Here is a 71,668-nt window from a genome sequence, read left to right on the forward strand (position 1 = left end):
CATAGCTTCAGCCATTGTTCCCAACATGTGGCCCACATCTTTCAGTTTTTCAAGAAAGTTCTGAAATCTGGTGTGGTGGTTTGAATGCAAATGCATTCAAATGCAAATATATGTCTCCCCGCTACCCCATACTAAGGTATTTCTGATTGTTTCCTACTTAAGTCTCCATCAGGCAGATCCCTTTTGGAGGGGGCATGTCGCTGGGAACCAATCTTCAGCCCAGCTCTACTAGGTGTGTGGAAAGCCAGTTTGAGCTCTGGCTGTTGATGCTTGCTGACTGTTGGTTGTGAGTCTCTGCTATGGATTTATGGAAGCGAACCAGCTTCTGCTGGGATGTAGTGTCCCCTGTATTCTGTAAATCTGAAATAAACCCTTTTGTCCCATAAGCTGCTTCTAGTTGGATGTTTTCCCCAGCAATGGAAAGGAAATTTCAACAGCAAATTAGTACTGAGAAGTGGGATTGTTGTTTTGATGAATCTGACCAAGCGGGGTTTAGTCTTTTGGAATGGTTTGTAAGAGGAATGTGGAAGGATTTGGTACATTGGACTAGAGAAGCCTTGCAGTGCTGTAAGCAAAGTTTTATGGGCTAGTCTGGTGAGACTTTTTAAATGCTAAGTGCACAGAGAATTGCAGACTGTGAAGGTTTGGCTTATAAACATTCAAAGGGACAGGAAAGAGCTTTGTTGGAACTGGGATACTGGCAGAAAGGCTGGCTGTGTTTTACCACCCACGTTCTAAAATTCGAGCAAGTTGAATTTAAAAATAATGGACTAGGCTGGAGAGATGGTTCAGTGGTTAAGGCTCTTGCCTGCAAAGCCTAACAACCTGGGTTTGATTCCCCAGTACTCACATAAAGCCAGATGCATAAAGTGGTACATGCATCTGGAGTTTGGTTTCAGTGGCAAGAGGACCTGGTGTGCCCCTTCTCTCTTTTCTCTCTGCTTGCAAGTAAATAAATTAAATTAAAGGTAATGTACTGGTGTGCTTGGCAGAAGGTCTATAACAGAAATATGTGAAATGTACATAGTTTATCACAGAAACAGTCAAACAAATTTGAATTTACAGGCACAGAGGATGGGTTTAGGTTACTTAAGATATAATTGTTAAGAAGTTTGTCACCATTAAGGGTGGGCCAAATATTTTGCACTGGAACAATGGAGAAGATGCCTGAGAATGAGATATACTCACAGAAGGCTCAAGACAATAGAAATGTAAAATCTTTTGAACAGAGGTGGCTTGAAGGAAGACTGATGAAGGAATATCTTCTTCAAAGTTTTTCATTTCATTTTATTTTATTTATTTGAGAGAGCAAGAGAGGAAGAGGCAAAGAGAGAGAGAGAGAAGGGAGGGAATTACCATGGGATTTTTTTTTATAATCATGGAAAATGCTAATAAAATTTTTAAAAATTAAAAAGAGAGAGAGAGAGACAGACAGAAAGGGCACACCAGGGCCTCCTTCTACTGCAAACAAACTCCAGGTGCATGTACCACCTTGTACATCTGGCTTACATGGGTCCCGGGGCATCAAACCTGGGTCCTTTGTTTTTGCAGGAAAGTGTCTTAACCACTAAGCCATATCTCCAGCCCCTTCTTCAAAGTTTTATTCCCCCCTGGATTTACAAATGTGGCTATGCCACTTGGCTGGCAGTGGTTTGGGAGGCATGAAAGATGCAGGAAATATGTCATGAAGTCAGACAGTTCCAAGAGCCATTGTGATATAGCATGTGAAGCAGCATTGAAATCTCTGGGTGGAGCAAGGCCAATGTGTGGGGCTGTGAAGATTGTGAACTATGGTTTGTAGTGTAGAGCCAAAGATGTTTATATAAACCAGGACTGTGGCATGGGCTGCCATGGAGAGCTGCTGGCCTGGGATGGAGTTTTCTCCTGGCTGCTTAGCCCAGCTATAGGGGCAGAGTTGGATCTCAGAGACTTCATCTCTGGTTATAGATGTTGGACATGGAACTGCAGATGTTTGCCATCTACTGGTTATTAATTTTGCAATGGTCTAGTCCTTCCTTGTTATGCCTTTTTTTGCAATGGGAATGTTTACTCTGTGCCATCATGTGTTGGAAGTATGTAACTTGGATTTTGATTTTACATGGCTCAGAGTCAAAAGACAATCCTGAATCTCAGAGGAGACTTTGGACTTTTGAACAATGTTAAAGTTGGTAAACATTATGGGGACCTTTGAAGTTGGACTGAGTATAATCTGCATTGTGGGATGGTCATGAGTCTGTGGTGGGCAGAGATGGAATGAGGTGGTTTGAATGCATATGTCTCCCATAGACTCAGGTGTTTTTGTCTAAGTTTCCTACTTAAGTCTCCAGTAAGCAGATCCCTGATGGAAGGGGTGTGTCACTTGGGTGTAGGGCTTCAGTCCAGCCCTACTAGGTGTGTAGAAAACCAGTTTGAGCTCTGGCTGTTTGTGCTTGTTGGTTGTTGGTTGTGCCTTTCTGCTATGGATGTTTGGAAGTAAGCTAGCTTCTTCCACCATGAGGGAACTTCCCCTGTATTTTGTAAGCCTAAAATAAACCCATTCCTCTCATAAGCTGCTTCTGTTTGAATGTTGGTTCCAGCAATGAAAAGGTAACTGCAACAGCTGGGCTTGGTAATATATCTCCATTAAAATTTTTTTTTATCAAACATCTCATGAGCAAAACAAAAATATTTCAGTGAGCTGGGTTCACACCACAGGTGGCTAGATGTGCCCAGACATAATTATGCAGAGTACACTATTCTATTTAATAAATTTGCCTCTAAAGAAGATAAGAAGAAAACTTCTCAAAAGTTGGAAACCAAATAGGGAAGATTGAAGCTGGAGGAGAGCAGAAATTCCTGTAATAGAAGCCTAAGGTAGGTAATACAATCTTAAGCATAAAATGAGCTTAAAGCCTCATGGAAACCAAGGTCAATAGAGAAATGCATGGGTGAAAATAATAGGGCACAGGGAACATTACAGAGGAGGTGGCAGACTAAATATGAGTGCTACTCTCTATTAGCTGAAAACCTTCTATAGAGATATGGTAGTAGATGCTGAAGAGACTTAAAGCTCATCAAAGCAGAAAAATAGAGATTTTTGAGAACTTAACACTAAACATGCCCTCCAAGGCTCAGGGAACATTGTTGGGGGACGGGGAGAATGAAAGAGCCACAGGATGGTAAGGTATATTGTGAGGCATTGTCCTCCCCACAGGAACTGATACATTTGCCTCCCCTGCACAGTGGCTCCTGAGGAATGCTCTCAGTGGAATGGGGCAAGGGAAAGGGGAAAAAAAGAGAATAACTCGGGCTGGAGAGATGGCTTAGCGGTTAAGCGCTTGCCTGTGAAGCCTAAGGACCCCGGTTCGAGGCTCAGTTCCCCAGGTCCCAGGTTAGCCAGATGCACAAGGGGGCGCTGGTGTCTGGAGATCGTTTGCAGTGGCTGAAAGCCTTGGCGTGCCCATTCGCTCTCTCTCCCTCTATTTGTCTTTCTTTCTGTGTCTGTTGCTCTTAAATAAATAAATAAATAATGGACAAAATGTATTAAAAAAAAAAAGAGGATAACTCGATGGGAATGTGACCAATCTGCAAGATGTTTATATATCAAAGTTCCCAATAAAGATCATTTTAAAACAACAATGTGTTTTGGGCTAAGGTATGTACCTCAGTGGTAAAGTGTTTATCTATCATGTGCAAATCCCTAGGCTCAATTCACAGTAACACACACACACCCCCCACATTTTGTCTGATGAAGACATTTACACATTTGACTTTTCTAATGTGTTCAACCAGATAGATGTGGTAACTACTATGCTAAATTCCTTGCCTAAATTAACTCTCAATGCCATTTTTAAGAAAATAGGGGCACCCCCACTTTTCATATGAATAAACATGCCCTGGGGGGAGGGGGGAGGCAAGCAACCTATAGAATTGAACTTGGGCCCAGGCCTTGGCAACAAGACACCTCCTGTAATTAAGGCGGAAGAAGTTGCTTGGTGAAGTGGTGAGCTCCCTGCCTGGGGAGGTCTGTATGCTGGAGACAGAGTACTCCAAAGGGCCTGTTCTGCCCTTCATCATCCAGCCCACGTACAAAGGTCCTCCTCAGGCTGAGCTGAAATTGGTCTTGGATCCAGACTGCTGCTAGGGCACCTGGAAGTGACAGCAGTTGAACATCTAACACAGGCCAACATGTGCTGGGCTTCAGGGCTGTGGTGATCACCTACATTTGCCTTTTTCTTTTAAACATTTTTTATCTTATTTTTGTTTACAGAGAGAGAGAGCAGGGCCGGGTGGGGGGCGGGGAATGGGTATGCCAGTGCCTCTAGCCACTGCAAATGAACCCAGGGCATATGTGCTTCCGTGTGTATCCGGCTTATTTGGGTTTTGGGGAATCCAACCTGGGTCTTTAGGCTTTGCAGGCAATTGCCTTAACTGCTAAGCTGTCTCTCCAGTCTACATTTGTTTTCTTTTCTGCACTCAGGATATTTGCCACTCTTTATCTGCAAAAGAGGCTGGGAAATGTGGATCGGGCAGTATAAATGTAACATGTGCCCTCTCCGGTGTTTAATACGGGGTCAGCAGCCAGCCGGCGGCACGATGGGGGAAGGTTTGTGGAACCTTTCGGAGGTGGAGCCTTGCGGGAGCAGGTGAGTCAACTAGGGCGTCCACCCACTTTCGGTCCCTTCTCTGCTTCTGATGGTGAGCTGTGTGACTGGCTTTGCTCCCCCTCCTGCTGACATGTTTCTGACTGCAAGCCAAATTAAACCCTTTCATCCCCAAAATTTCTCGGGCCAGGTATATGTGCACAGCGATGAGAAAGTAACTAATAGCGTGGCTTCACAGCGGAGCGTGTGGCCACATTCAACAATATGGAGGCTCTGTTGGCGGAAAGGACAGAACTTGCAATGAGGCGGCAACCCGCAGCTCTTGACGCAGCTTGAGGAGAATGGCAGGTATAGGAGGAGCTCTCCTCCTCCTTCCATGCTGGGATCGTGGGCAGTTATTAGTAGATACTTGAATCCAAGACCAAAGACTATAGTTAGCTTGCTTCCATGGTCTCTTGAAAATGTTAAAGGAAGGTTCTGTCCGGGTGAGTGTGCAGTGCCTTAATAGATGTCACGTGCATAAGTGACAAGACCCTCGCTGAGTTCTGGAGACTGGTGGGGGAGGGGCTAGATGGAGAACAGCAGTTTCTGTGGTGTCCCACATTACATGACATTACATGAAAAAAGCGGCTCCCAGCTTGAGTCACTTAGGAAACTGCATTGTTAGAACACAGGTGTGGTCACTTCAAGAAGGCAGATGTTGCCCGGCCAGCAATCTTGAATTATAACTACTTTCTTAACTAGTGTTTTCCTGACTCCCTCCAATCGCACCTGTGCCTGGAGCATGAGCGGGGGTCACCAGGGCAGGAGAACAGCCCCTCGCCCTAGAGGCCTTGAAGGACCACCATCACCTCCCTAACTTCTCTCATGTAGCCTATTACCTTTTCCCCCATCCAAAACTGATAAAAAGGGACACCTTCCTTTGTTCCTTAGAACTGAAGCCTTTCTTTGGCTTTGGAACCCCACCATGCTCTTCCATGGAGTACTAACCCCCTAATAAACCTCTCCCTAGAGAAATCCATCTCAGCATCTTTCCACTGAAACTGCACCAGTACCCTTTTTCCTTTCCTTTTCTTGAGATAGGATCATATGTAATCTGGGGTGGCCTCAAACTAAATTACATAGCCAAGGATAACCTTGAACTTTTGATCCTCCTGCTTCTACTTCCTGAGTGCCTGGATGACAGTGCCACCAGGGCCCTTTAAGAGGTGTTGGGCCTTGTGCATGCTAGGCAGGAACTCTACCGGCTGAGCAGTAGCCCAGCCGGGGTCTTTCTTTTAAAATTGTACATGGATTAAGTTAATTTAATGCAGTTTGTTTAAGTGCAGAACAGATTGGACTCATTGGATAGGTTCATTTGCTTTATGAATTTTTTTTTTCTAAAAGAGATGCGATGGCTTGGATGTAAAAATATTTCCTAAAGCCTCATGTGTTTGTGATTAAGCCTCATAGCTAGTTCCCAGCTGGTAGAGCCTTTGGGAGCCCTGCTGGAGGAGGTGTGTGACTGGGGCCATACCTTGGGATTTTATAGTCCAGCCCTGCCTGCCAAAGCTGGCTAGCTCATTTTTGCTGCTTCCTCCAAGCTGATGTGACAAGATATGATGCCCTACGATCTGCTCTTGCCTTGTTTTTCGTGCCATGATGAAACTTCCCCTTGAAACTGTAAGCTAAAATAAAGCCTTTCCATAAGCTGTTTCTGATCAGGTCTTTTGTCCCAGCAATGAGAAGGTAACTGCTACCAGGGATAAGTCCCAAGCTTCTCCGACACTGGAAGTCATTTCTTAGAAAACCCCTTGGGATAAGAGTTGCACATTTGGGAAGCAATGGTGTGTCAGGGGCTATCACCTTGCCCTGGGAGATTTCCCATAGCACAGCCTATGGGCAACCTACATCAGAATCTTCTTCACACCATTGCAGAATCCCCGAGTCACCATCTCAGACTGAGCTGGACACCTGCATTTTGCTAACGTGCACTGTGCTCTTGCTCTCCACTGGGTTACAGAGCACAGCCTCCACCTCACCAACACAATGGCTCATTCATTTCCATCCAGGTTCCTCCTCCTGGCCCCCTCTAAGCTCATTTCTCTCCCGAGCACTTGGTACCTGATCATTTTCTCAGCTCCGTTCAAAGCAGTTTGCATTTATCTTTATTGCTGCTCTCTTTATCGACTTAGGGGCTATCTCTGCAATTCGTCAAGCTTGGATCACATTTTAATCTTGTCCTCCAAAGTGGCTAAGATCCCTTCCAGCTCCACAGCTTGCAGAAATCTGATTACCTGAGCCTCCATTCCATCCTTCAAGCCGCTGATGAAAATATTAAATGCTCCTGGTTGGCATGAAGGTCTTCAGGGTTCTCCGGGTATATATGGTCCCTGCCCCTGTCGTCTGTGGGAAATCTCACACATTTCACTTGTGGATTGTTGCTTTCCTCACTCATATACAAAATGCAAATCTATGTAGAAAATATAGTTACTTAATTCATTCGACAAACATTGGAGCAACAAATACCTCTAAGATATATATTTTCCTTTCATCAATGGCACATTGATCTTAGGATGAGGAAGCCTATAGAAAGTGTATACATTAGAAAATCAATTTTCAACCATGCATAGTGTCTTATGTCTAGAATCCTAGTACTTGGGAGGCTGTGGCAGGAGGATAAGAGGTTCCAGGTCATCCACAGCTACATAGCACATTTGAGGCCAGCCTTGGCTACAAGAGACCCTCTAAAAAACAAACAAAAAAGGGGGTGCTATGGAGATAGCTTAGTAGATATGTGCTTGCTGCACAAATGTGACAACCTGAATTTGGATCCCCAGAACCCTCATAAAGCTGGACATGATAGTGGGAGCCTTTATAACCCCAGTGCACCCATAGCAAAATGGGAGGCTGAGGCAAGAGGGTCCCTGGAAGCTCACAGTCTAGCTTATACAGGAGCCGACAGTGAGAAATGCTGCCTCACAAAAGGTGGAGTGGAATACTGACACACAAAAATTGTCCTTTGACCTCCACATGTGTGCTGTCAGACATGTGTACCCCCACTCACTTCATACACACACACACACACACACACACACACACAGAGAGAGAGAGAGAGGGAGAGAGAGAGAGAGAGAGAGAGAGAGAGAGAGAGAGAGAGAGAATGAGAGAGAAATAAAAGAAAATCAAAATTCTTAGTCAGGCATGGTGGCTCATGATGATAATGCCAACCCAGTCAGGAGGCTGAGGCAGGAGGATCACTTGAGTTTGAGGTCAGCCTGGACTAGAGTGTGAGACCCTGTCTCACAAAACAAAACAAGACAAAACAGGACAAGAAAGACAAGACAAAACCCAAAAAAGGAGGGAAAGAAAGATGATCAATTTTATGTAAAATGCATATATTACTCAGGGTTCTCTAGCAAAACAGAACTGACAGACTGAACATACAAAAAAGGAGACAGTTGCTGGGAAGTCCAACCACAGCTGAGCACAGAGCAGGAAGCTGGGGAGTCTGCCAGCTGCTCATGCCATGATGTTAGATGCAGATGGAAGAGTCACAGGACTGGGAAGCCACTTAGTATGTGAGACTGAACACACGGTGGAGAGTGGGGAACCAGCCAGCCACTCAGTCCACAGGGCTATGTGCAGACCAAAGTCATAGGACCCAGTCTAAAGGTACAACAGAAGCATGCATCAGCAAGTAGTGGGACAAAAGAAAAAAGGCTCTAGTGTCCTTCTAGAGTGTCCTTATATCCTATCTCTCAGTGGAAGGGCGGCTCATTCGGAAGGAGTGACTTTTCACTGAATGGTGTAACAGGCACATATCTCATTCCATCCCTATTGTGGACAAGTTAACAACAAACTTTATCATCACAATGCAGAACTTCAGCTCAGCTCCACCCTTGAGAGGCAGACGCCAGGCAGCCTCCTCTTGAGCTCATTTCTCCAGCTTTTCCTCTGCCCAGGCTGGAGTTCTAAGTTCTTCACTCATGCTAGCTCACTTCACCTGCAAGGCAAATGCTGTATCATCTCCCTTTTCTATATGAGGTAGAGGCAATTGGCATGGCATGCCAGTGGGAAAGAGCTGGTGAGGATTGCAGCCTGGCTCTGGTACCCAGCTGCAGACTGCTGTTCCACATGGCTGTGGGTGTGACCAATAAGCTCTTTGATGGGAAGTGCCACTCCAGGGATCTTTGGTGGGAAATTCTTCTTAAGGGCTTAGAGCCAGAAATGGTCCCAAGGACTGACCATGGTGCTGTTTGGCATTCATCAGCTGTTTGCAGTCAGGTTCATGTTCCTGGCAGAAAACACTCAACCAAGAGCAGCTTGTGGGAGGAAAGGGTTTATTTTTATTTTGGCTTATAGACTCAAGGGGAAGCTCCATGATGGAAGGAGAAAATGATGGCATGAGCAGAGAGTGGACCTCACTTTCTGGCCAACATCAGATGGACAACAGCAACAGGAGAGTGTGCCAAACACTGGCAAGGGAAAGCTGGCTATGACATTTATAAGCCCAGTGTTGCAGTCAGGTTCACATTGCTGGTAGCAATCACCCAACCGAGAACAGCTTGTGGGGAAAAAAGGTTTATTTTGGCTTACAGACTTGAGGGGGAAGCTCCATGTTGGCAGGGAAAAATGACATGAGCAGAGGGTGGACATCACCCCCTGGTCAACATAAGGTGGACCATAGTAACTGGAGACTGTGCCAAACACTGGCAAGGGGAAACTGGCTAAGACACACATAAGCCCACCCCCAATTATACACTCCCTCCAGGAGGCATTAATTCCCAAATCTCCATCAGCTGGGAACCTAGCATTCAGAACACCTAAGTTTATGGGGGACACCTGAATCAAACCACCACACCTGCCTCCAGGAGGATCCAATTCCCAAATTGCCACCAGCTGAGGACCTAGCATTCAGAACACAGAAGTTTTTTTTTTTTTGGGGGGGGGGGACACCTTAATCAAACCACTACATCAGCTGTCTTCTCTGTGATTCATAAAATCCTCTCAGTGTTCTTTGCTCCCACTCTCTAGCTGAGACCATCGAGGCATGGAGATGGCTTACTCTCAATTCTGGAGAGCACAGTTGAGTATCCTGTAGGGAGTGCTGCTCTCGGGAAGATGTGCTCAGCAGGCACTGCATGCAGGGTTCTGGAGAGGAGGAGGGGGTGGAGAGGCAGGTGGAGGATCAAGCATTGGGATCCAGGTTCGGTATACTCACTCATGCTGCCTGCACCATCTATTATGGTGGTAGAAGGGTGCGCCCCTCCAGCTCTGCCTTTCCAACATCTCCCATCCTTCGGAGTCATCTGAGCTATTCTTTCATGGAAGCAGAGGCAGTGACAGAGAGAGATCACAAAAATTTTCGGTGGCCTTATCCACGTATCTGTGGCAAAGAGACAGCAGGCCTGGCACCCGCAAAGCCCCCTTATTGAAGGAGCCGAACTCTCCCGCAGTTTTGGTGTTGGTTCTGAAGACATGGTGGCTTGGACTGTCCTTTTTTCAGACTCGCTCGCTCCCTGCTCACCCCGCTGTGCTGGGCCAGGCTGGCCCGATGCCTGGAGCTGTGCAGGAGACCTGCCTTTAGACGCTCAGACATCTTCCAGCCATGTGTCAGAGGCAGGCCAGAGGTGCTGCTCCTCTATTCCAAGGGGCTGGAGCAAACCAGCTGCCCAGAGGAGGCACACGGGGGCTGAGTCTCAGACTGAGAACTTCACTGACAGCTGAGGGGCGGGGTGGGGTAGGCGATGAGGGAAACATCCTTAAACACTTTGCCCTCATGGGCCCTGAACAGCTCTGGTGGCTGGTTATTTCTCAAACACCTGCCAAAGCATGTGACATAAATCAAATTTTCATTTCATTCCTTCAGGTTCAGTCCCCGTCAGGCACTCAACATCTGCTTCCTGAGCAGATGTACATCTCATTAGTCAGTTGAGCCGAGAGAGAGCCAAGGCCAGACACCCCAACCCCCAGTACAAAAGACCCTGGGGAAACAGGCCTTTGTTCTTCCACCCACAACTGTGAAGCACTTTGCCTAGCGGCCACAAGAGGGCGATGGTTGCCCACATATCATACATTCCCACAGAGCATGCAAGCCGTACTCTCATCTGGAAAATCTCACTGAGGAGTGGGGAAAACATAAATGTGAAGGAGAGATGGCGAGACCTCTCTCTACGCCTCCACAGTTTTTGAAGAGCCTTTAATGTGGCATTTTCTGGTTCCAGAGTGTGTCTAGTTTAAGAACAGCTCCCCTGGTGCAGGTCTAGGAAGCCAACCTGGTTTGATACTACCAGCCTTAGATGCCTCATCTATGACAAGTGGCCAGACCGCTTGCCACGGGACCTTGTCTGGTGATCGGTGACCATGAGGCTTGAATGAAGCAGAAGAGGTGAATGGGATCCTGAACAACACGGAGTATGAAGACAAGAGACTGTGACTTCTGTCACCGGTGTTTATTTCCAGGACACTTCCTGCCATGGAGCCAGGATGGAGCAGGCTGATTCTTAAGGAAGGTGGTACACTTTGACCAATGGGACCCAACAACCTTCCCTCTGAGAATGCTGGGGCAGAGGGAGATGGGCCTCTGGGACAGGGTTGATCTTGGGCCACAGAGTAAGTGTGCCTCATTATAACTCACTGAGAGACCTAAGGCATCTCTCCCTGCCTGTACCATGTGTCATGGTAATGGAAAGGTGTGCCCTTCCAGCTCTGTCTTTCCAGCATCTTCCATCCTTCAGGCGTCTCCTGAGCTGTTCTGTCAATGGAAGCCGAAGAAGGGATGTGGAGAGGGAGGTCATGGGCATGGGAAGTTGGTGTGATGGAAGCAGCTGCAGTGAACACAGATCTTAGACACAGATGTTCCTCCCATTCTTTGGGTCTTGACTCTCACCTGTGGGGTGGACAGGCTGCACTGGGTCATTTCTATCCATTTACTCCTTCCATTTAAAGCCCAATAAGAACACATGGCACCATATTGGTGCTGACAGCATTTAAAAAACAAACAAACAAACATGTTGTCCTTTGTCTGTTTCTGACCTCCATGGGGCCCTCAAGGTGTCCTAGCTGATAGTGGTTGGGGACCATTATAACCACAAATACATGTGTGGTCTTTCTCTTCAGGCATTCTAGGAAAAATGGTAGAATGTGGACACTTAATCTTACAGGATGTAAGGCTAACATGGCCTGGCAGCTGGGGGCAGTCTTCAGCTTCCCCCCTGTGCTGGCTCCTGGGTCTGTATGAGACGATCCTTCTCTGGTTTGCAGTAGCTGTCCCTAGTCCAGCCTTGCATGCTGTAATCTCCAGCAGACTGAAGCTAGGCTTGCTCCATGTTGGCGTATGGTCCTTGGTGGCCTCTTAGGCCCATGGAACACTGGTACTTTGTGTGGCCCATATTCATTCAGCATCATCTGCCAGTGTGCCCATTGATTTATAAATTTGGGTGTGAATATAAAGCAATCTGGAAATTATGGAGAGTAGGAGAATCATCTGAAATTCTCCTGATGATCATCAGATGTAGAAAAGGGAAAAGAAATAAAAAGCAATTGCAGCATATTCCTTGGCTCTGCAGTAATTTCCTGTGTGCTATAGAAGCCCAGAGCTTAACAGACTTAGTTCTGGCTGTAGAAACGTATGGAACTTATAGCTACTTGGCCTACAAAAAAGACCACACAAAATAGGGGAGAAAGGCATGGTGGTACATACCTGTAATCCCAGCTGGAGCAGTCACCTTCCCATTGGTGGGGTGAAACACCCAACCAAAGCAGCTTATGGGGGGAAAGGTTTATTTCAGCTTAAAGGTTCTAGGGGAAGTTTCCATGGTGGGGAAAGCATGACAGGCCTGAGCAGGAGCCTGGATCACACCTCGCTATCTGTAGAAAGGAGCCTGAGCGACCGTGGGCTGGACTCATAAACATCAAGGCCCACCCCCAGAGGCAGCCTCCTTCAGCAAGGCTCCACCTCCCAAAGTCTGTATAACTCTCCCAAAGTTGCTACCCGCTTGGGACTAAGTGTTGAAACATCAAGGCTATGGGGGACATTCCACACTTAAACCACCATACCAGCCAAATGGAAGACCGTGAGTTCCAGGCCATCCTAGGCTATACGTGAGCACCTGCCTGAGAAAAGAAGCAAAGCCTAATGAGACAAGTCAGGAGGCTGGGCTGGGGACGTAGCTCAGGTGGAAGAGTACTTGATTAACTAAATGCTCGAAGTGCTGCAACAGAGGCTGGGGCGGTGGTTCAGTGGGAAAAGTGCTTGCAACTCAAGCACAGAGACCCGAGTTCAGATCCAGAACTCTCATAAACACGCTGGGCATGGTGATGTATGCCTGAAATCCCAGCACTGGGGAGGCAGACCCATGGTGCTCCCTGGCTAGCTGGTTTAGCTGAATTCGTGAGCTCTTGCTCAGCAAGAGAATAAGGAGGAGAAAGATTAAGTAAGACATTGACCTCTGACCTCCACACACACATATGAACATATGCACACATACCACACACACACACAATTGGAGTAATAGTAGATTGAAGTTTGACTATTTCATTAAATTTCAACTGTGTTAAGTTCCAAGACAGTTCCGGTTTCCCTTGTTCTGGACACTTCCTGTGCTGGTGACTGAGTGGAGCCATGGAATTCATTTTGGTCATCATGAAGAGACGTGAATCCTTGTGGGACAGGAGCATTTCCTTGCTGGAGTGAGCGCGCCTCCTTCTGCACGGTGGCTAGTCTCCTGTGAGGTGGAGGCTGTCCTTTCGGCCTTGGGCTTTGAATAATTACGGAGTATGGATTTTGCTGTTTCTTGTCCCCTGTGGGCCTGTAATAGACAAGGAGTGGGAATGAGAAATTAACCTTTCTCAATAGAAGCCTCTGGAGTTGTCACTGTGGCATTGCTGACTGTATCCAAATTCATGAGATACCCATGTTAAAAGAAGAAAGAAGGAGCTGGGCGTGGTGGCGCACACCTTTAATCCCAGCACCCGGGAGGCAGAGGTAGGAGGATCGCCATGAGTTCCAGGCCACCCTGAGATGACATAGTGAATTCCAGGTCAGCCTGAACTAGAGTGAGACCCTGCTTCAAAAAACAAACAAACAAATAAACAAAATGAAAACAAAAACAAAACAAACAACAAAGAAAAGAAAAAAGGGAAGAAAGAAGAAGGAAGAAGTTACGAAGAAGCAATAGGAGGGACATAGGTGATCTAACTCCTCAATGGTTGGAACATAAAATTAACAAGTTCAAGTGTGTGTGTATAAAGCAATGCACCTTTTATTTGCTATAACTTCTAAGAAATAGAAAGTAAAATCATGAAAAGTGGTTTCCACTGCGGAGTGGGACCTGGGCTGGAGGCTGAAGAGACAAAGGCATTTTTATTTACTTATTTTATTGTTTGGTTTTTTGAGGTAGGGTTTTACTCTAGTCCAGGCTCACTCGGAATTCACTATGTAGTCTCACAGTGGCCTTGAACCACCTCTGCCTCCCAAGTGCTGGGATTAAAGGCATGTGCCACCATGCCCGATTTAAAGGCATTATTATTTTGTCAGCATAAACTCTTTGCACTATTCGACCTTTTCAGTTTAAGTTAGTTTTTCATTTATTTAACAGATATATATTATCATCTCCACATCAGGAGCTGCAGTGCTGGTGGAATATGACTTAAGTTTGTTACCTTTAAAAATAGGCAAAGTAGGGGCTGGAGAGATGGCTTAGTGGTTAAGCGCTTGCCTGTGAAGCCTAAAGACCCCGGTTCGAGGCTCGGTTCCCCAGGTCCCACGTTAGCCAGATGCACAAGGGGGCGCACGTGTCTGGAGTTCGTTTGCAGAGGCTGGAAGCCCTGGCGCGGCCATTCTCTCTCCCTCCCTCTGTCTTTCTCTCTGTGTCTGTCACTGTCAAGTAAATAAATAAATAAATAATTTTAAAAAATAGGCAAAGTAGGTATGTAGAAGGAGGTAGGAGGCTAGTCTATTTCCCACTTGTGTTCGCTCACTCAGACAACCATGTGCTGATGTCTTACATGTTCTTACTGGAGTCGACTAAGAATATAAGACACGCACATGTTCATGCCTATTTATTTTCACTTACTGTATCTAGATCACTCCCTAGCCACGTATGTAAAGCTTCCTTCACTTACATATAGCTGGACAGTATCCTGTTTAGAACTCTTCCCCTCCCCCCACCTGTCTTTCTCTTCACTGCTGGGGATGGAGCCCAGGGCCTTGCCCATGCTGGGTAAGAGCTCTGTCACTGAGATCCGTTCCTAGTCCAATCATCCTTCTGTAAAACAAAGCAAACATTCATTATGCATGTGCATACACAGAGATAAATGTCAATCTATGAACCGGCGAGTTCCGCTCTGTGGTCTTCACCGTTAAGCTAAGCGTGGAGTCCAAGAAGCAGCATAGCCAAGCTGGAGAGTAAAGTTGTGAGCCTGTCGCACCCATGGCTCTCCCTCGTTCTCTCCCACTGTGATTACCCCCTCCCTGTCTGCCCAGATCTCCACTCTTACTGCCCCTTCCCCTGCGTCCTTCAGGCGACACTTTTCTCAGGTCCACATAAGTGCCTCTTTGCTGCTGTGTTTACATCAGGGTTCACCCTCCCCCCAATAGTTCTCACATTAGCGCCCTGCCCTGGGCTCCTTTCTCAAATGATGCTGGATCCCAGTGTTCTTTTCCCTCTAGGTGTCTGTGGCTCCTTTTTGCTGGTGAGATTTTGGCATCAAGGCTGTCAGGCCAGCACGTACTGTCCTTCAGCCTGTACCAGGATCTTGGCTAAGCACTGTGCACTCACCACTCTGTCTCACCTTCATGACTGTTTTGAGACATAGGGTCATGTCATCACCCACCCTCTTATCCATAAGAGAACTGGGTCCCTGAGGAGTGACCCAGGCTCTAAAAGTCTTCATTAGGAAGGGAAGATGTGGAGATTTGAGCCCTGTTTCTAAAGACTGCCTTTCTGAATGACAATACAACCCCATGACTGGATTAGTATCACTTTGATGCACTTTCTGAGTATCCCTCCAATGTGTCATGCTTAAAGTCTTCTTGTAAGACACTTTGCCAGGTGACTCTGCACTGTCATTAGACTTGGAATAATTCAAGCACAGAGCTAGGACAGGGATACTCAGAAAATGTTGGTTAAATAGCAACCTTCTGTGTTCTAGTAGCTTCCCTATCCCATGCCTCTTTTCTTCAATGCCCACCTTAACCCTTCATACATCTGGCTGCTGTGGTTTGAGTCTTGAATGTTACGCAGAGACCCATGTGTTAATGGTTCAGTCCTCAGCGTGGGGCTATGGAGATGTGGTAGAACCTTCAGGAGGGGGTCGTCTAGTGAGAGGACCTTAGGTCATTGGGGCCATATGGCGCAGGGAGTCGTGGGACCAGAGCCCCTTCCCTCTTTGCTTCCTGGCTATGCTGGAGGTGGATCATTCTACCACACACTCCTGACATGGCGTGCTGGTCACTACAGGCCCAGTGCAATGGGGCCAACCCAGCATGGACTGGAACCTTCAAACTGTGTGCCCGAATAAACCTATTCTTTTCATAAGCTCACTGTTGCAGTCAGGTCCGCATTGCTGGTAGAAATCACCCAACCAAGAGCAGCTTGTGGGGAAAAAAGAGGTTTATTTTGGCTTACAGGCTCGAGGGAGAAGATCCATGATGACAGGGAACATGGTGACATGAGCAGAGGGTGGTCATCACCCCATGGCCAACATAAGGTGGACAACAGCCACAGGACAGTGTGCCACGGGGAGCTGGCTATAACACCCATAAGCTCACCCCCAACAATACACTCCCTCCAGGAGGGGTTAGTTCCCAAATCTCCATTAGCTGGGGCACCTAGCATTCAGAACACCTAAGTTTATGGGGAACACCTGAATCGAACCACCACACTCACTATCTCAGTAATTTGTTACAGTGAGGGAGTGTTCACAACCACATGGACTCTGCATATGCCTGTGCTGGTCCCAGCCAGATCTTTAGGGACAGATTTTTGCCTACATCCAGTGTTTTCCCTGAGCCCTGCTGTGGCCTCCTTCTCCCTGCTGCTCTCAGCACGCTGCCCTGACTGGGGTTTTGCTCCTGCTGACCATTTGCCTTCTATCTCCATCCACTCCAAGTCAGGGAGCTGTGCACAGCTTTGTGCTCGCTACCTGCAGCCCCCGATGCATGACCTGCCCCCAACCCCCGCTCCATAAACAGAAGCTGGATGCATATTTAAAGGGAACTAGTATATTAACAACTTACTTGGATGCTATAATGAGCCACGGTGAAATATTCTTTCACCTCTTGGTGAAATTATCATTCCAGACCACGGAATACATTAGGTTTTATGATCTACTTGCTTCTTTGGGGAAATATAAATCTTGAAACATCATCTTCATATGACAGGGCAAAGAGTCCCCTGGGATACAAGATGTTTAAGAATGTTAACTGAGAATCGGAAATAGTTGGCAATTAATATTGTGGTTTTGTTTACGGGTGCAAATAAATCCCAGGACTAGGGCTGACTTGTAAAAAAATCTGTCTATGACGAAAACTCTGATCAAGAATGATGAAATGGGGGAGATGATCTGAATTTAAAGAAGTGATTTAAAGGGGGGTGAGTAGCAGTGTTGAGGAGCTAATCTTTTCTGGCCATAAATTTGTATGCTGTTCACATATCCCTAGTCACCAACTGAATAAAGATGATGGAAGCCAGGAATTTATGTGGCTGGTCTACAGTCACCTAACACTTGTAACTAGGTCATGTAGAAGGGTGCGCGGGGTGAGGGGTGCTTCTTTTCTAGGCTCAATGGAAAGGCCCCCTTATATCTTTTACCACTAAAATGAGGAACCAATGGTGATATGCGACATGAAGGGACAGAGAAAGATGTGCTGTCATTTGGAGCCTTGCATGACTGCAAGTAGTGTGGACAATCCCCTTGGACAGAGTCAGTTTTGGAGGTGGGAACACTCTGCTCTGCCTCCCTGTCTGTCCATGCGGGGACTCTTGCACATGCAGAACAGGCCAGGCCTCTTTCTGAGTCTGGAGCTCATCACAGACTATCCAAGGCTTCCAGAAGCCATATAATCTTGAGGATTGTAACCTGAGCCAGCTGTGGTGGCGCACACCTGTAATCCCAAGACTTAGGAGGCTGAGTCAGGAGGTGTGTCGCAAGTCTGAGAGCAGGCTGGGTTACATAGTGAGTTCCAGGCCAGCCTGTGTGAGACCCTTTCTCGAACAGACCAAAAACAGGGCTAGGGAGATGGCTCAGGGGATAAAGTGCTTGCCACACAAGTGTGAGGACCTGAGTTCCAACCCCCAGACCTCCCTCATACCAAAGAAGGACATTTGTAATCCCTACATGGTTATGGTGAAATGGGAGGTAGAGATAGGAGAATTTCCTCAAAGCTCGCCAATCGGCTAGCCTGGAGAGTGGGATAGTGAACAGTGATTAACAAGAGACCTCAAGTCAAATGAGGTGGAAGGCAAGGACCCATCCAAAGGTTGTCCCCAACCTCAACATGTGTGCTGTGGCAAGTATGTGCGTGTGTGTGCACGCACGCACACATACACGCACACACACACACACACACACACACACACACCAAAGATGAAAGATACAGAAGCAGCTGCTAAGCTCATGGAAACAGACAAACTTGGCTTATTCATCGTGATTTCTCTTCATTCACCCACCAATGCCCTCCAGATCCTTCCTCTACTCTGCCTGGCACAGGGCCAACACTTAATTTGTCCACTGGACTAAGATTAAAGATACATTGATTCTCCCTACCTACTAGTATCTACACATGGAAGTAAAAACACAACTTTAAGTCACTATCAAAGAAACATCCACCATTACGTTCTCATCACCTCCAGAGGTACCAGAGCCAGCATGCTGTCTGTCCTGAGAAGCTATGGCCCTCCCTTATCCTCTGGAAGGCCCAGTTCCCTGAACCTTTCATACCCTTTCCCAGTCCCAGGAGTCTGCCGTGTCCCCTGTAAGCCCCTCCCAGTCCAGAGCCTTGGGAGCAGACCCCATGCGCAAAGGCAGCAGGATGTATGCGCTAAGTGTGAAGCAACTACGAGACATGGTAATGTAAAACAATGACTTGAGTTAACTTGTAAAACCTGAAGTGATAAAAACAGTACCCCTGAAGCGAAGCAATGGACTCTGGTTTATTCTTTGTCTTTGACTTAGATATTTGTAAATTTAATTATTTTGGCAACTTCATACTTGTATACAACGTATATTTTTGATCCCACTCCCCAGTTATCCTATTTCTTTCCCCTCCCCCTCTGTTGCAGTCAGCTTTGCATTGCTGGCAGAAAACAAGAGCAGCTTGTGGGAGAAAAAAGGTTTCTTTTGGCTTACAGACTCAAGGGGAAGCTCCATGATGGCAGGGGAAAACAATGGCATGAGTTGGGGGTGGACATCACTTCCTGGCCAACACCAGGTGGACGGCAGCAGCAGGAGAGTGTGCCAAATACCAACAAGGAGAAGTCGACTATAACCTCCATAAGCAGGCCCCGAGAATACGTCACCTGCAGGAGGCTCCAGTTCCCAAATTGCCACCAGCTGGGGCTCTAGCATTCACAATGCAGCTTATGGGGATCACCTGAATCAGATCAGCACATCCTCCCACCAAACCCTTCCTTTCCTCATCAGATCCCCATGTACTTCCATGCCTTGCTTAACTTAATTTTGACCCAGTGATTTAAATTAGGGCTGCTTGCATAATCATGGATGGGAGGTAATTTACTGGAGAATGGGCAGACCTCCAGTGGCAACACCCCTAAAAGACATACTTCCTTCTCTCCCAGCAAGCATCAGTTTCCACTGTTTACTTTGGGAGGTGTGTGGTCTCATGGAGTCCTCCCTCATCTATGATGAGATTTTGGCAGGCTCAGTCTTATACAGGAAACTCCATCTGCTGTGAGTCCATGAGTATGGGGGGGGCTTGTTGGGCTCCTCATGTTCAAAGACAGCATTCCACAACCCCACTTCCATCCTCTTGCTTTTACATTCCTTCCGTCCCCTTGTAATGGGAGTTTTGAGGCTCCTTGTCTATACACCAATACTTCAACACACTAATAAATTTAGGGTACCCCAGATCCTTATCTTAGGAATTTAAAGAATTAAAATCTATGGATCATAGAGTAACACTTAGAAAGACTTTATTAGATTAAAAGAAAAAAAGAGAAGAATGTGCACGAGCTCTTGCCATGTAGAAGACAGGCCAGCCAGGCTGAGACAAGAGAGGCTTGTCAGAGCAGAGACCTGGAGGTTCAGGAGAGATGAATCACCCCAAACCCTTGCCCACCTGTGCGGATATAGCCACATCTTATCATGGTAGGCTTTACCTATACATTTAGGTGAGAATGAGAGAGAGCTGATTGGTGTGGGCACAGGGGACAGGCTCAGGAAGAGGCCAGCCTTGACCTGGAAGTGACTTACATTGTGGGAGGTCTTATAGATTCTTCTAATAGGATAATAAAAATGACAATAGTGATTAGTATTTAGTGAGGGCTTGTTGTGTGTCAGTCACAGGAGAGTTCTTACAACCAAGCTACAGAGTAGGATCCTTGTATTACACTTGAAGAAGTCAAGGCTTGGAGAGGGCTTGTCACTTGCCTAAGGTCACCCAGATAATAAGGTTACAACTGAAGTTACAGCCTCAAATGCCTAAACTTGTCACTGTAGCTCTGTACTATCTCTGCTAGTAACCAAAATGAGATGGTACCCCCAAATCCCTGATTACTGGACTATCACATTGCATAAACAAACAAATAAAACGTGGGCTCTGGCTGCTCTAAGCCACATTTGCATTGAGAATGTCAGAGCAAGAAAATACATGTGTGTATGCTAAGCTGTGGATAGGCACACACTATTAATATTTCTATGTGGAATCTTTGGACCTAGATGAGGTTAAACACGAGTCCATAGTAATGGATTCAACTCCAATTGTTGCCTCCTTGATCATTTCAGGTCCCTCCCCTTACTTACTTATAAACTCTCACCCCAACCACAGCAGGAGTTGGCTCCCACCCTCTGCCTTGTATTTATTTCTGTTCAGTCCCAATGTACATGTGTAGTGGCTTCATAATTACTACCCATCTCCCTGGAGAATAGCTTTTTCAAAGAAAATAGTTTGTGTGTGTGCACGTGCATAGGTGTGCACAGGTATGGGTGCACATGCGCATGTGTTCACATGCATGTGGAGGCCAGAGGCAACCTCAAGTGTCATTCTGCAGGTGCCATCCACCCTTTTCTTGTTGTTGTTTGTTTGTTTTTGAGACCATATCTCTCACTGACCAAGTAGGCTAGATGGCTGACCAGTGAGCCCCAGGGTGCTGATCTCGATCTCACCTCACCAGTGCTGGGATTATAAGTATGGCTTTCCCCCATGGGTTCTGGGGATCAAACTCAGTCCTCATACTTGTGAGGCAAGCACTTTACTGAGCTCTCACTCTAGCCCCCTCTTTTGTTTTTGACACAGAGTCTTGCCATGTTAGCCCAGGCTGGTCTGAAACTCCTTGCTCTTCTGCTTCAGCCTCCCAGGTGCTAGGATTACTGTCAGGTGGCACCATGCCTCGCTGGCTGTCTCCTTTCCTACCAGCCATTTCAGTGAAGTGATTTCATTTACACAAATTCCTTTTTCTTCTTCTTTTCTTAAAATTTTTATTTATTTATTTGCTGGGCTGGAGAGATGGCTTAGCGGTTAAGCACTTGCCTGTGAAGCCTAAGGACCCCGGTTCAAGGCTCGGTTCCCCAGGTCCCACGTTAGCCAGATGCACAAGGGGGCGCACGCGTCTGGAGTTCGTTTGCAGAGGCTGGAAGCCCTGGCGCGCCCATTCTCTCTCTCTCCCTCTATCTGTCTTTCTCTCTGTGTCTGTCACTCTCAAATAAATAAATAATTAATTAAAAATTATTTATTTGAGAGAGAGAGAGCGAGAGAGAGTGAGTGTTAGATATAGGTAGAGAGAGAGAACGGGTGCACCAGGGCCTCTAGCCAATGCAGATGAACTCCAGACTCATGTGCCACGTTGTGTATCTGGCTTATGTGGATATTGTGGAATCGAACCTGGGTCCTTAGGCTTCACAGGCAAGCACCTTAACCGCTAAACCATCTCTTCAGCCCACAAATTTAATTTCTTTTTTTTCCCCCCTTTAGGCAGATATTCAGTCTGCATCAATTCAGTCTCCAACAGTTTCTGGAGAATTCTTACTTCTCCTGAACTCTCTCTCTCCTCCTTCCCAAAGCTCTGGCTCTATCTTTGTAGCCCTTCTCCAGGTGACAGCCCCAGAACATGTTTGGTTTCTGTCATGAGGGAGCACGGGTGAGTGCTCGTAATCAGAGGTGGGGTGGGGAAATTTCTTAGACCTCTGGGGCAGCAGTCTAGGAGCCCGTGTAGTTCAGGGTACCTTTTTCTTCTGCCTTGCCTGGCCTCTCAGCACTACCAAGGTATGTTAGGATGAAAACTCAATCCCATCCAGTATGCGGATGGAAAGTGGGGAAATGAGACCAGAATATACTACCTTGCCTCATGGAATACCACAAGGATGTAGAGGGGACTCGATCATGCCCACTTCTACATTATTTACATTTCTCACAACCAAGTCCTCTGTGGTAGCAAAATTATAGTTGCTTTGAAACATTATGTTCCTCAAAATTCTCTATTTTTTTTTAATAAGCAGAGTCTTAAAATAGCTTGAGAAACCACCCACTGCTCCCTGAAAGGTGATCTAAATAACTCTCTTGTAGTTATAATTATCCCAGTGGCTCTCGGGTGAGGGGCCTGAAGTCTGAAGTGACATCCCTCATCAACTCTGTCCCTGGGGATGAAGTGAGGGTTTGGCTGCCCATCATGATCCCGTCTTGCCTTTGAGAAGCACCTTTCTTATTCTAATGACACCTTTCCCGAAAGTAACTTTTCACTCTTCCCTCCTCCCCCAACCCTTGCTTCCTTGTTTGAAAGGAGCTCATTCAGACAGCTGGTGGACAATGGTTCTTGGGGATGGTTTAATCGGGCCAAGGAAAACTTGTAGAGAGTCTTATCTGGAGTGAGCATCACAAACATCCAAGATTTTGTCCCTGTCACCCAGTGACCCATCTTCTTCATGCCACCTTTTAATTTTGGTGGCAATTACGGTGTATGTGGATAATGCCCATTAGCATATTCATAGTCATCTCTTCATATTTATTGTCCACACAACTCATTAATCTTCATCTACTTTGTGTGCTTGACAGCTCAATCTATTTTGCAATCTCTGGGAAGCAGCCACAGCCCTCCAACGCCTTTGTTTTCCTGTAAATAAACCGTGTTGGGGACCAGAGGACAATGGTGCATCCTGTGGTGATTGACACCAGCCATGGCTACTAATCAGGATGAGACTTCATTGCCAGCTGAGGCAAGTGCATTATGGGGCCATTGTTCCAAGGCTGCCAGGGCAAGAACACACACAGCCAGTCACCTTCGCAAGATGGGTTGATTGTTCTTCAAGATTAGAGCGAGTTGCCTTATTATCCATCCTAGACAACAAGGCATCTCACCCAAACAGACACAGTTGCGGGAATGGCCGGCACACCAGCCAGATTTGAATTGCTAATGCATAATCTGCCCTGCACAGATGTGCAATGAATATTTGGATGCTGTTTGGCCCATCGGTCGAGGAGTATGAATTGATGAGGTGATGAGTGTTCAGTGATGGGTCCTGGACACTGGCCAACGGCAGAGTTTGAGCATTTGCACCCGTGACAATCAGATCACCCCTGGAGTGCCTTTGCCATGAAGCAGCACCCTATCTGTGTGTGGCTGTCTAGAGGGGCACATTTCTGGTTGGTGGAAAGTTCCCTCTCAATTATGGTGCAATGAGGTGTTTTACTGCATGTTTCAGACTTGAGAAAGTTAGGAAGTTGCCTGTCTTAGGTTGTAAGACATGGCATATTTCTTGGGTTTGAGTCTGGCCCTGTGATTTTCTGGCTTAGTTTGTAAGGTTCTTTGTAGCTCTGTTTCTCATCTGTTAGGACAGGTTGAGAAATTCTACTAATCATGTAATGCTGATGCAAGAATAAGTTGTGATACATAGCCCAAGCCCTAGAACATAAGAAACCAGCAAATGTTACTATTCTCACATGGTTGCCCAATTGCTTTCCTTTAGCATTTCTGTGGCGAGGTAAAGTAGATACGCCAGCAGTAACGTTAAACCACCTTCCTGGCCGAGGTGTCCCAGGGCCTCTACTAAGCTGCTTCACCTGATGCATTTCCAATCGGATGAAACCTTTCCTAAACCTTCATCACTCCAGAGCCCTTTTTCCAGAAGCATCATTTACAGCTAATTTCCCCAGAACATTCTATAGGAAAACTTATTGTGGGAGATAGCACAACACTTATAAAGCTTTGAAAGTAAAATGTGTGATTCAGGAATTTTATATACAATCAAGCCCTTTGATATGAAGATGGTGGGCTTGTGCAGATGCATGCTATATATTCTCTTTGAAAAAAAATTATGCAGAAATGTTGAATAGGAAAGGAATACTGAACCTAAGGTAAGAACTCAAGAATGTTGGATGCGAACTGGCAGGAAGTGTGAGCTGTGCTGACTGCATTGACACAGACCGACAATTGCAGAAAATATGTTGTCAAACAGGAACTCAAAGGATCAAAATATTTGAAAAAAATAATTTATAGTCAAAGGATGAGGCAAAAGCATTTATCGTGGAGATCAAAAGAACAAAGGAAGGGAAAACAAATGTTTTTTGTTAGAAAAAAACTGAAGGAAAATAGAAAGGATCTATCCACCTACAGTAAGAAAGAAACACAAGTGGTCTTTAACAAAGCATACAAGAGCAGCAATATTTGAGACAAAACAAACCAAGCAAAAAAACAAACAAACAAACAAACAAAAAAACCCAAAACACAATCCACCTCCAAAACAAATCTTAAACCTAAGATTTCTCTGATTACTACAGGTAAACCTCAGACAAAACAAATCCAAAACCCAAAGTTCCTCTGCCTTCTAGACAAACCAAAATATTCAAAATAAAAATGTGGGTAAAAATGTGATTATTCAAATATAAACAAAGAAAATGTCAGGGGTAGGTAAATGCAAAATCAAGTGATGCAAAGTTAGAGAAGACCAAAAGTCCAAAGCTGTTAATTTCTTTTGCTTTAGTCTCTTACACAAGACAGGCCTAAATATATATCAGTAAGATTGATTGTAGAGAGGGCTGGCTGGGCCTCCAGGGTTGTAATTTTTTTAGAAGAAGACAGAATTGCCTTTAAAAAGATCTAATTTGTGCTGGGCATAGTGGCACACACCTTTAATCCCAACACTCAGGAGGCAGAGGTAGGAGGATCACTATGAGTTCAAGGCCAACCTAAGACTACATAATAAATTAATTCCAGATCATAAGACCCTACCTCCCAAAACCAAAAAAAAATTTTTTTAAAAAAGATTTTATTGTGTGTGTGTGCACACGCAAGTATGAGTCAAAGGACAGTGGGCGGTATCTGCTCCGTCGGCTTGGAGACAGGGTCTTCTGCTGCTGCAAATTAACTGTCAGGCTCTAAAGGAGCACCAGGCTAGCTGACTTTCTTTTTTTTATCAGAGTTTTCTATTTTTGCCTTCCAAGTTTACTTTTGAATTCTTTTTTTTCGAGGTAGGGTCTCACTCTAGTCTAGGCTGACCTGGAATTCACTCTGTATTCTCAGGGTGGCCTTGAACTCACAGCAATCCTCCTACCTCTGCCTCCTGAGTGCTGGGATTGAAGGCATGTGCCACCATGCCTGGCAACTTTTGCAATTTTTAAAATATTTGTTTTTAGACTGTAAAGCCAATTATTTTTTCCACTGGTCTGCTAGTTAGCAGAAAATTGAAGTAGTCTTTGTATGTAATAACAAGGGAGTGATTATAAAGAAGAAACAATGAAATACAAAATAAACATATTTTTTAAATGTTAAATTTCATATCAGCATTTAATTTCTTTCTTTCTGGTTTTTTTTTTTTTTTTTGGTTCTTCGAAGAAGGGTCTCACTCTAGCCAGGCTGACCTGGAGTTCACTATGTAGTCTCAGGGTGGCCTTAACTCACAGTGATTGAATTCAGAGACTCTTGTGCCTGTGCCTCCTGGGATTAAAGGCATGCAACACCATACCTGGCTCCTAATTCCTTTTTATTGATAATATTCTATTGTGTGGTTAAAGCAGATTTTTTTGTTTGTTTGTTTGTTTTTTCGAGGTAGGGTCTCACTCTAGCCCAGGCTGACCTGGAATTCACTATGGAGTCTCAGGGTGGCCTTGAACTCACAGCAATCCTCCTACCTCGGCCTCCTGAGTGCTGGGATTAAAGGTGTGTGCCACCACGCCCAGCCAAAGCAGGTTTTTAAAAAATCCATTTGTCATTGATCATTTAGGCTGTCTTCACTCTTTTGGCTATTTTGTCAGCAAGCACCTTTAACCACTAAGCCATCTCTTCAGCCCCTCTTTTGACAATTTTGAATTATGCTACCATGAACATTCTTGACAAAACGTTAGGTTTTTCCATGACAAAATCCTCATGTTATGTATGTGAGAGTGATCTGGCTGTGACACGTGTCACCTCATTGATTTCTAGGATTGATTCGGCTGATCTGGCCGACTTGGTGGGTGTCTTCCTTCCTCACTGCTCCATGTGGGTCCCTCCTGAAGCTGCACTCAGTGGAAGAGGACAACCTTCCCTGAATAGAGGGGCAGGTCTTGGGTCAAGGGTATATGGATAGCTGTGCTCCCCTGCTAGAACCGCCAAACAAGCTCTCAAAATCCTCACTTGTTTCGTTTCTGCATGTGTATGCATTTGTAGTGTATGCATGTTCATCTGTATGTGGAAGCCAGAGGCTGAACTCCGCTTTTCCTCAGCTGCTTTCTGCTTTACTCTTTGAGACAGGGCATCTTGCTGAGCCTAAACTCACGGTGTTGGCTAGAGTAGCTAGCCAGTGCACCCCAGGGATTGCCTCCCTAGTGCTGGGACTACAGGTGCATGCCACTACGCCTCACATTTTTACATGGATTCTGGGGATCTGAACTTGGATCTTCATGCTTACAACGCCACCAAGCCATCTCCCCAGATTTATTTTTTCTTTTCTTGAGACATTCTCACTATGTAGCCCTGCCTGGTCTGGAACTGGCTACATAGAACAGGCTGGCCCCAAATCCACAACAATCCTCTTGTCTTGGCCTTCCAAGTGCTGGGATTATAGGATGCATCGCCACATCTGGATTAAAATTTGTTTTGACACATTAATTGTACATATTTATAGAATGTAGTTTCAATACATGCCTACATAGTGAAATCAAGTCATGGTGTTTAGCAGTTCAACACTTTACAAAGCCATCATTTTCTTTTTTTATAGTAAGAACATTCAAAATCTTATGCCTATTTTGAAATGTTCAGTAGTGACTATAGTCACTCTACTATGTCATGTAACACCACAACACATTCTCAGTGTAACTTTGTACCTTTTAAAAAAATATCCTCCTACCGCCTCCTTCCATCCTCGGGGGCCTCTGGTAACTGCTTTTCTACTCTACTTGTATGAGATCAGCAGTTTGAGATTCCATGAGTGAGATCCTGCATCTTTATGTTTCTGTGCCTGGTTTGTTTCATTTGACATATCTGAATTTATCCACCTTGCTGCAATATCATGTATTCTTAGAAAATGAAAACAGTAACAACAAAAAATCCTGTAGGGGCTGGGGAGATGGTTCATATATTTGGATCCCCAGCACCCTCATAAAAGCTGGGTATGGTGATGCACACGTGCAATCCTCGTGCTGGGGACGTGTAAACAAGAGGAATCCACTGGACTTTCTGGCTGGCTAGTCCACCTGAACTGGTGAGCTTCTGGTTCACGGAGAGACCCTGCCTCAGAAAAGTAAGGAGAGTGATTGAGGAAGACACCTGACACCAACCTCTGCTTTCCATGTGCATGTGCACACATGCCCCTTCACATGCCCACACACATATGGACATGCATGCATACATGTAAAAAATAAAAACTCTAACTTATGGAGCACTGGTAGGAGTTAGGAAAGTAACAGTGGCCTGGTCCCTCACTGTAGACCTTGACCTTCTGAGATCTGGATTTGAACTGCAGGCTCCAGTATCCCTTGGCTGGCATTAGCTTTGTAAATCCCCCCCTGCCCTAGGGTTGTGTATAATCAAGGACAGCTTGCGTTTGCCTGTCCTTGGGGAAGCTCCTTTCTCTCAACTAGTAGATGTAAGGGTGCTGGTATCTGGATGGCAGCACCTCACAGCGCTCAAAACTGTAGGGAGCTGGGGTTAGGGATGGGGTGAGGAATTCAGAGTGGCAGGAGATGTGGGATTTTAAGTGAAGTGGAGATGTTGATAGGGCTCCACAAAGAAATTAGAGGGTTCTGGCTATCCCTTTGTGTGCTCTCAGGCAGACCCTTCCCTCTCTCTGGGCCCACTGCCCATTTGTGTAAGAGCAAAATTAGGTGACTATTGGAGTGTCAGATTCAGGGGGGTTGGAAATGCATAGATGAGGTCATAGGACACCTAGTGACTGGCAGATGTGGACAGAGAAGGGCTGCTTGGGTGAGGTGGTGTTTTGGCCATTGGACAGCAAGTGACTGGCAGAGGTAGGGCAGATTAGGGGAATGGGTGTTTGGGTACCTTTGAAGGAAGAGGACACTGAAGATGACAGTGGCGTGAGCTAGGGCTCTGGGACAAGTTAGAATGCAAAGCATTTTGCAGAAGAGGCATCCTTAGTGCAACTGAAAAATGCCCTGAGTTGAACTGATACCCGGCTAGAGTCACAGCCCCGCTGCTTTCCGGCTGCAAGCCTCGGGGTTCCCAGCTGTGAGCTTTAGCTGGGATGATGCTGAGGGAATGACAACCCAGAGTAGCTTGCAAACTCCAAAGACCACCCACAGAGGCCCACTGAACATGGGCGCATTGCCAGGCAGGAAGAGCTGAAGCACTGCTCCCCCTCTGCATCTCTTCCCTGTACATGAACCAGCCTACCCCCACACTGGGTGTGTGTGCATGAGGGACGTGTGACACAAAATCAAAGGGGAACTGAGGAATACTGGCCAGTGTGGGGGTTCCTAGATGGGTCAGGTAAGATCAGCCACTTTTCCATGGTGTGCCCTTGACCAAGATTTAAGATTCACTTGTCTGGGCTTTGTGGATGAGGGAGAATCATACCCACATCAGACTGCCTGGAATCTGGACAGGCAGAGTGACAGCCAAGGCTTTCTGAGCCTGAGGACTCGAACAAAGGAACTGCAGTGCTATGGAGGGAGGTGTGTGGCAGGCACCATGCTCAGAGCTTGCTACCTGAAGCAGGTAAGGTGGGCATCAGAACCTTGAGACTGCCTGTCCCTCAGTGCTGTAACGTATTGCTGTTCATACACACCTAATTCATAGATTAAATGAGGTTGTCCTGCTGGCACATGAGGAAAGCTGTGTTTCTAAGTGCTAGAGTTACTGTTGATGCAGTCCTGACAAGTCACTTCCAATGCTCCATCATCATTTCCCTATTCATTCAGAAGCCAGGAGTGCAGCCAAAGCTGAAAGGTCATGGCAGGGAGGACTCCACAGCTTCCCCACACCTGTGAAGTCCTACTGTCATTTACTGGGGCTCAGAACAATGAGGACATGTAGAACCAAATGCCCTTGAGCCCACAACTTCCATTCTGGAATAGCAATACTGAAATTAAGTAGAAAATTGGTGCTTGGAATGAGCAGCTGCCACAGATCACAATGTGAACGATTTGGCTAGTTTTGAATCCAGTGATCAGTGCCATCAGGTTTTTCTGGAAAGGCTGCTGTTCTCAGAAACACAAGCACCAAGCCACAACATGGGGAAGACCTGCTTTATTGGGTAGTGAGCTCGCTCAATGCTAATTCAACATGAGATGCCCTCATTTTGATTGGGTACCGTGACACATGGCTAAAATACTGTGATACAGATGCATGGGATACGTTAACTGAAAATTTATCCCCTAAAAAATTTCAAAACTTGGGATGTTACTGACATGAACCCACATGAAACTTGTAGAGGACTTCAATCTCCTCCAATCACAACAGCTGCAGCTAACCTAGCATTTAGAAATCATATTCCAAGTACTGTTCTTCCATGGTGCGTATATTTCTGAAGTCTGTTGCAACTGCCCTGCAAGGAAAATACTACAGGACAGTTATGCCGCTTTACAAATGCAGGTGAAGGTCACTTTCTTCCAGTCCACACACAGGATGTTAACCTCTGAGCTCCTGGAGTCAGCATGGAGCATCTGGCTGCTGTTATGTGCTGTATTCTTAGATATGATCTTAGCCTTGAAGGACTACTGAAGATAGCTTTATTATTCCCACTTAAACAGGTAAATCATGAATGGCAAGACTGGTCAATGTTATATATTGTTTGAGGCAGTGGTCAAGGTAAGCTTCATGAGTGGTTTTTAAGGCAGGCCTTTGGTGGAAACATTGGTATACTATAACTTGAGTAAATTAACAATTCAGACAAAATAAAGGCTCTAGACGAGATGTATGACAGTTTATAATGTCCCTCAAAGGCCTGTATGTTGGAAGGCTTCATCCCTAACTCACTGGGAATGGTGGAACCTTTAGTAGGTGGGGCCCAGGGAAGAAAATTAGGTCACTGGGGATCATGTCCTTAGAATGGATATGGAACCTTGGCTATGTTATCTTGGCTTCCTGACAGCTGTAAGGTGAGCAGCTTCTTCCAGTACATGCCCCTCCCATGATGCACTGTGCTGCCACAAGCCCAAAGCAACAGATCCAAATGACCATGGGCTGAAATCCCTGAAATAACAGGCCAAAACACACCTTTCTTCCATGGTGACTAAATCTCTTGTTTTGTCAAAGGAACATGTGACTAACACAATGTACATCACTAGGGTGACAGGGCTCCTCTTTCACACCAACATCCACTTTACCCTAGTCTCTGATTTCAGGTTCCCTTTTCCTATATAACAGAGCCAAAATAGATCATGGAGGCCACTACTTCATCTTTTATTGTCATGTTTCTGTATGCAAAAGTGCAATAAACCATCTCTGTAAAAACAAGAACTGAGCACTTTTGCTATGGATCCAGGCAAAACTCTTAACAGAAATTTCCTAACAGTTGACAGTGAACACTTTAGTGGACTGAATGTAAGAACCAGAAATACTGTTCCCATTATGCTCTGAAGTCAACTATTAAATTCAATTAAGGCACAATATGACTAAGTATTTATATGCAGAGGAACCATTACCCAGTGAACTGCTTTCTAAAAGTGGAATTCTATAAATTTTATAACACTGGTACAACCTGGAATGATTGTAGCATAAAAGATCCTATTATCTGAAAAAATAACAGGGAAGTATGTAGCTAGAAAGGTAGCTCATATTCCAGACTCAAGTTTATTTGAAAAAAATAAAATCCCTTGCATTACTCTAGACTTGCTTTGTTGTTGTTGTTTGTTTCAAAAGTGGTTGTCCAATCCATAAAAAATGACACCAGTGACTGCAGCATCAAGACCATAAAGAATCTGTTTACACCAGCAGTTTGGTGACATACTGGTAGAGCTGTTCCGTAAATGCTTCCGAGGAAAACTTCTCCTTGACCCTGGCTCTTCCAGCCAGGCCCATTGTGGCTCTGAGGGATGGTTCACGGATGAACTTTTCTATTGCTTCTGAGAAGTGCACCGGGTCAGGCTTACACAGGAACCCTGTGACACTGTGGACAATGGACTCCAAGGGACCACCTGAATTCACAGCAATGACCGGGCACTGCATGTACATGGCCTCCAGAGGGACGATGCCAAAGTGCTCATTGCTCGGAGTATAAAGCACACACGTGCAGCCATGGAGGAGGGAGATCTTCTGCTTGTCTGAGAAAGACCTCAGGAAGGTCACATGCTGGCTCAGGTCTGACTGCTGGACCAGTTCCTTCAATTCCTGATAGTGTTCCACATTCTCCAGGACTCTGTCATCATAACCACCTGCCATGATCAGATGAACGCTCTCCCAGTCCTGACTCGCTAGTCTTCCCCGCAGCTGGACTAGGGCTTCCAGGGCCAAAGTGAGGTTCTTCTTCCTCTCATACCTGTTGATGGAGAGGAACAGGAACTTTGTCCCTCTGGGGACTAGATCATCAAGGTTTTCAGGAACAGCTGAGTCAAAGCTGCTGACGTTCAGGGATGGGTAGAGAACATCAGGGTTTATGTGAGACAGGGACTTGAAGGTTTCCTTAAAAATAGTGGCTGTGAAACGGCTGTTGACCAAGATGCAGTCTGCCATACCTGTGGTGTATTCCTCTAGCCAGTCAATTGGGGCCCGGTAGAGCCTTTTAAGAAAAGAATCTCTCCTGGTCAGAAGCAAATCTGGGAAGTGACAGTAAAACAGGATCTTCTTACGCCGTCTGGCCAGCTTGAACACTGGGATGCAAGCGGACACCTAGCCAAGCAAGACCAAGAGCAAGTAAGTGACCAGTCAACCACACCACACCAGCAGCACAGGAGGCACTGATCTGCTCCTTATTCTGCTTTGAGAACCCTTTCTAGACCTACTACTTAAGATGGTTGCAAGATGTATATTAAATGCTTAAAAGCTTCAAGCCCAGTTGTTGTCCCTTGAAAAATGATGTCCAACTAATTTTTAAATCTAGTAACATTGAAATGTTTTTGTGCTGAAGAGATGGCTCAGCAGTTAAGGCATTTCCCTCCAAAGCTTAAGGACCCAGGTTCAATTCCCCAGTACCCACATAAGCCAGATGCACAAAGTAGTTTGTTTGCAATGGTTGGAGGCCCCGGCACACCCATCCTCTCTCTACCTCTCAAATAAACGTATTTTTGAAAAAAAAATTTCTGAATGGAAAAATATCAATTTTTTTTAATGCAGTTAACTGGCTTAGCAATAGCCATATATACCATTTTGGTGTCTGTCAAGTATGAAATTTTATTTACCTAACATATTTCAAAATGTAATCACTACTAAAATCATTAATGAGGCGATTACCTACCTTACATAAGATGACATATTTGTTTTTTGCACATTGTCTGGTTTATGCTTTACCTATCTCAGTTCCGACTGGTCATATTTCAAGAGCAACATGAGGCTAGTAGCTACCACACTAGACAGTGCAGCTGCAGGATCATTCCTTCCTAAGGAAGTAATAAATGAGCTACCACAGTTTAGCACATGCACTCTGGAAATAAGACTTCCAGGGTTTGGGTCCTAATTATGAACTGCTCGACAAAAGTCAAGTGTTCCTTGCAGAGCTTCGTGTAACATTATGTAAGAAAACAGTTTTAGTTTAAGAGCCCATTTCGTTTTTGTGATTATGAAATGCACTAACATGTATGAAATTTTAAGAATTTGGCATATAGTATAAGCTCAGTTAAGTATCACACCAAATCATCACAGCAAGAACCATAGGCCAGCAGTGGTGGGGTGTCCTGTCAGGTAATCTTTGTAAGTCACTTCATCCTCAGCTTGTGAACAGTTTACCCATAGCTTAAGGAAGTAGATATAGAACTTGAATCCAGACTTCCTACTTTCAAGGCTGAAGTTTTCCCCTCTTATTGTCTCAGCTGCCTGATGCTTACTGACTTGTAGCATTTTTTTGTAAACATTTACATTAAGCAAAAAGAGCTTCCTTATAAGCAAAGATGGACTCCAGTGACTTAGGGCCATAATTAAAGAAAGAAACACAAGTACAACATGATGCTATAACCATCTATCAGTTCAGCAAACATTACAGTAGCTGCTAATATCCAATGTGGACAAGAGCATGGGGGCAAGAGTCTGTCACAGACTGCAGGAGAGTAGTGACGCTTCTCTGGAAGGCAGGTTTGGAAAACAGCTACTAACATTTACATTATTCTTTGACCCACACGCCTCCAATGGTGTGTCATGTGATGTTTGGCATGATTTTAATCCATGATACTGCAAGAATACTGGGGTGGCCTGCTTGGGAAGACTGGAGTGAGTGGGGCCCCGTAAAGCAGAGTCGACAGCAATAACTGAGAGGGAAGACACAACACACGCGTTAGATACAAAACGTGAATGAAGAAGCAGTGTTCCTTGGGGCGAGCATCAGGAGCCATGTACTTGAGCTACGCGACGAACCAATAAAAATGCAGATTCCGAGCCCCACCTCAAGGGTCCAGGACGAAAGCTTCCCAACTGCGACCCTGCGGGTGCAACCTTAAGCGGTCCACACTAAAGGTGGAGGGCCGTCTCACGTCCAGGGGACTCAGGTTCCGACCTGGCCGAACCGCAGAGGGCAGGAGGTCCCCTGCAAAGCTCGGCGGGCCGCCTCACCTGGTCGCACACCACCACGTCAAACTCCTCGTCGGCGAGGAACAGCACGTAGAGCGCCAGGAACACCATGCGCACGTAGGCGCACACGGCGGCGCCGCGGCCGCCCCAGCCCAGGCTTCGCGGTAGCCAGTCCCCGGCGCAGCGCACCGGAAGCTCGCGGCTCTCGGCAAAGCAGTGGCCCGGGTCGTAGTGCGCCGTCCATATCGTCACCTTACAGCCCCGCGCCTGCAGTGCCAGCGCCGCGTCCAGCACCAGCCGCTCGGCACCGCCCACACCCAGGTCTGGGTGCAGAAACAGCACGGACGGGCTGGGAACCGGATCTCGGTCCGGGTCCCGATCCGGACGCTGCTCCGCCGCCATGGCAAGGCAGCGGCAGCAGCACCCCACGCCCCCCCCATGAAGGGGGAGGGGACTCCTTAAGCCCCGCCCCCAGCACCGTTGGCCAATGAGAATCGAGTCTTCCCCACTACGCGTGCGTCAGTTAGGCCACATCAGCGCAAATCTATGGGTGCCTAGAAACTGCCCTATTGAATTTCTCGTCTGAACTTGTCCTCGGCATGCCTGAGGGGAAAAATATAGACATCGAGAAGGATTCTGACATCTAAAGAAAGGAGCTGGAAGTTTTGCAGTTTCCGTCAGCCTCTAGACTAGCTGTTTGTTGCAAAATGACACAGGCATATCGTAAGACAGCCCAGCCGTTGTGGGACTCGGCGAAGACCCTGCCTGCTGGCCGGGGGCGGGGCCTGAGCCAGGCTCTCTTTCCGCGGGTCCGGCGGGTGTTCTGCGAGTTTCGCCGCTGTTCCTTTCCTCGCCGGCTACCCTCGAGCGTCCAGCATGGTACGTGGCCCCGCTGCCCCTTCTCGCCTCCCCCTTCTCCCAGGCGCGCATGCCCCTGCCTAGGGTCTTCCTTTTCCTCCCGGGCCTCCTTGCCTTCCTCAGCGTCCAGTGCGGGTGCGGGTCTCGGGGTCCGGGCATGGGCCCGCGATGCTCACGCTGTGTCCGTTTGTCTGTCTCCGTCTCCAGCCGGGTCCAACCCCCAGTGGCACTAACGTGGGCTCCTCTGGGCGCTCTCCCAGCAAAGCCGTAGCCGCGCGGGCGGCGGGATCCACTGTCCGGCAGAGGTAAGCATCCTTGGGGCCAGCGCTGCAGCTCATGCGGAGAGATGGGGCCGGGCCATGAGTCCCAGAATTTGCTGGTCAGAGGAAGAGCTCCCAGAACACTGAGACTCAAGAGCAGGATGAGCCTGGACTGACGTGGCTATGGGAGCATCATCCCGTTGTTCAGTTGCACTCACCACTCTTGTGAAAAAAGGAAAGTTAAAACTGGAATAGGACAATTTTGAGGAAGCTGATGTCGCTAGGCCGGCGTCTGGAGCTGAGCTTCGCCTTCACATTTCCACTGGGGGGGGGTCTCCTACACACTCAGATTAACCTGCCTCATCTGGCACACCCCAGCTCCTCCATCGCCTACTCTGCCCTTATTTCTAAATGGCACTGATTTACCCAAAGCGAGAAACTCGAGCATTATTTTTGGTTTTATTTGTGTGCTGCCTACTCAGTCACATGCCAGACTTCACAGGAATCCCTTCCTTTTTATTTTATTTATTAATTAAAAGTATCACTTGTTTAGTTAAGAGTGCCTTGCTGGTGTTCAATGTTTTACAATAGACAAAAGTTATTGTTGGCAGGTAAGGTGGGGGGGATGTAACTGTTACATAAAAACTCTGTGCAAGTTGTTTACCAGATAAAAAAAATTCACAGCAAATATACAATAAGAAAGAAACATGAAAATATTTTCTAATGAATGCTGTTGCCACTATCTTGCTCATTTAAGGCCTGAATATCATGGAAACCCATAAAGGTAATTGCTGCAGTCAGGGTCACATTGCTGGCAGACATCACCTGACCAAGAGCAGTTGTGGGAAAAAAGGTTTATTTTGGCTTATAGACTCGAGGGGAAGCTCCATAATGGCAGGGGAAAATGATGACATGAGCAGAGGGTGGACATCACCCCCTAGCCAACATAAGGTGGACAATAGCAACAGGAGAGAGTGCCAGACACTGGCATGGGTAACCTGGCTATCATACCCATTAGCCCGCCCCCAGCAATACACTGTCTCTAGGAGGTGTTAGTTCCCAAATCTTCATCAGTTGGAGAACTTAGCATTCTGAACACCTAAGTTTATGGAGGACACCTGAATCAAACCACCACAGTAACCTCAAGTTTTTTATAAAGGCCATAAATAAGTATTTATATGTTAAGGTAAGCAAGTACTGAATATCACTGCAGACATAAAATATTGTAATAATCATTATCAAACAACCAGACACATCAAAACTTAAATAAAAACCCATATTCTGCTAAAACTCAACCTTTAAAATAGTATTAAGTGCATACCCATTTACTCCATTGACAATCTTCAGTACGCTTTCCTTCATTTCATCAAAGGGAATATATTCAACATTAGTATTGGGAGGCCCTCATGGTTGCAGTGCTGAAGTTCTGACATCATCTGTCACTTTCTGTGGTTTAAGAATGAAATAGCCGGCTTGAGAGATGGCTTAGCGGTTAAGCACTTGCCTGTGAAGCCTAAGGACCCCGGTTCGAGGCTAGATTCCCCAGGACCCATGTTATCTAGATGCACAAAGGGGTGCACGTGTGTGAAGTTCATTTGCAGTGGCTGGAGGCCCTGGCACACCCATTCTCTCTCCCTCTCCCTATCTCTCTCTGTCGCTCTCAAATTAATAAGTAAAAATAACAACAACAACAAAAATGAAATAACCTTTAAACTGGGACTACCGAATCATAGTTTCTCCAGTCTTGGCTACATGACAAAGAAAAAAAAACCAGCCTTCTCTTTAGTTCTTTATTCCTCCATTTCTGCCGTCCCAATTTAGCTGTTAACCTCTTTATCTACTTGCACGTTTTGTACAACATTTGTGTGCAGGCCATTTCCACTGCAGTCTGTCTGCCAGTCTGCTGTTTTTCTTTGGCTTTAGTCTCTTTGTTAGTTTCTTGTGGCTGAATTTTTAAAATTTATTTTATTTTTTGGTTTTGGCTTGGACTCAGGGCGATCTTCCTACCTCTGCCTCCTGAGTGCTAGGATTAAAGACATGTGCCATCCATCTTGCCCGGCTTGAATTTTTTTAACACATATTTTGAAATGTTTATGTGTGTGGAGAAAGGAATACCAAGCCTCTTGGTTGTATTTCTAGGGCAGTATTTTTCTTTCCTCTCCCCTGACCCAGCGTATGGAACTTACTACTCTTTTCTAAGCTTTCTAGCCCCCTCTGCCTGCCTTCACAACTTGTAATCCTCCTACCTCTACCTTCCAAGTGCTGAGACTGCAGGCATGCAGTACTATGTATTTAGTTTTCAAAACTAATCTCTAGAAATAATTACCTCTTGAGGCCTTCTACTGTCCTCTTTTCAAGTTGTGTTGATTTTCCAAGGCTGAAGTTCAAGGGTGGTTTACTTCTGACTCTGTAGGCATAATTGCTTCTAATCCTTACTTTTCTTCCCATATCATTTTGTTCATATTATTGTAAGACCATTTTGTTGCATATTTACCTTCTCTTTAGACTGATAAAAAATCTACCCAGGTCCTTTATTTCCCTAGCTCCTGTCAAGTCATGCTACAATAATCTGAATAAATGAAAGACTCAAGCAACTGTGTTTTCTTGAGATTTTTGAGGAGCTAATAAGACTTGTAAAATATATATTTTATTTTTTTGAGAAAGAGAGAGAAAATGGTGTGCCCAGAGCCTCTAGCCACCGCAAACAAACTCCAGACATATGCCACCTTTTGCATCTGGCTTTACATAGGTAGTGGTGAATTGAACCTGGGTTCTTTGTCTTTGTTAGCAAGTGACTTAACCACTAAGCCATCTCTCCAGCCTAGATTTTGTTTTCCCCTAGGAGGAGTAAACCTCGAAGGGGTATGTGAAAACTGTTGTCAAGGCTGTAAAGAGGAAGAGTTGGGGCTGTAGTGGATATAGCTCAGTGATACAGAGCTTGCCTAGCATGTGCAAGGCCCTGGCCTTGATCCCCAGCGCAGCCAAGCAAAAGCCAGTGGTAAAGGGCCAAAAAGAAAAAGAACAAAGGCAAAACCAGAATGTTAGAAGAGTGAGGCTTTTCTTGTGGTGACAACAGTAAATCTGAGTCCTCAGTAATTCAAAACAGGTCATGTGAACATGAATGAAACAGATTGCAGTTTAGAGAAGGAGGTTGTAGTAGGATGTCAGAAATGCTAAAATTATCCTGTATGTCCTGTCACCAAGGTATTCAAGGGGAGTGTATTGAGTTGTAGTTTACACTATGGGCTTGCTATGTTGTTTGCTTACTGCCTTGGACTTTAGAGATTCTTTGTGTTGGAATGAAAACATGTCCTGTAGACATGGTTCTTGGGGAATGGTTCTGGCTAAAGAGAACTGGGAAGTTTTAAAGAAAGTGAAGGCACCTATTGATCAAATGTAAACACAATAGAGAAAAATGAAATAGCCATTGTATAAGATAGAACTGTTAAAAGACTGTGGGTATATATGGCATCTTTCAGCATTTAGTATTACAGGGCCACTATGATTAGCCTATGGTTGCATGTATGGAGAGACCCTACAAGGACTTTGGTGCTAAGTATTATTTCATGAATGCATTATAATTGTTGGCTGCCTAAGAATACATCCATTTTCTGTAAGTCTCTGAGAAAACATTGAAGCTTATGCTTAATGGTAATGCTTTGGGCTATATAGTGTGTACTTTTACTCCTCTTAAATGAAGTAATAGCAATAGTAATACCTTGGAGAAACAACAAGTAGGATTTAGGTCAAGCTGGAGTTGGAATCCTTGCTCTGCACATAATACAGTGTAGAAGTAAGTTGCTACAAGGATGAACAGAAGCATTAATGCATTAGAAACTGTAAACTGAATTAATGGAAATGACTGATAATGAAGATGATGGAATAGCAAAGGACACTAAGATAGTCATCAAATAGTTATTAAGGATCAGCTACATGCCAGGCACTGTTAGCTTGGAGAATGTGCTTGAGAACAAGATAGGCAAAGTTGGTCCTCACTCCATGAGCCTTTTTCCAGTATGGGGGTCATAAATATTCAAGGCAAATAAATAGCGCAACTTTAGGTAGTAAAAGTATAAAGATTATGGAACCAAATGAAGCTGGGTGGGATTATAGCTGTGGGGGAGGGTGAGGGTGGTCAATTGTTTGGAGTTTACAAGGTGGTGGGTGGCATGTGAATAGAGACATAAGCAAAGGGAGCAAATGATCATTCTATGGAGGCAGGGACTCAGGCTGCTAGGCAAAGGAATTGTAAATTATATGTGTAAAGATCAAGGTTACTGAACTGGGTTTGTTCCAGAAGCTGTAAGTAGCCATTGTGGTAGACTAAAGAGTATATACATGTTTGGATATGAAAACCATTTTTTAATTTAATTTTTTTTTATATATAACAGGTTATGCTCTTTTTATCTCCTTTCTCCAGCTCCCATTACCCTGGGGGTCTTCCTTACTGGGCTTATGGTATTCACTGTGGGGTCATGAACGCCTCAGCCAGTCCCGGTGGGGTGGGGAGGGAGTAGGGACTGTGTATCAGGGTATTCCCACCCACTCTGTGGCTCTTACAATCTTTCTGCCCTGTATTCTGCAATGTTCCCTGAGCCGTGGCAGGTCTGTTGTCTGTCTGATTTAGTGTTTAGTTTTCTGTAGCCTCTGGATTCCTGCTTTACTTGGTTTTGATTGATCACCATGTCTGTCACCATGGCTCTGGAGCTGGTTGTGAGGCTAGCTGTAAGAGCAGCATTCATGTTACCACTTCCTCTATAATTTCTCCTGGGCCCTGGCAGATGTGGTTGAGGTGGCAAGTCTCACGGTGGGCAGTTGGCTATCTTTTTGTCTTATTGATGGATCTTGTTGTACTTCATTTCTCTGCCATCTGTAAAATAAAGCAGATTCTCCAAACAAGATTGAGAGCAGCTTGGGTTAAACGGGGTATGAAAATTTATTTGAGTGATTTTCTTTTCTTTTTTTTTTTTTGGTGCAAGCCACTCTTCTTTTCCAGAGAGCAGTGGGGGTAGCTCTCTGAAGTCTTCAGTTTCCTGAGCATGGGATTCCAGTACCAGTACCAGATATGAGTTCTCTCCCACTGAGCAGGCCTCATGTCCAATCAGAGAACTGTGGGTTATCCACAGAGGATACATGCTGCTATTGCACAAGTTTTTACTTCTTGACCAGCTGGTTGACTTTGTAGTGTTAAGGGTCTCCTGCTTACTCATATTTTTGCTGTCCGTTGTCCTCCAGTGGCTCCCATAGTGTGTTCCGGCACTGTGAGGGCTAGCTGGGTGGGAGCTAGTTTGCCTGTCAGTTCAGTGTGATACTCCCATGTCCTGTGACCGCAGCCTTTGGTGTCTTCAGCAATAGGGTCTTCCCTGTCTATTTCTTTTTATTTATTTATTTATTTTAAGGTATAGGAGGAGGAAGGCATTTACATACTGGACAGAAACAAAGAAATTTAGATCCAAATAGAAGTTTGTGAAATTGAAGTGGGCTCTCACGAACCTCTGTCTTCCCAGATAAGGGAATCAGGTATTTTGAGTACATTGTGGTATTTCTAGGGGCCTTGGATTTCAGATCCTTTGCTGTGTCCTGTCACCAGCAGGAAACAAACAAACACAAACTTTCATGCTAATTCCACTGGGGTTCCTGAAATTACAGCTTTGAAAACAACTGACTTTGGATGTTGTGGGGATAGTTGCAGATGAATGGGTTCCTAGTCTTGGCTCAGGCAGTGTCTTACTATGTGGATACTGGGGTGATCTTCTGAACTCAAGTTTTTTTTTTGGTTTTTTGAGGTAGGGTCTCACTCTAGCCCAGGCTGACCTGGAGTTCACTCTGTAGTCTCAGGGTGGCCTTGAACTACGGTGATCCTCCTACCTTTGCCTCCCAAGTGCTGGGATTAAAGGCGTGCGCCACCATGCTTGGCTCAAGTTTTGTTTTATGAATAAGGGAAATTACTCGTACTTATGCTGTGGTGATAGTAAATGATAGTATCTCTATGTGACAGCTTTTCTAAGTACATGAGTTGCTCTGCAGACCTCTATAATTGTTTGATTTTTAGATTGTTTCCCCACAGAGACTGTCATACAGGAGGTGTGAGTTTCTAGGGTATCACGTAGTCCATAATTGATGTATGATCCTGTAGTATATTAGACCCAGATCATTGGTAGTGATTGCGTGTTCTCCATTCTTCCATTCAGGCAGCATGGCCTATAGACAGGCATCCTGCATCCGTAGTTGTAATGCCTTGATGGTGGACATTAGATCAGAGCTGGAGGAACATGAGAAGAGGTGGAAGTGGCTGGGTTTTCTTTTGGATTTCCTCCAGTGTATGGGTCCCTTAAAAAAGTCCAGAATCAGCAGCCCACACATTCGGAAATGGTACTTTAAGGGAGAATATACTGGGATTGGTTGATGGTGGGACAGGGTTTTCCGTGTTTTTCCCCCACAGCTAGAACTTCTGGTGGGGATAAGTGGGCTGAAGGTTCCTTTTGATTTTTGTCACGTCTACTGCTCAGCCCTGTGTTGTGCAACTCAAGCACCGTGGTGAGGTTAGCAGAGGGCTGCGGCTTGGGTAGTACTGCTGTGTGGTCGCTGGTTGGCTGTGTGGGTTCTCCCAGAGAGGAGGGAGTCTTGCCTGGCTCTGGCCCTGGTCAGCAGTGTTAGTGCCTTCAGTGCACTTCTGTCTGCCAGGGCAGCTGTCTTGGGTGGCTCACCTTAGCAGCCTTCACTGCTTTGCAATGGACAATTCTGCTGAGTATTTTGTGTGTTTTTCACACCTTTTTTTTTTCTCTCTGTCTAAGGTCAAAATAGCAAAAACAGATTACAAATGTACTTGCTCATGAAATATACTTTCAACTTTGGGGACCTAAATATCATTGAAGCTTATTGCTGTTTGCTTCTTTTGAAATAAATAAAATAAGTTAAAGACATTTTTCTCACAATTTGTGTTTGTGTTTGTGGTTGTGTGGCACATGTCCTGAGGAGAACATCAGATGTCCTCTATCTCTCTCCACCTTATTTCCTTGAGCCCTGTCTCACTGAATTTGGAGCTTGTACTGTTTTTCTGTTGGTCTGGCTGGCCAGTCTTCACTCCTGTCAGGGTTGGGATCGTGGGCATGTGTGGCCATGCCTGGCTTTTTCTGTGGATGATGGGGATCAAACTCCGGTCCTTATACTTGCACAACAGCCTCTCTTACCTACTGAACCATCTCCCCAGCCCCTACCTCATCTTTTATAGGAGTCATTGTAAGGAGTATTATACAGAAAAGTGAAGGTTTATCGCTTAACTTCACAGACATACCCATCAAGAGAAGCTAAAAAGTACTGTCCAGTGAGGAAGCTGGATGCTTGGGCAGCACATGCGTTCTGGAATCAGAACTGGGTAACATCCTCACTCACCTGACCATGTACTCTTAAAATAATCTTTAAAAATTATAGATTTAAAAAAGTATGTGTGTTTGTATATATGTATGTGTGGACATACCAGGGTGTCTTGTTGCTGCAAACAAGTGTCTGGTGGCCACTGGCCAGCAGGCTTTGCAAGCAAGTGCCTTTAATTGCTGAATCATCTCCCCAGCCCCTGTACAACTTTCATTGAGTCAGTTACTGTCACTTGAAAATGCCAGTGACTGCTTTGCAGAGTTATTGTGTGCATTGACATATAAGAGGAGTAGTCTGCAGAAGCCATAGTCAGAGGAGTGAAAGTGGGATTTGAGTTGGTTTAGCAAAGAAGGTTGTTCTTTTCCTAGATATTTTTAGATTGTATAATGGTAGCACATGTTATTATGCTAAATAGAAGTATTTCCAAGAAAGAGCCAGTAGTAACATTTTCTCTCTTTCAGGAAAAATGCCAGCTGTGGAACAAGGAGCGCAGGCCGTACAACCTCGGCAGGCACTGGGGGAATGTGGCGATTCTATACCGAAGATTCCCCAGGGCTGAAAGTGTGAGTCTTGGGATCAGACCTTGATGAGATTTCGGAAACACAGCAGGGTTATTGTGCAGATGGGCTGGGTCTGGCCAGGTTGGGACCTGGAATGACACTTGTCTTAGAGTGTAAAGGAAGGGAGGGAGGGTCCTCATGTATCTGTGTCAATAAATGATAGGAACAGAGAGAACTGGAAGGAAACAGCTTAATTAAATGAAATTGCTCTTCATTTGGTGTTCTTTCCTCACACTGAAAATTGGGAGAAACTAGCTGAATAGGAATTTTGTGTTTTTTTTTTTTTCAAAGTCCTCCTGGAGGCAGAAGCTGATATTATTATGGACTAATGGAAGTTTTCCATTATGTGTTGATACCCAAAGTTCCTTGGATTCCTTGCCTTTGGAGAGTAGCAGAGGCACCCAGGTGGAGGACTACATCACTTTTCAAATCCTTAGGCCTGGGAGGGCTCATCAGAGCATGAGAAATGGGTACTTCATACCTTGCTCACCTCACTCATCTCATGTTCCCTGGTACCATGGCAGATGTACATGTTTCTGAACAGAGTAGACTCCAAACCACTGTTCCTCACAGCTACATCCTGACCAAACCAGGTGGATGAGGAATAGGACCAATAATAAGAGCAAATCTTGTTTGTGTAGCACTTGGTACCTTACACAGAACCTTAGTTTCATCTGCCCAGCAGTACTGTGAGGCAGATGTACCATTTGGTGGATGAGGACACTCAGATTCTGTGCTTAAACACAAACAACAAAAGGTGGACCCAGATCTGACTGCTACGCCATGATCTTCCTTCTGGTAGAATAGAGACAAAATTTGGTTACTTTAATCAGTTTGACTAGCATCTTGACTTGGATTACAAATTAAGTTTCTGAACTCTTCCCTGAGAGATTTAGTTTAATTAATTATCATTTTTATCCCTTCTTTTAAAAAATTTTTCTTTCAAGGCAGGGTCTCGCTCTAGCCCAGGCTGATCTGGAATTCACTATGTAGTCTCATGGTGGCTGCGAATTCATGCAATCCTCCTACCTCTGCCTCCTGGTCCTTAGAGGTGCTCAGTGCTGGGATTAAAGGCATGAGCCAACACACCCAGTAATTTTTGTTTATTTTTGAGACAGAGTCTGTCTCACTATTAATTTAGGCTGACCTGAAACTTTCCTACTGTCTTGCTTCAGTCTTCTGAGCACTGGTGTTAGAGATGTGTGTTATCATGCATGGCTGATGCTTTTTTCCTGGTATGTTAGAAACTTGTAAGGATGCATTTAAGTATTCTTGAGGGTGAGGGTATGTGAGTTGGTGGTGTTCCAACAGCTTTTTGGAGTTTTTGTTGGAGGTGATTTTCTGATTATTTCAGAGAATTCTCTTGCTTTCCGGAGTATCCAGGGGGCTCATTTTAAACCTCCGAAATTGGTGGGGAAATCCCTTCTGCATGTGAATATCTGGCTTATGTTCCCCCAGGCTTACGCAGCCAGACTTACTGGCTGCTATAGCCCAGGTCCTCTCAGAAGTTGGTAGGAGCTGTTCTTGAAGTGTCTGTCATAAGCCTTATTTTCATTACCTCAGAGATAGGTGTTTTGTGAAAGGCACAGCTATAAACTGCTACCTACTAATCTACATCTCTGAGTAGTCAAGTAACACTTTTGAACTTGTATTTAGCTTTCTGGGAGCTTAGAGTTATTTTTCAATTTAATAGTAATATTTTTTGAGCACTTACTGTAAGTCTACCCTGTGTATGTTACTACCTCAGCAACTCGAACTGAGACATGAAGAAGGTAAGTTATAGGGACGACAGTCAAGTTTGTGAATGACAGAGTTGGCCTCCAAACTCTGGAATCTAAGAGCTATGCCCTCAGTTTTATGCTGTGGCTGATGCTTTGGAAATGGTACCCTGAAGTCAGGGAGGAAGATCAAGTGCGGTGGTGATGGGGTCCTCTCATGTGCCTGTCCATTTGTTTACTCCCTTAATTATTGTGCAGATTCTGAAAGAACAAAGTAGTAGTGTTGCAGAGACCTTGAGCTGTATCTGCATCATTGTTACCCAGCCTGTTACTGCTGTTGCCTTATCCAGGTTCCAGACATTGTCCTGATAAAGATTCATTTCCTAAAGTCTTTCCCAGGCTCTGTTTCCCAGTTGTATTTGGGAGATGTTGCAGTTACCTTCTCATCACTGAGACAAAACACCAGACTAGAAGCAGCTTATGGAAGGAAAAAGTTCAATTTGGTTTACAGTCTGAGGGGAAGTTTCATTATGACAGGGAAGGTGTAGCAGGAGCAGGAAGCTGGGTCACATTGTCCCATAGCAGGGAGGAAGCAGCAAGATTGAGGTAGCTAGCACTGGCAAGTGGGGCTAGACTGTAAAATCTCAGGCCTGCCTCCAGTGACACTCACCTCCCAAAGGCTGAGGATCAAGTATGAGTCTTAATCACAAATACTTGAGACTATGGGAGGGGGACATTTGACATTAAATCATCACAGGAAGTAAAGTGAGGCATACTGAAGTTTCTTAATAGCAAGAGTCAAAGAAGAGGATTAATGTCATGGTTTGTGTAAAATCAAGGGGTTCTTCCTTTCAAAAATGTGCATACCAATTCTCAGCAGGACAAGCATTTGCATTGGGGAAGAGCAAATGAGTAAAATTTGTTGCCTTCCTACATTATACTCATGAATACAAGTCAGCTTAATTTATATTACCTAGCATGTTTGCTCTTTAAGTTGAGAACTTTGAAGTGGTAAAACAGTGCATGTTGAGACAACCTGAGAGCAAGCCTCCCTTTCTGTCGTGGCTCTGTAGTATCCTGACAAGTAGTAATTCCACTGTTCTCAGTTTTCCTTGTGTATGAGGACAGTGCTTGTCTCACTTGTGCCACACATTTGCCAAACAGGTCAAATGGGATTAACCTTGTAAATTATATAATGTGCATCTAATTGCGATTTAGATGAGGAAAATGATACATCTTAATTAGAAAAGACGCTTGGTAATTGGATTATTTGCACTTAAAAGAGTTTAGGAAATTTTTCTTGATGATGAAGAATTATTAAGTACGTGAAATTAGAGAGTATCCAAGAGAGTCTTTACAAGACATAAGATCATTTCATTGTATATAGTGTGCAGTGTCTCACCAAGAGGAGACCTCCTCCTTGGTACCATTATCACACTCTCAGCATATCCATGGTAGCAACTTGGGTAATATTTTAAAATGATGTAGAGAACATTCCTAGATGAATCTTGAGTGCACCTCCCTGCTCCCACTCTGTCCTCAGGCAGTCTTGACTATTAAATGTAGTACTTTATTACTAAAGCAAGCATGCTTCTCTTTTTCTTTTTAGTGGCCCTGTTCCAGTATTGGTTATGAGTCTTCTGTTCATCGCTTCTGTATTTATGTTGCACATTTGGGGCAAGTACACGCGTTCGTAGATTCGGCTACATCCATCTGTCAACTGAAGAAGAAGGAAAAAACCCAACATATCTTGGACCAAAAGTACAGTGATTTTTTTCTGTTCACACTTATTTTCCAGGGAGTTTAGTAAGAATTGACTTTGAGGAATCAGTTTTTTTCTATGACAAATAAACTTTTAAATTGATTTATACTGAGTCTGGTTTCCATTGCTTCACTGTTCAGGCCTTTGTCTCTGTTTTCAGGCTCACAAGTAACAAGGTGTAAAATTTTGTCTAGTGGAGGTTGTTTGCTGAATTGATGATTCCTTATACAACCATGTAGACATTCAAATCCAAGATGCTGTAATTGGCCTTGGTGGCTCCCCCTTCCCCCAGGTATTTCTGTTCTGGTGATGGTAATTTTGGATATTTCTTGGTGTTAAATGTGTGTTCAAAAGTGGCTGGTATTCACAGGAAGAGTCAAATCAGAAACCAAAACTCCTAGATGAAATGTTGGCTCACCTGTTCTTCTTCCTTTTTTTTTTTTTTTTTTTTTTTTTGAGATAGGTGGGCTTTGAACTCTGTGTAGCTGAAGAAGACCTTGAATTTTGATACTTCTGCCTATACCATCTGGGTGCAGGGATGTGCCATCATGGTTGGCTTATCAGTGCAGGGCCTCGTACATACTAAGCGAGCAGTCTGACTACTGGGCTATCTTCTTAGCCTCATTCCTATTTCCCTTTTTGTCAGAGAAAGTCTTTCTGTGAAGACCAGACTGGCCTGTAAGTCGCAGTTATTCTGCTTTCAACTCATAAGTGCTGGGTTTACAGTTCTGTGCCACTACAACTAAATGGTTGTGTTCTTTATACTTAAAATCATAGATCATCATTAGCAAGCCCATGGGGTGCCACATCAGCACATACACATGCATACAAACGCCATATGCTACACACAGGCTATATATATCTATATCAATCAATCAATCAATCTGTTTATCTTTATTGTGCAGTAAGACTTTGAAAAAATTCTCTGAACAGTCAAGCAATTTCATAAATGCTTTTAATAAATCCTTACTGTAGAGTAGTTTTAGGAACAAAGGGTCAAATTTGAAGATTGAAAATATGTCTTCCCTCTTTTAACTAATAATCAGTATTAGATAAATATTAATTTTACAAATAATGGGTTTCATAATGATATTTCTATGTATGTAGTGTACTTTAATCTTACCCTTAACCTTCTCATCCTCCCTCTCCCTGCCTGTTGGACTGCTTCCTTTTCCCAAATAGTCCCAGTTACTTTCATGTTGTGAGTACTTTTTCCTTTCCAAATGTTGGGGAATGACCCCAGGGCCTTGCACATGCTGGAAAGTATGTCTCTTTATGAAAGATGGCTTAGAGTGACACAGCAGTGAGTGGGTGCTTGTAAATCTTAACAACTGATATTTTATTGGGAAAAATTCATGGAAAAACTGGTTTTCTTAGATCTTGTGAATATCTCATTGTATGAAACAGGTGTCTTTACTTTTGAAATGCAGGGAATAAAGTCAGTTTCATTTGGAATAAAATAAAGGTGACAGTATCCATAATGGAAATATTTCCCCCCCATACTCAGGTTAGTAGAACTGACAATAGCCACAAATTAGGCCTTTAGTGTCAAATTCTGACCGCCAGTGTGTGCATGTGTGCGGGAGCACATGTGTGCACATGTGGTTTTTCTCTGGGGGAGATGCTGTAGTCTCATGGAGGCGTGCCTCGTAGTGGGAATGGCTCTCTGCTGGACCTTCTTGTGGAGTGTGGTTTCTAGAGGGTGCATTGCTGAAAGCTGTTGCATTTTCTGGACTGAGGCTCCACAGAAGGAATCGGCTTCTCTATTTTAGTTCTGTGCTTTGTGCATTCAAGGGCTCTCTCATGGTGTTTGTTAATTCAGCATTTATAGAACACTACCACACCCTTTTAGTGGGAATTAGAAGTGACCTGTTGGGGAAACTCAGAAACTTAAAAGGGGTGGGCATTTGCATGCTAGAGTCCTAGTTCTACCTGGGGCTACTTATGTGATCATGGAGAAACCAGCCATGTAGGTTCCCATTGGCATTTGATAGTTGGGACATAACATAAGAGGACACAAAAGGCATTCTTCTAAAAAAAATTTTCAGCCAGGTGTGATGGCGCACACCTTTAATCACATCATTTGAGAGGCAGAAGTAGGAGGATCTCCATGACTTCAAGGCCACTCTGAGACTACATAGTGAGTTTCAGATCAGCCTGGGCTAGAGTGAAACCCTACCTCAAAAAAAAAAAAAAGAAAAAGTTTTGAGACAGCATCTTCCTGTAGCCCAAGCTGTCCTTGGAGTCACTGTGATCTTCCAACCCCAGCCTCTCAAATGCTGGGATTAAGGGTGTGCAGTACCACGCCCAGCTAAAAGGAGCAAAGCATGTGAACCAACATGTTTGTGGTGTGTGGGCAGGGGTGCTCAGGGTTGCAAAAATGTCACTCTGTCTAGGAAACTGCACTCTGTGGCCACTTGTTCAGCACAAGAGATACACAGGTTCTGGAGATGCCCAACTGGAAGGGGTTTGAATAAGGGATAACTTGTTTAAATACTGTTTTTCCTAGTCACTTGCAACTTGGTCTTTTCCCCAGGTCAGGACATCAAAATCAGATAAAATACACAACTGAGGCACATAGAAATCCAGGGTAGTCACACATAATCTGGGTTGGTCCATTTTAAGGAAAAGCCTAGTTTTTTTTTTTTTTTTTTAATCAAAACAAGTGAACTTAAGGTATACATGAAAAGATTAAGCATACCTGAGTGCCTTTCCACTGACTGGTCAGAGGCACTCCAGTCGCCTGCAAGAAGCAGAAAGAAATGAGTACTAGTGTGTACTGGTCATGCCAGGGAGGATGGTAGACCATCAGTACTGCCAAGGCCTCCCTGCACCCCCGTTACAAAGCTCTGTCCTCTATTTCCCTGACCACAGGTTCCTCATTGTAGTGGAGTTGCTGAGGCCACCTCTGGGAGACCACAGAGAAAAGGCTTTCTGAGAGCCTCAAGACTGACCTTCAGCTCTGCTTGCTTGAGGGTGGGGAGAGTCTGTTAAGGAACCAACATGAAAGCAAGGGAGTGGTGATTTGCCTTCTACCAACACCCACCTGCTCAGCCTGCTCTTTCTGTCTTTTCCCACTTTCTTTTTTCCTCCTCTTCCTCCCGTGACCTTCCCCTTCTGTCTTTCATTACTCCCTTTTATACTTTTGTTTGTTAAGTATTCCTGAAGTTATGTACAAAGTTGTGTGCAAAGAAACACAGTCTTCATGTGAAACTTTTAAAAAATTTGGATCTTCATGTGTGTGTTTCCAAGTTAATGGGCTGAATTGGAACCTCCTCCCAATTCATGAATTGAAGTACTAACCCCTAGACCCTAAGAATGTAACCTTACTTGGAGATAGTATCTTTACAACCTGTTTAAGCTGAGGGTGTCAGGGTTGGGCCTTTACTCAAGAACACTGGTGTCCTTACAGGAGAAATGAGAGAAATGTGTACAAAGAGAATGCCACATGAACCGAACAGCCACCGCAAGTCAAGGAGCAGCTCTTTCCCTCACAGTCTTCAGAAGGCTTGGCTTTAGACTTCCACCCTCCAGGACTGTGAAGAAGCAGCGATGTATTTTCATGGGTTCAGTCAGGCCTTTCTGTGGCACTTTGTAATGGAGCCTAGCACACAAGTAAAGGGGAAGCCAACCCAATGCTCCCCAATGCTCTAAAAGGCCCCTTTCCACCTTCAAGGTTTTTTTTCTTTTTTATCTATAGCAGCGTGTACCTCCTGATGACTGAACCCTAAACTTCTTTCCTGCCTCTAACCCGAGTGACTTAATTTTACATTATGTTCCATTGGGAAGCAAGCAGTCAGCACCCAGCACCTCGGATCCAGAGCTCTCAAGGCAACTTCCCGATGGTTTGACATTCTAGATACCTAACTCATGAGAAAGGTGGCACCTGGATCTGAAGCACAGTGTTTGGGTCAGATTAGACATTAGAAGTGCATAGCCCCATTAAAGATTAGAAGCCACCTCATTTGGGAACAAGGGGAGTGCTATTTCTGTGTAGTCAGAGGAGTATTCAGGTGAATGGAGAACAATGATAGCTGTGACTCAGGACCACACAGATGACTTGGGCTGTAATCAAGTCTTGTCAGGAAATTTAGTTTGGTGGAGTGGGTGGCGCTTATACCGCTGACAACAGAGTTTGATCAGCAAGGAGTTGGCCTGGCTGGCGGGGGTGTGGTGGAATATGTAGCAGCTTGTGGTGGTAGGGTGCATGGGGGGAGTCAAGTTATCACTTGTGTATGTTATTTTCATATTTCTAGAAAGATTGCCACTTGGCCACCATGCTAAAGTAAATTATCAAAGCCAGCTGGATGCCTCTGGTTTTAGAAAGGCCAGTTTGCAAGGCCGGCCCTTGGCTGACATTGGAATGATGGCTATGTGAAAAGGAGAGCCAGCTGAGCACTAGCATTTATTACTGTCTGCTTCTTTGATATGAGCTGAATGTGAGCAGCTCTGCTTCAAGTTCCTGCTGCCATGTCACAACAGTGGACTGTGCAGCAGTAACCTTGTAGCTGGGACAAAACACTAGACCAAGAGCAGCTTATAGGAGGAAAAGGTTTATTTTGGATTTATAGTTCTGAGAGGAAGCTTCAACTTGGTGGAAAAAGTATGGGGGAGCAGTAAATTGGCCCACATCTTTATATATCGGCGGCAGAGAGGGAACAGTAAGACTGAGCTAGCTTATACTGGCAAGTGGGCTGCCCCCTACACCAGCAAGGCTCTACCTCTCAAAGGCTCCACCAGCTGGGGACTAAGAAGGCTTAATCAGAAGTTCATGGGGGGACATTTTACATTCAAACCACCACAGACTAGCCTGGAACTCTAAGCTGATTTTTGTTAAGTATTTGTCCCAGTAAAGAGAAGGTGTAATTAGTACAAGGACAATTTGGAACCACTAATCACCCTACTTCAAGTTAACAGATTTTTGAAAAATACTTTATCCAACTGGATATTGCTATTTTGATAAAAGGCAGGCTTGTCCACATTAAGAACTGAGCAAATTGCACCTGCTAGCCACCTCATCTCTCAAGGGGGTCAATCTCCAACCTTTGGTACCAAATTTCTTTTTTTTTTTAATTTATTTATTTGAGAGCGACAGACACAGAGAGAAAGACGGATAGAGGGAGAGAGAGAGAATGGGTGCGCCAGGGCTTCCAGCCTCTGCAAACGAACTCCAGATGCGTGCGCCCCCTTTAACGTGGGACCTGGGGAACCGAGCCTCGAACCGGGGTCCTTAGGCTTCACAGGCAAGCGCTTAACCACTAAGTCATCTCTCCAGCCCCCAAATTTCTTAGCCCAGTTGCTTTGCCCCAGCCATGCCCTTTTCTTTCCTCTGCCAGGACCTCTCCTCCCCCAGGCTGGCTTGCCACATTTTTTACTATTACTGGTTTTAATTTCCTTTCTCATCCCCTTCACAAAACTTCTTTCCTGATTTAATTACTGTTTCTCTTAATTCAATTCCACCCTCTTGATTGTCGTTAAACTCCTAAAGTTGTTTCCCCAAAGAATGTTGTGCTGGGCCTTGTGTTTAAGAGATTAATTGTGGTCATTTTGCCTTCAAAAAGCACAGGTACTTTCTTACTTTTCTCCAATTATCTTTGGGAGAGAGGAGGGTGACCATCTTTCTTCCAAAAGCCTCTCTGAGGATGAACACCCCTCTAGGCTGTCTGTTGAGGTGCAGGGAGCCAAGCCTTGTCAAATATGTTTTACATCTTCTACTGATTATTCTCAGCATCTGGGGGTAGATGGGGTAGGTGTGGAACCCCAGGCCCCTCCGGTGCTTAGGATAGGAGCAACTCTAGGACAGCAGCAGGGATGAGAGATGGGGGTTTGGACAGTGAGGTGGGAAATAGGTTAGCTCACTGTCAAGTATTCTACCCATCCAAGGTCCCCAGGAGCCCAGGCTATGTTACAAAGGAACAGGGACTCTGAGCTGGAAGCCCCTTTCCCTAGAAAAGCTCTGTGAGGAAATCAAACTGCTCATGACTTTTCTTGGAGCTGTGAAGAAACATTTATTCATCCCAGTTAGGTGGGTCTATTGGGATTATTTACAGAAGCATGGGTAACTCTTGCAGCCACATCACTGAAAAGCCCACCCCAGTAGGGGTGATGACCCATGAAAGGTGCCCCAGTGGAGTCGTCCCCTCCCTTCTACCTCCCATGTTCTCTAGATTCTCCTGATGCCATCTGTAGCTGGAAGGGAGGTGGTTGCAGGGTCTGAGGTAATGGCAACAGGCCTGGTCTTTGAGTATCTTAAGTGGATCATCACGGATCCTGTGATTTCAGAGGACATCATCAGTGTCATGCTGGAAGGACATATTCCACAACACAGTGCCTGACTTCTTTGCCTCTTTTTCATGTACTCCGCACTACAGCCCCATTCACATTTATGAGCCCGCCCCCTCCCTAATCCCAAACTCTGCATTTCCCCAGCTCTGTTACTCCAAAATCTGCTGTCTTTGTGCACAGAGCTTCCTTGAAAAAGAGACACAAAGGCTGAGGCCTAGGCTCCTCTCTCAGTGCAATTGCTGTGACCCAGTCTCTTGAGAAGCAGAAAGTGCAAGCTTTGGGACTTCAGTCAGAGTCTCAGACTCTTCTGACTCTGTGATCTGTGAGACCTGGAGGCTCAATGACCTGAGCCTTACTTCCTTTCTGTGGCTAGTTGATATTATTGCAAATGGAAGGAACCTAAGACTGACTTTCATATGAGAGTTAAACAAATTGAAGTAAATAACTGTGTTGAGCACAGTTTTGGCACATAATAAGCCTTAAGTAACATGATATTAACATAGAGCAGCATTTGGTCCTATGGATGTCTAAATCTTCAACCCAGGACTGAAAAGGAAACTGAAGGCTTTTGGTACACCCTTCCCTCTCTACCTCCATTTGATTATTAAATCCTCTCTTTAGCCTTTGACTCCACTTGGATTCCTTCTGTGACAGGGAACTCACTGCTCTGGGGAAACTACCGTCCTTTGGAGCCGTCTAGATGTGGGGTGGCATCTGGACTTAACATGAATGATGTGTTAAACTGCTCTCCAGTGGCAGGTAACATACTTTTCCATGTTGTCAGAGTCATGTAGGGAATGGCACCTAGGGAGGTAATGGCAAAGTTCACTCAGTGCCACATAGGTGGCTTTCAGACTCCAGACTCTCCTGCCCTAGTTCTAGGGAATGTGAAGCAGCCGAAGTTGAGGTACCGAGGTGGAGAGAGGAGTATGGCTAACCCAGGCTCATTTTATAGACAAAGCTTCAAAGAGTCCAAAGGAACCTGAAATTCCCCTTTTCCTGGGCACATGAGGATCATAAATGATACTGTTCATCCCTGGTTATTCATGCTCATTAATGCTGAATAAAGACTAGAGCTCCCAAGGGGCCCCACTCCCCATTACTAGGGGGCTGCAGGCCGCATTTATGATGAGAAGGCCCTAGGGTGGTTAATAAAGTATCTGATTTAACTAGTAAAACTTGCCCATGACCTTGCTGATGGGAGTAGCATCATATCACATGCTCTTGTGGTATCAGGGCAATAGCAGAATGCATTTTAAATCCCCACTGGGTCTACTTAAATTTTATTTGAAGAAAATGATATTTGAGGCTGAATGTAGATTCTTCTAGCGTAACTATATGTAGGTCCCTAGGTGTGAAGGGTGAGTGCTCTGCTGCCGCATCTGTCAAAACCTTCATGGGATAACTTCAGCAGAGAAGCAGTGGTTCATGCACGCATGGCTTGCCTAACCACTACTGTGATTTGTGAACTAGTGAAGGTATGTGCTTATGTTATGCTGACTTCATTCTCATTTAGTGATGAATAGATTTTTATTATTTATTTTGTTTATTTTAAAATATTTGTTAATTATTATTTATTAGAGACAGAGAGAGGGACGGAGGGAGAGAGAGAATGAGTGCACCAGGGCCTCTAGCCACTGCAAACAAACTCCAGATGCATGTGTTACTTTCTGCATCTGGCTTACATGGGACCTGGAGAATCGGACCTGGGTCCTTAAGCTTCACAGGTGAGCGCCTTACTGCTAAGCCATCTCTCCAGCCCTGATGAATAGATTTTACTTTACATGATGGGTTTTGTTTTGTTTCTGCCTTTTTTTTCTCCTTGTGATAGCACCTTGCTACGCAGCTCATGCTGGCCTCAAACTCATGATTTTCTTGCCTTAGCCTCCCAAGTGCTGGGATTTATAGGCGTTTGCCACCATCACATGCCTGGCCTTAATGACTTCCTATAAGTGCATAGAAGGGCACAGCAGAATTGGACCTGAAAGCTTAATGGGGACTGAGGAGGTGACTCAGTGGATATAGTGCTTGTTGTACAAGCTAAGGACAGGAATTCAGATCTTTAGCACCACTAAAATTTTGGCTGGATGTGGCAATTCATTTATAATCCCAACACTTGGGATGCATAGTTAGGGGGTGTATGGGGTAAGTTGGCTAGTTAGATTAGCTCAGTCGATGAAACCCAAGTTCAAGTGAGAGACCCTGCCTCAGTAAATAAAGTAGAGCACAATTGAGGAAGCCACTCAGTGTCAGCCTCCGGCCTTCTTATGCACCTGTACACACACATATGCATATACACATGCAGCATGCACAGCACATGTACAGGGTAAAAGAATCTGCCCAGTTCCTCCCATCACTGATGATGGAGCCACAGTTCAAAGAGGCTGGCCGTCATCGCAGGCTCGGGAAACAGGCCTTGAATTTTAAGCTGCAAGTGTAGGGCTTCTGCCATAAGAAGAGGCCCCTAGTATGCCTGCATGTGCTGGCTTTTATAGAAATAATCTTCAGGAGAGAGGGCAACATGCACATGGAAGCATGCTAAGGAAAAGAGGCCCCAGCTGTATTGTGGCATCTTTGGATTTGTCTGGCCTATTTGGGCTTTGTTCACTGTTCTGTCTTCTGTCCCTGTTCCCCCTGAATACAGGTTCTCCTGTGGCATGGTAAAAGTAGACATACCTTGAACTCTGGCTTGGAGCCAGCCGTCTCTTCCCCTCGTCTGGCCCTCAGGTTCCTGGTTTGTAAGAGTTCTTCCTTCTGTCCCATTGTTCCCTGTTGTACTGTCTTAGGGTGTAGATGGCTTTGCAAAGCCTACGCGTGGCTGTGGGCTGGGTTTCCCAGCATCTCCCTGAAGCGTGTGTGTGGAGTTTCCTCTGCTCTGAGTTCACTGTGGGGTAGCACAGCATCCTGTCTGGCTGTGTGCCTTCCCTCACCCTGAGGAGCAGTCAGGGCCCTTGTCTTCCCTCCTGCGCTTTTGGACTTGACTGTACCAAAGACTTGGAGAACAGAGGTCTGTGGCCTGGTGTTGATTGTTTTCTGTTCTTGGGCCCCTGGCGGCAGGACTTGCTCTTGTGATTTTTCCCCTGCCCCATCCCAAAGTTTTCCACTTCAGATCACAGATCACAGCTCATCAGTCCTGTCATTTACAAACAGTTTGGCTGCAGTAGACACCTAGAAAACATCTGTGCACAGTGCCAAAAGCAGTTCTCATTTCTTCTGTAGCAGCTGCCTTTGCATTGCTAGGACAAAACACCCAACTGGAAGTAGTTTTTGGAAGGAAAGGGTATATTTCAGCTTCCAGTTTTGAGGGCAGGTTTCATCACCACGGCAGAGAAAGCATGGCAGGAACAAGACAGCTGGTTATGATATCTTGTTACTTCAACAGGAAGAAAGCAGCAAGAGTGAACTCCAGACACCCCGTGGGGTAGGACTAGTAAATATCAAGGTCTGCCCCAGTGACACACTTCTTTCAGCAAGGCTTCGCCTCCCAAAGGCTCCATCAGCTGGGGATTAAGTACGAGGCTTAATCACAAACACATGCGTCTCTGGGGACAGATAGTTTACATACAAACCACCACATTTTCTCCTATGTAAAAGGCTGTAGGCATGTGTTTCCATTTTCTGCAGCTATTACAGAAAACTACAAATGGAGTGATTTATTAGAAAACAGACATTTATTTAATACAGTTCTGGAAGCTGGAAAGTCTTAAGACCAAAGCTCTGCAGGTTTGGTTGCCTGGTGGGGCTTGATTTTCTGGAAGGGCAGAACATGTGTCCTTTTGGGGGAGAGGGTAGCAGAGCTGAGCAGGGTGGGAGATGAACATAGCATGCAGGCACAGAGCCTTTCAGAAGGACCTTAGCATCTCTGAAGACTTAGGGTTTGAATGTGAAGTGTCCCTCACAGCTTCTGTGTTCGAATGCTTGATTCCCACCTGGTGGTCCTGTTTGGGGACGTTATAGAGCCTTTTAGGAGTTAGGGCTTGTCTGGCTAAATTGGGTCATGTGGTGTAGGCCTTTGAAAGTCTTACATCATTCTGGTGTATTCTGTCTGAGTTCTGTTTTCTGTCTGCGAGGCTAAGCAGAGCCTCCAATATACCGCCACCATGGAGCTGGTCTGCTACACCATCTCCACCACGATGGACTGAAATCTCTTTCAAACTGGGAACCAAACAAACGTCCTCCATTCAGTTGCTTTGGCCAGGTGTTTTGTAAGAGCAGTGAGAAAGTCCCTGATACAGCAGTGGAGAAGCACTTATGACCGAATCAACTTTTACGACCATGCCTCTTGTGCTATGATGTTTATAGTGTTTGGAATTTGAAGGGGACACATTCAAAGCATACCATTCCAGAGCTGGTATGGTAGTGCCACAGTCTCACTGATGTCCTAATGGTCTCTTGCTTTTCTCTTTTTATCATACTTGGTATAAGACTTATGTCCTCAATTAAAGTCACCTCATGACTGCAAAAATGATTATCATAGCACCAGACATCACATCCATATTTTAGGCAGAGGAAGAAAGAAGGCCCATAACAAGCCTGCCAAATATTTGGAATGGGGAGGAAACTGCTATAAAGAACTGTTTATGCATGTCTGTAATGTATTCTGATCATATTCACTTCCTAATACCTTCCATTGTTCCCCTTCCCTTCTGCTGAACTCTTGCTTACCAGCTAGTCCCTCTTCTACTTTTTTTTTGGTATGTGTTGCATGGTCATGGGTGAGCATAAGCAATTAACCAGTGGATAAATTGGTAAATATTGCCCCTGTCTCCAGCAACAGTTAACTGCTGATAACTCCTAAGGGAAGGCGATGTCCTCATGAGCCCTTCTGCCATCCATGACATAATGTTGATTGGCCCAATGATGTGCAGGTAATGATAGCCAGTAGCTACTGTGAGCTCATGAAGGCATTGGCCATATCATGTCTGGAAGACCGTGTACCATGGCACTCCTCCCTATCCTTTGGCCAGTCTTCTTTTTAAGGAGTATTCCCTAAGTTCTATACAGCAGTTCCTGGTCTTATTCCAAATACTGGTCAGAAGTTAAGCCACATGGATAATGTTCTCTGGAAGGGTAGCTAGAATATCTCTGTATTTCACTGGCCATATTCTTACCACCAATAAAATCAGGGCCCTGTGGAAGGAGGGAAGCATAAATTTTGGACAGGCAACCAGCATTGTCTGCCACCGCCCACAACCCAACCTTAGACCTACCTATGCATAATCAGACTCATTTTTCTACCCAAATTCAGAGGCATCAATCACACTGCTGAAGGGAGGGAGCTGGAGTAGAAGAAAAGGCTAACACTTATCCGTTGTCGTCCCCAACACTCTGCAGGTGGAAGAGGCAACAGAGAGATTTCTCTTTGCGGGACTGTGGAGTTCACTGCCCTCCTTAGAAGGCAGAGTTGGCTCCAGTTGTCTTTTATTTTCCTATTCCTGCCTCCACAGACTGTGGTGAGAATCCACTGAAAGAGATGAGAAAGCATGTTGTAAACTGGAAAATATTATCACCAAGAGGGATGTTTGTCATTGTTATGAGTGTTGTGTCTCCTAAAGCTGCCTACTCAGTTGAGGGAAGACTTCTGCATGGAGAGAGGACAGTGGGTGCATGCATGTGTGACTGTCTAGTTGTGTGCATGTGTGTGCGTGACAGTGTGAGTGTATCTGAATGTGAGTGTATGAAGGTGTGTCTGTATTGCTTGTCTGATGAAGGGCCAGGCATGTCTCCCCGCTGGCCCTTGCTGCTGGAGCCATCCCAGTGGACTTCTAGGTCTGCCTTCCTGTTGTCACAGGGACGACAGAAACTGGGGCTGCCTGAGGTTAACATTTTGTGAGTCACAGAGCTGGGTTTCCTCTGTGTATGTGATCAGAGGCAACTGGGCCTGGCTGCTGCCCATGCTGGATGTACATAGCAGTGGAGGTTGCTCTCTGTGGTTGGTGGAACCTCAGGTGGGCCTGCCCAGGACAATGTCACACAAGGGACAAGGCTCCATGTGGGGCTGCAGGGTGGCATGGGGGAACCACATGGCAAAGTCGACCCTGTTGGGCCCACCAGTGTGCTCACTCCTGCTTTCATTCCCTCTTAGCACAGCACTTTGGGGCAATCTCTTGCCTTCAGATCATAGCCCCACCAGGCAAGTGGCTCAAAGTCATTCTCCCTGCAGCACTGGGCTGGTGACCCTAGGAATGATGAGCATGGGCAGGCAGGCAACTGGGGCTTCCTGGGAGGTGGCTTCCCTTTCAGGCCTGTCTTGGGGTGGTGCCACCCTTCAGTGATCTGCTCCAGTCTTCTGCCTTTCTGAGCTTCCCTCAGACACTGGCTGTGCCTGTGGTGGTCCTCTAGAGCCCACCAGCGGTACCCAAACTTGTGCCACCCTTGTACACCTCGTGTGTTTTCCAGTAAGCGTGCTTTGTCATACCCAGGGACCACCTGTTGCTGCCCCCTCTGTGCTTTTTCTTGAGTCATTTCTTCTGTTAGTGTGCCTTCATCTTCCCCTACTGCTGGGAACACAACCTCCCTATTCTCTTTTTCAAAACTAATGACTTATTTCTAAAATTGCAGCAAGATAGTCACAACATAAAATTTAACCATTCTTTTTAAAGTGCAATGAAGTGCCATTGAGTACCTTCACAATGGTGTAAGCATTACCACCATCTATCCACAGACCTTTCCTCATCTTTCAAAATTAAAACTCCATACCTCCTATTCAACAGTGACTCATGATCTCCCCATAGTCCTCCACCCACCTCCCATTCCTCTCCAGCCTCTGGAAAGGGCCACTCTGTTTCCTGTCTAGAATTTGGCTACCTTGAACATCTTCTAGGAGTGGACTCACACAGCATCTGCCCTGCGGCTGATTTCAGCGGACCTCATGCCTTCACATCATCCATTTGAGATCGTGTGTCTGAGCTCTCTTCTTGTTAAGGCTGAAAAATCACATACAATTCATTTAATATATTCATGTTTATGGACTCTTGGATTGGTTTCTCTTTTTGTTCACTGCGACTTTATTTGTGGCCTAACTTGTGGTCTGTCCTAGAGAATGTTCTGTGTTCAAGTGTTGTAGTTCTTCCCTTCTGTTGGTTGTTCTGTCCATGGCCAGTCTGGTAAAGTCTCTTCTGTGTGAACTTTTCAAACATTACTCACGACAGATAGGTTGACAGTGGCAGGCCAAAAAAATGACGACTCCATGCAAATGTAGTTTGATGAGCCAATGAGTTTACTTGGGGTTACTTAACAGGAGCATAAGACTTAAGCGTGGCTACACCACTGAAGAAAATGTCTCTCTCCCAGGAACTGTTGCCTGTGTAAATTCATGGGGAGGGGCGGGACCTTGTGAGTCTCCCCCTGGCAACTGCTAACTGTCAATAGATTGGAGAGGGTTGTGAGTCTGTTTCCCCCAGTAGCTGTCTACAACTGTCTCTAAGTCTTTGGGAAAGGTCTTGTGAGTGAGCCCTTCTCCCCTAGAAACCTTTAACTGTCTATAAATCCTTGGGGAGGGGCATGGCCTGTGGACTTCTACCACTCTTTGATGGAAAGTTAACGGACCCAATCATGAACAGGTCTCCCTTGGTAATCACAGTTGCTGATAGCTCCAGAGGGCAGCATCCATGTCATACCTGAGGACAGAGTTTCACCACTTTCCAGTTGACATTAGAGAATTGTCATTTCTGCCTTCAGCTTCATCAATTTTGTTTATGTATTTTAATAATCTTATTGGGTACATACATGTTCCTTCTCATTTTTTCGTTTTTCTCAATGCCACTTTGCTGTTGATCTTACCTTTACTTTCCTGATCCCAGGCAGAATTATTCTCTGTGTTTTTACCATAGCTAATACCCATCTTTGAGTAATACTTGATGAATAATTTCCTGGTTGTCTTTCCAGTTAGTCTTACTTATGCTTGCACCTCTAGAATATGGCTCAGTGTCTGGCTCATAGTAAGTACTTAGTGTGTATTTGTGGAATAGACATTTTATTTAATTGAAAGCAATGGTTGTACCATGTTTTTTCTTAGACAAAAAATAAACCTAGTTAGGAATTCTCAATGCAGCATTGATTTTTGTTTGTTTGTTAGGCAGCAACTGTAGGCTGGCCTGCAACTTACTCTGTAGCCCAGGCTGGCCTCAAACTCAAGTGATCCTCCTATCTCAGCCTCTCCTGGAATTGTAAGCACGAGCCACCACCCCTGTATACAGGATTGTTTTTTGTAAAAGCGCCTTATGGCCTCCCTCATCTTATTCACATAGTGAGGACTTGCTCAGTACAGCTCAGCATGGTGGGAACTCGGTTTCTTCATGAGCATTCTGGAGCTAGGGGTCTAGGGCATAAGTGGGGGGTTGCCTTCTGACACCCTTGATTCTTGCTACTGAGAGAGAGGAGGAAGTCTGCCCTTCAAAGCCTGCATGGTCTGGGCTGGTCTACTATCTCCTAGACACTCTCCCCAGCCAGGGAACACAGGTGGCGGGTCTTGAACTGGAAGTTCAGAGCACAAACTGGCTGTTTCATGTCACATGAGGGCTGGAGCTGGGACCCCTGCCTCCTTGCCGCGTGTGTCCTGAAGCCACCTTGGGAGACTGGGAGAGGGATTTGCCAACACTGCTCTTGGATTCTCTCCCTGCCTGCCTGGGCAGCCTGACCCACGTCCTCAAATCACAGGGAGAGTTCAGCATGTCCTTCTGTGACACCTGGCCAGGGCAATAAAACCCAAGCCTCCTGGAAAGCAGGTGATCTCATGGACTAGCCAGACCTGACTCAGAATGGCTCCTGCCTGCCAGCTCCAAGCCAGCTGCTCCAAAGCCACAGCTCAGAAATCATGCCGTGGGGGTGTCATCAGGAGGTGGGGCGGTCCCATTACCAGCCCAGTCCGTGAGCACTTCCCTGGCTCTAGGGACCAAGGAACAGCTGACTCTGGAGGGACAACTGAGATAAGGCCAGCTCAAGGCTGGCCATGGGCCCTGAGGGGTTGCTGACTCAGGGTGTGTTTTACAGGGAGCAAGCTGGTGATCCCTGAGGCTTCACCCCTAATCCCACCCTTTACCTGACTCTGTGACCTTCACTAGTTTCCTGTGCCCTCAGGCACAGCCATGGTGGCTTCCCTGTCAGGGCTCAAGGGGAAGGTGATACTATTTAAATGTGGGAGGGCGGGCAGGCATGGTAGTGCACACCTTTAATCCCAGCGCTCAGGAGGCAGAGGTAGGAGGATCTCTGTGAATCTGAGGCTAGCCTGGAGCAACAGAGTGAGTGAGATCTGATCTCGAAAAAACAAAACAAAATAAAAGTTGGGCCCTGATCCTTCAGTTTTCAGGGAAACATTACTGTGAGGGGACATGTAGGCCAGTGACTTTCTGCTTGATTCTGCTTTCTCCCCTCCTCTCCGCATCCTTGGCTGGGCTGGTGCCTTCTGTCCTATTTTGTAGAAGAAAACCACTTTCATCCTGTGTTCTAGGAAGTGAAAGGCTGGACTTTTCAGGGTCTGTGGAAAGAGGCTTTGGCTGGCCACAGAAATCTTATATTTACTTTCAGCTCTGCCTGTCTTGAGCTATTCTCCTCTCTCTTCAGGCCTCAGTTTCCCTCAGAAGTGTGAGGCATTAGTCAAGCGACTATGCATGCAGCTGGAGAGTTAAGGCACTTGCTTGCAAAGCCTAAGGACCCAGGTTCAATTCTCCAGTACTCACGTAAACCAGATGCATAAGGTGGTGCATCCATCTAGAGTTCATTTGCGGTGGCTACAGAAGTCCATTCTCTTTTTCTCTCTCTCCTTCTTTCACTCCCCCTCTCTCAAATAAATAAAATATTCCTAGCCTATGTATGGCTAGGAAGGTCTTAGGCCCTAAGGGGGAAGCTACTGCTGTTGTTTGGCTTAATGGCTATTTTGTGCCCATAAAATTGCACTCTAACCATTTATGCTTATGCCTACAGGATAGTGCTATTCATACCTTTGGTCAGAGAAGCTTCCTTTTGCAGATGGCGGTGACTGCTGGGCAGATTCAGAGTGCTGAGAAGTGCCCATTGGATGATTAGTACTAAATGAGACATTTACATCATCCCTTTCAAGGCTCAGAGAACACGGCAGAAGAGGGGGCAGGAAGAATGTGAGCGAGAGGAGTGGTTTGGAATGTTCTTCCAGACTTGAAGAGGTCATTGCATTCAGTTCCTCACAGCAGCTGTCATCACCTGCACAAGACCTGCACAATACTGGGGCCATCAACATTCTGTCATCTGTGATGGAGGAGGGAAAAACAACAGATATAAAAATAACAGAAGGACTAATTAGAAAGAAGGGGTTCAGTGGAAGGGGGAGGGATGAAAAAGCAGCTAATGGGAGTGGATTATGTATGACCAAAATACATTATGTACATGTCATTAAGAACGTTTAAAAGAAGTGTGAAATGTTTGGGCAGGGGCTCTCAAAACTTCCTTATAGCTTTGACTTGGGCTCCCTAATTCCCCTTTGGAAGTATGCATCTCTTTGGCCCTTCCTGCATCCCACACAGATTCCAGAACAGTGGGAAGAGAAACAGCCTTGTTATAGACCAGCTTCAGAGGATACAGACCTCTAACTGCTAATGTGGAAACACACCCACCTGTAACAATCAAAACAGGGTCCTTCATGGTCATCTCTCATCCTTGGTGGAGGGTTTTGTGTGGCCTTAGGGGAGCAGGTAGGTGCCAGGCAGACATTTGTCCCTGAGTGAAAGTCAGGCAGACGGGTGTCCTGGGCACCGGACCCTGCTGGGATTACCTTCTTGGTAGAGCCTTGATTTATTTCCTGCAGACCTCGGGATTATCCACGGGGATTCCAGAAGCTTCATGTGAGCAGTGAGTACCCATTATCTCGGGGCTGCCTGCCAGCTAGCTGGTCTCTCAGTGTCTGCCGCCACCACCTGCTGTTTGGGAGCTGGCTGTGGCCACCAGGGCTGTCATGGCATCTCAGTCATGTGAGAAGCTTGGCAGAAAACTGGCACTCACTGATTCTGGTGTTTGGCGAGAACCTCTACCATGGTGCCATAGGCATGACTGTCAGGGGGTCACTTGCATGTGCCAGAGGAGGGACCCTACACATGCCAGGAGCCCTTCTGGGTTACTGCTAGTCTGCCGTTGGCTGGCAGAGACAGTGCAATCACCTCTCATAAACCTGCCTTCTCTCCGGTCCTTAATGTCCTCTGCTCATAAAAGGGAACTTTGTAGAATTTCCCACACTATTAAGACATAGACTGGTTTCTTTTCAACATCTTCCCCACCCCTACTCCTAGTGTCCCTAGGACCATGACAGGCTATGTTCAGACAGAAATGAGTTCAAATCCATCCCAGTGAAATGAACAACTGTGATGAGTGAACCTGCTTGTCTTCCCTGCCTGTGAGGGTTTCTGTCAGGAGTCCCCTATGAACTCATGTGTTCTGAATGCTTATTCTCTAGCACATATGTCAGTTTTTGAGGTGCAGCCTTGCTGAAGGGTGAGCTTAGGGGTGTTGTAGCCAGCTCCGCAATTTGGCTCACTCTCCTGCTGCTGTTTCTACCTGCTGTGGCAGAGGTGATGTCTAGTCTGTCTACTCATTGATCCTGTCCCCTGCCACCATGAATCTTCCTCTGGTGACTGTAAGCCACAATTAAAAAAACCCACTTTCTTCTCATCAGGTGCTTCTTTCTGGTCGGGTGCTTTGTCCAAGCAATGAGAAGACAACTTCAACACTGGCCCACTCTGTGTCTCCTGAGTCCTCCATCCCTGATTTTACATAGTGGAAATGGACCAAGGCTTGGAGGGTAAGGGCCCCTTCCCCCAGCATGTCCTTCCTCTCAGGCAGAGTCTAGGGAGGCAGCATTTTGTTGCTGTTGTCACAACTTTATTGAGATGTAATTCACCTACCACGAGTCACTACTTAAATTGGGAACTCAGTGGATTTTAGCATGTTCATGGAATTGTACAACCATCCCCTTAAGAAACCCTACATACTAACCATCAATTCCTAATGCATTCTCCTCAACTCTAACCTTAGGCCACAGACAGACCAACCAACACTAGGCCTTTCATGAAAATTAGCTCATAGTGTGTGTGCGTGTGTGTATGCACACACCTGGTTTCCTTCCCTTAGCATAGTCTAAGGGTCATGCTGTCGCATGTATTAGTGTTTCATTCCTCTTTACTGTCAAGTGCTAATAATGGCCCATTGCATAGACACACTACATTTACCGTCTCCGTTGATAGTGGGACCTTTCTACTTGTGGCTTTTGTGAGCAAAGCTCCTATGAAACTTGGCCAACAAGTTTCTATGCGGAGGTTTGCCGTTAATCATCTTGGGAATAAACTGCATGATAGAACTGCAGGATGGTAATCACTTCTCTGCTCTTACATCTACTTCATTCCATCGTGTTCCCTGTGCTCTGGCTACAGTGGGGCACTGTCTAGGACTCTACATCGATTTTCTTCTTCCCCTCCCTCCCTCCCTTCTTTTCTTCTTTGCTTCTTTCTCCTCTTTATTCTTTCTTTCTGGAAAGGGGCATAAGAATTTTATGTGCCTAATTTAGATAGTTTGCTATTTTCAAACTATCGATTGGTATTGTTTTTGAGATTAATAAAATCACTTTAACACACATAAACAAGTAATACACAAGAATCTAGCAGTAGATTTGTTCCAATGCTTTGTAGTGTGAATGTATCCAGAAATGGTTACCCTTGAGTCCTGTCTGGTGGGGCACTTCCCTTTCATTTTCTCTTGAAGCACTCACTAATCCGTCTAGCTGGGCATGGTGGCACGTACCTATCATCCAAGGACGTGGGATGTCGAGACAAAAAGGAGTTCAAGGTCATTCTTGGCTATATAGGGAGCTGGAGGTCAGCCTTGGATACACAAGACCTTGTAGGGTTTCAGTTCAGCCTGGTCACCATAAACTTTGTCTCAAAACAAGCAAGCAAACAAATACCTCAAATCCAAACCATTGGTAACCAAACCTTTCCCTGTCAGCTTAAAGGGAATCTACTTATGAAGGAAGGCTCTGTACTTACCCCATGTATCATTTTGGGTCCAAATCTTATGCATTCTGAAAGGTCCAGCTAGAACGTCATTTCCTTCTCCAGTGCTGTTTCTTGGACCAGATAACCCAAAGTGCCCCACCCCACATGCCTGTTGTAATACGATTGTATAGTGAGCTTTGAGTGTATATGTGGTGTGTGTGTGTGTGTGTGTGTGTGTGTGTGTGTGTGTATGTGCATATGCATGCACACCTTCTGTACATGTGTGTGGAAGTCAGCGGAGAACTCTTCTATCACTCTTTCACTCTGTTTCTTTTTTTATTAAATATATTTTGTTTATTTATTTGAGAGAGAGAGATGGAGGGAGAGAATGGGTGTGTCAGGACCCACAACCACTGCAAACAAACTCCAGATGCATGAGCCCCCTAGTACATCTGGCTTATGTGGGTCGTGGAGAATCCAACCGAGATCCTTTGGCTTTGTAGGCAAACGCCTTAACTGCTAAGCCATCTCTCCAGTCCCCCTTTCTTTCTTTGAGATGGACTCTTGCTAAGTCTGGAGCTGCTGTTTTCAGTCCGACAGGCTGGCCAGCGAGCCCCAGCGATTCTCCCATCTGCCCTCATGAGCTAGCACTGGGGCTGCTGGTGTGCATGGCCGTGCCTGGCGATTGACTTGGGCGTTGGTGATTGCACTGTGTCTGTATGCTTTTGCACTAAGTGTCCTACCCATGGAGCCACTTTCCCAGCCCTGGATGCGCTCTGTTACTTAACTGTTCTAAGATGGAGCCTGTATGTCCTCTATGGCTTTCAGGCGCCATGACAGCCCTTCACATGTAGGAAGGAAAACACATTTTCTGCATGACACCTAGGGGAGAAGGTGTATCCGCTGCCCCCGTTCCTCTGGAGCCTTCCCCTTGTCTCCAGTCTGTTGTGGCCATCTCAGCCTTTCCCTCACATTTGTAGCTAAAATTTCTCTGAAAAGTGAAGTTACATGTTTTGGATGCTGGCTTGGCTTTGATCATTGTTCATGACTTTTTGAAATTTATAAACATAGACATCTGTCTTCCCAAGTACCTGTGAAATCATATTCCCCTAGAAATCAATTACATTAATATTAGGAGTTCATAATGACTCTACATTAGAGCACTGGGTGGTACAGTTGACTAGATGACACCCTGCCCTGTGTAGGGTAGGAGGTGGCCTTCACAAAGGTTACCTGGTCTTAGATTAAACCTTTCTAGCCATGGGCAAACACCTCCCAAGGGGAGGGAATTCTTTAGATTGAGCTGAAAGCTACCATCTTGCAGCTCTTCTCCATGTGGGCCTGGCTTGGCCTTGGGTCAGCCCATCATCTCCACTCATGGTTGCGTCATACATCTTCAAATTTTAAAAACAGAGTCATGGCTTCTGCACTTGCTTTTATCCACACAGGCAAGTCCCAGTTCCTTCAGTAAGTATGCAGTCCTTAGTAAGACATAGTCAAATATGGATAAGTGGCAATAGTCAATTACAGCAGCCTCCTTGTCTCTGTGAGAGACCCCCCAGGGGCACTTTAAACCGCTGGTTGTACTGACCACAGGGCCAATTACTGTGATATTTCTGAAAGCCCGTCTGATAGTGGAGGTGGCTACTGAGTGACTAACAGGAGGAAGCATATAGTGTGGACACATTGTGCCCAGGAAGGAGGCATATCCTGAGTCCGACCGGGTGGCCAGCATGAGATTTCATCATGCTACTCAGAGCGTCACTAACTTAAAAACTTATGGCTTGTTTCTAGAATTTTTCATGTAATGTTTTTACAGGTAACTGAAATTGAGGAAAGCAAAATTGTAGGTAAAGGAGTGATTGTAAGTAAGAAATATACCAGTAATATTACAATATTAGAAGTTTAATTATTGTGCATTAAACATGCACTGGAATTATGACAAACACTTTCCACGACATAACTTTCTTACTCTCACATCAACTGCATGAGATGAGGATTATCACTATTCTCCATTAACAGATAAGGAAACTGAGGATGGAATGAGAAAGTAACATGGAAAAAGTCCTATAGCCGGGTGTGGTGGCCACGCCTTTAATCCCAGCACTCGGGAGGTAGAGGGAGGAGGATTGGCGTGAGTTTGAGGCCACCCTGAGTTTCTATAGTGAATTCCAGGTCAGCCTGGGCTAGAGTGAGACCCTAATGTCCCATAGAGACTGGGATACGGTTTGGAAAGCAATCATGCTAAGGAACTCTAAGTCTGACATCTGTGCGTACAGCCTCGCAAATGGTCTTTGCAGGGGAATGTGACATTTCCCAGGGATCTGTTTGCTGGGGGCTGGCTTTGTTCTTTCACGGCTCCGTGAGAGTAAGGGGATACCTAATTTGGGATGCCCTGCTCAAGTCTTGGTCAACTCATAACTTAAATAGGAGGCTTGATAGTTAATGGTTTCAACTTCCCTTGAATGAACCATATTCTTTCACACCTCTGGGGCTCTGTGGGAGTCATCTGTAATCATTACCCGTCATTGAGAGATGTTTGGAACAACATTTCCTCTGTGGAGACCCATAGGGACGGTAGGAAAGAACACTCTCTCCTGCTTCTCACACCCTTTCGCAGATTTCTGCTCTACAGCCTGTGACTGTCTTCCAATAGGCCATGAACTTCTCAAGGACACAGTGTTTGTTGTCACGGTGACGTCAGCATTTGACGATGCTAGTCCCGGGAGTCCTTGTTTTTTGAGGGACTCAATCTAGGGCTACCTTTGCAGTTATGATGCCATTTCACCCCATCTCTGCTAGGTGGCGCTGCTGCACACAGCAAAGGACTGAGCTAGTCTCCCTCAAAACCCCCAGGTTTTGCAGAGGAGGGAGGCCACTTGAGGCCCAGCTGGAGGATCCTGGGTCAGCAGCTCCATCTTACTGTTTTGAGTGTTAGCTTCAGACCTTTTCTCTTTTCCATTCCATGAGATCTAGGATCTGGAGGCCTGTCTTCTTCCCTGTCTTTGGGTTGTCACGTGCTTACTGTTCTCCATGATCTGCTGCTGGTTTTCATCACATGTCACCTGCACAGGCTCCTTTAAAAAAAAGGAAGATACAGCTCAGGATTTCATGACAGTATTTCTGACCCAGAGGGATGCCTGCCGTTTCTGCTTCCCTTCCTGTCTGTCCCCATCTGCTGTGTGTCTACTTGTCTGTGGAAGCACCTGTCCTCCTGCCCTTTACAGAAGGAAGACAGGAGAGGAGCAGCAGCAGCATGCTGTTAACCGCTGACTTGGACTGGGTGATTTGAACCTGGCTTTTGCTACTGACTGTATGACATCACACAATGTTTTTGATCTCTTAGAGGCACAGTTTCCTAATCTGTTAAATGGGATATAATAATATATAATCAAGCCAGGCATGGTGGTGCACACCTTTAATCCCAGCACTCGGGAGGCAGAGGTAGGAGGATTACCGTGAGTTCGAGGCCACCCTGAGACTTCATAGTGAATTCCAGGTCAGCCTGGGCTAGAGTGAGACCCTACCTCGAAAAACAAAAAAACAAAAAACAAACAAAAACATAATAATATATAATCTATAACATGATAATAGTACCTATTTAAAAGGATCATTGTATCAAATTAGTTCCTTTTTAATAAAATAAAAACTTTATTAAAAACATCTTCATAATCACCTCCTATCACCCTACCTCCCACCACCCTTCTGTGTCTCTTCTTCTCTGTCCCTCTCCACTGAAGTTTTACATTTTCCTACTGTTCCTTCTCCTATACTGATATCTTTGTTTGCCCTCCTCTTTATCATCCATGAAAACCTGCTGGTAGGTCCAATATTGTGTACTTCATGTGCAGGTAATGACAGCTGCTGTGAGGTAATGTTTACAATGACCACTTCATGTTTGAGAGACTGTTCAAGATCACTCCTCCTCAACCTTTGGCTCATATTCTTTCTGCCAGCTCTTCCATAATAGACCCTAAGCCATTGGAAGATATGTTAGAGATGTCTCATTAAGTGCTGAACGCTCAATGATTACTTCTCAGCATTTAAAAAATGTTTTATTTTGCCAGGCGTGGTGGTGCACACTTTTAATCCCAGCATTTGGGAGGCAGAGTTCGGAGGATTGTCGTGAGTTCAAGGCCATCCTGAGATTACATAGTGAATTCCAGGTCAGCCTGGGCTAGAATGAAACTCTACCTTGAAAACCTACACACACACACACACACACAAATATATATTTGAGGGGGAGGAGAAAGAAGGAGAGAGAGAGGCAGTTAGAGAATGGGTACACCAGGGCCTCCAGCCACTGCAAAAAAACTCCAGAATCATATGCCACCTTGTGCATCTGGCTTACACGGGGGAATTGAACCTGAGTCCTTTGGTTTTGTAGGCAAATGCCTTAACCCATAAGACATCTCTCCAGCTCCTTCTCAACATTTTGATGAGCTTTGAGTCTCCCCATCAGTCACTGCCATTTAAAAAAAGCATTCCTTAATCAAAAGTAAAAGCAGAATTAATAATATGCATAAACATAAGTATTTAGAGGGCAACTGCATGGGCATAATATGTCCATGTAGCCAAACATCAGTAGTAACTTCCCTGTTAGCATTAGTAAACCTCTCAACCATAGACATCTGACTAGGACTTCAGTATCTGGTTTGAATTCCCTCCCATGGAGTGGGCCTCAAATCAAATTATGAAGCAGCTCATTATCCTCTTAACAGACATGCCACTATTGCATTAGTGGGTACCTCTTGCTTAGGTGGCCAGTTATATAGCTTTCAGGGTCCACTCCTAGTTGAGATCATTGATGACTGTTCTTCAGTAGGCTACATGATACTTTCCAGCACTATGACAGCTAGTTAGCAGGGAGGAGGCTTTCAGCTCAGTTTTAGCTTGATTTCTTACTGTCTTACAACTGAAGCATGTGGTGTCCTTAGCAATAGGTGAAAATGGGTCTTATTTGGTTCTAGTGGGCAATCAAGAACCTTGCCAATAGCCTGCAAGGTTCTGGGGGCATCAATAACCTCTGACCAATACCTCACTGGAAGGTGTCTCAACTTTGGCACTGACAATTTTCTGTGAAAATCTATGGCTTGTGGGCATAGCATTTATAGTGCTGCAAATTTGAGATGTGCACAAAGTGTCTCCTTGCTAAAACTCTCACTCTCTCTCTCTTTAACTTTTAGTTTTAATTAACTAAGAAATAGATTCCCACATGGCTTATTCATGATCTCTTTGGTTTTGATTACTAACAATTGAACAAAAATACATAAATGGTAGAATAAATGATGACCTTTCCACATAACAGAATACTATGCAGCCATTAAATGAACTCTTCTGGACCAGGGGAGATGGTTCAGGGGGTAAAGTGCTTGCACAGCAAGCATGACGTCCTGAGTTCAGACCTCCAGCACCTGTATGAAATATGGGATGATGATGCATGCTCATAATCCCAGTGTTTGGTTGGTGGTGACAGGCTTGTTGGCTAGCTATACTAGCTGAAACCATGAGCTTTGGGTTCAGTGAAAGACCCTGTCTCAAAAAAATAAGAAAGAGCAGTTGAAGAAAACAGGTGACCTCAACCTCTGGCTTCCACATGTTTATGTCCATATATGCATGTATATTTGGCCACACATATGCACACACATAACAACATGCACACTCATATGCACATGCATTAAACATACTGAAAGAAAGTGGGTTTGTTACTGGTATGGGAAAACATTCCTGCTGTCTGAAACTCAGCACATAGCATGCACAGGCTGCTTAGCTGCTCGAGTCATAATCTCTGTATCTGTGACATTGACTTCATAGGAATGCGTAGCTCAGAAGATTGTTATGAGGTTGAAGGAATGTATCCCGAAGGTTTAAATCTAGTATTTACTAGTATTTGTTAGTTCTGGGCATGAAAATAAGTATTTTATAAGTGTTTCCTATTATCATAAAAAAAAGTGTCAGAAGAACAAGATTGGGAAGGAACTATTAGCAGGACATTAGTGATGGTGGTCAACCTCAGGTGGCATTATGGGGCTTTTAATTTTCTTCTCTATATAGCAAAATATGTGTAAA

The 71,668-nt window shown here is 45.3% G+C and overlaps 2 protein-coding genes across 2 annotated transcripts; one reads left to right on the plus strand and one right to left on the minus strand.

The window, feature by feature from the left end:
* Window positions 1–30,556: 30,556 nt before the first annotated feature.
* On the minus strand, window positions 30,557–34,249 carry Alg2 (ALG2 alpha-1,3/1,6-mannosyltransferase). The gene is made up of 2 exons (XM_004657044.2): window positions 33,872–34,249; window positions 30,557–32,002 (listed from the first exon to the last, which is right to left on the minus strand). The coding sequence occupies exons 1-2, from the start codon at window positions 34,229–34,231 to the stop codon at window positions 31,100–31,102; spliced, it is 1,263 nt and encodes a 420-aa protein (XP_004657101.2). The 5' UTR covers window positions 34,232–34,249; the 3' UTR covers window positions 30,557–31,099.
* Window positions 34,250–34,571: 322 nt separating this feature from the next.
* Sec61b (SEC61 translocon subunit beta) lies at window positions 34,572–46,467 on the plus strand. Its single transcript, XM_004657045.2, has 4 exons — window positions 34,572–34,708; window positions 34,895–34,992; window positions 42,783–42,884; window positions 46,209–46,467. The coding sequence occupies exons 1-4, from the start codon at window positions 34,706–34,708 to the stop codon at window positions 46,294–46,296; spliced, it is 291 nt and encodes a 96-aa protein (XP_004657102.2). The 5' UTR covers window positions 34,572–34,705; the 3' UTR covers window positions 46,297–46,467.
* The last annotated feature ends 25,201 nt before the right edge of the window (window positions 46,468–71,668 follow it).

The sequence above is a fragment of the Jaculus jaculus genome, chromosome 1, assembly GCF_020740685.1.
Source record: "Jaculus jaculus isolate mJacJac1 chromosome 1, mJacJac1.mat.Y.cur, whole genome shotgun sequence".
Taxonomy (NCBI): domain Eukaryota; kingdom Metazoa; phylum Chordata; class Mammalia; order Rodentia; family Dipodidae; genus Jaculus; species Jaculus jaculus.

Excerpts from the sequence above, each read along its gene's own strand:
- Alg2 (XM_004657044.2), bottom strand. The coding sequence starts at position 34,231 with ATGGCGGCGGAGCAGCGTCCGGATCGGGACCCGGACCGAGATCCGGTT. Across the intron at positions 32,003-33,871 it reads ACGTGGTGGTGTGCGACCAG|GTGTCCGCTTGCATCCCAGT; the intron begins GTGAGGCGGCCC and ends TTGCTTGGCTAG.
- Sec61b (XM_004657045.2), top strand. Across the intron at positions 34,993-42,782 it reads GGATCCACTGTCCGGCAGAG|GAAAAATGCCAGCTGTGGAA; the intron begins GTAAGCATCCTT and ends TCTCTCTTTCAG. Across the intron at positions 42,885-46,208 it reads GATTCCCCAGGGCTGAAAGT|TGGCCCTGTTCCAGTATTGG; the intron begins GTGAGTCTTGGG and ends TTTTCTTTTTAG.